The sequence below is a fragment of the Triticum urartu genome, chromosome 2A (assembly GCF_056163025.1).
Source record: "Triticum urartu cultivar PI428250 chromosome 2A, HENAU_Tu73, whole genome shotgun sequence".
Lineage (NCBI taxonomy): Eukaryota > Viridiplantae > Streptophyta > Magnoliopsida > Poales > Poaceae > Triticum > Triticum urartu.
The window spans coordinates 750,089,760-750,161,848 of NC_141874.1; the positions used below are offsets into that span (position 1 = coordinate 750,089,760).

The following is a 72,089-nucleotide window of genomic DNA, read 5'->3' on the forward strand; positions in this document are numbered from 1 at the left end:
ACTTCCTCAAGGACAAAACAGTGAAATTCGTTACTGTAGACTTTAAGAATGACGAAGAAGTCCTGGGTCGGATCGGCCTCGTTGTAGGCAACCCCTTCGACCTCCAGAAGAATCGGGTGGTGCCCTCTCGTCAGCCTTCAATGCTGACCCTGGCAGGAGCCATGGTTCATCCTTCGTACGATAAACTGGAGAAACCTCCATACACGTTTCATCGTCATGCATGGCAGCGGAATGTACTAGATATAGACCACATCCACTACGCTGCAATGGATGGCTACCTTTGCTTCAATATCTACAAGGGTTGGATGAAGAGCAACAACCAAGTGTGCGGTTCAAGCAAAGAAGTATCGGCCAAGAGGAAGAGGGACAAGGACGAAGTCGAGGACGTGGACGAGGACTTCGAGTAAGGTGGCAGTGTCGTTGCTCATGGTGGTTCTAATGCAGTGTCTACCAAAATAGTTGTAAAGTTTAATTTCAGGTGTGCTTAATTTAATTTGAGGGGTGTGTTGTGCTGAGCCCCCAGCAGAACTATGTTATGTTTCTTCTCGTTACTTTAACTCTTCAGTACGTACATACTAGTATTTCTTACATTTCATCTTTTAGTTGGTATAGTACTACCCTCGTTTCTTCACATTATATATGTACAATATATATGGCCAACATCATATAGCCAGCAGTTTAGTTGTCAAAGAATTTCAGGGTGCTTAGTTTTGTCAAAGAATTCCAGGATGCTTAGAGGGTGCTTGGATCCAAGGGACTTATTTTAGTCTGACTAAAAATAGTCTCTTTAAGAGGCTAAAGTTCCAAGCACCCCTGACTAAAGAGGGGCTAAAACTAGTCTTGAGACTAAATTTTTTTAGTCAGGGGTACCCCTACTAAAATGTGGATTAGTCCTCTCTCTACTCATTTAACTCCTCTCCTTTAACACATGCGAGTTCTGGATTGGAGGGTTTGGAGGATAATAAATGCTCATTAACTTGATTTTAGCCTTTTTAGTATTTGGATCCAAGCATTGGTGAGGCTAGCATGTTTTAGTCCCACTACTTTTAGTCATGGGACTAAAACGTATCCAAGCACCCTCATAGTTTTATTTGAGGGGTGGGTTGTGCTGGACACCATTATTGTGACTAGCCTTTTTAATAGTACTATATGCATAATTTGGCGACTAGCGCTCTCTATATGTACCACCTTTTTTTTAAAATTTCAAGTTTTGCTCCATGGCGCAGTCCATCGATACTACTGTTGTACAAAAGTATACATTTTTAAAAGGCTAGAGGGCAGGGCAGTCTAGCTTGGTCGGTTTCACGAGAGGCGAGGGCCTTTGTGATTTGACGGCTCATTACTGCTGGAAGGCGGGTCCTTGTGATTTGACTGCTCGTATAAATGCGCCGACGACCTGATCGAGGAGGAGCAAAGAACTGTGCGGTATACTCAAGTTTTCCACTGGAGTAGTACTATGACGGAGGAGCACGAAACACGGCAGCCCAGTGCCATATGGCGATAACAAATGATCTAATTTGCTAGTCATCTCATTGTTAGCATTGTTCTATTCATTCCCTCAAAAAAAACCATGGTTCTATTCATGCCTTGCAGAGAACGTGACACGTGCCCGAAGCAAAAGATGAAACATAGGAGCAAAAGAAGAAGGAAGATTATCACCCCAAATGATCTAATTCACCGCGGAGTCGTAACTGCTTCTTCATCGCCTCCACAACCTCCATCTCCTTGCGCGTCTCCTCCGCCATCTTCATCATTGTGTCCATGACGCGGCATTTCTCGATGTGAGCCTTCATCATCTGCTCCACGGCCATATTACGTACCTTGGCAGCAGCCGGGTGCTCGATGCGGAGCTTCGCCAACTCTTCCTTCTATTCCATGACGAGGGCCTGCAGCATCTTCATCGAGGAACTACTATTCTCATGCAGCTTCTTCCAGCCGGCGTTCTTCTCCTTCAACAGGTCGATCTCGTGGCAGAGCTTCGCATTGTCCTCCCGAAGTCACAGGATTTTGCCGGTCGCCTTCTTCTCCGAGGCAATGCTCTTCTTCAGCAGCATCACCAAGCCGGCGGTCAACTCCCCCTGCTGATTGAGCTCAGCGGGCATGTTCTCGACCTAGAGCTCTGCTCACTGGCCATGGCAACGACGGACGAAGAAGAAGCACTTATGAGGAGGGAAGGTAGAGTAATTTTTGGTTAGGTAGATCCCCTTTTTATAACCTAAGTACTAGCACTAGCACTAATACCTGCATAGTGGGAACACCTTCAGGTTTGGTACGTACTAGTAGGTGTGAGCAGGCTTTCGAATGTGATGGGAACAAGGTAAAGATTAATTGATGGTTTTGGTTTCGAGGCCCGAAACGGCTCCCGATGAGTTTAGCGGAACATAAATTTCAAGTACTACACTGCTCAAATGCGTAAATATTATGTTACTATCAAAAATTGGCACAAAATATGAAGGAGACCAATGGAAGTACTACTAGCAACCCACGATTTAACTACTCGCATGTGCACAGTGGAGTAATAATGTCTTTCTTCCACCCTCACGTCCACTCAATTTGCCTCCCTCCCTCTCCCTCCTTTATATACGTGGGGAGGGCACCCCTAGAACACACATCAATTGTTCCTAGCCGTGTGCGGCGCCCCCCTCCACAGTTAACACCTCGGTCATATCGTAGTAGTGCTTAGGCGAAGCCCTGCGCTGGTAACTTCATCATCACCGTCGCCACGCCATCGTGCAGACGGAACTCTCCCTCATCCTCAACTGGATCAAGAGCTTGAGGGACGTCATCGTGCTGAACGTGTGCTAAACACGGAGGTGCCGTACGTTCGGTACTTGGATCGGTTGGATCGTGAAGACGTTCGACTACATCAACCGCGTTACTAAACGCTCCCTCTTTCATTCTACGACGGTACGTGGACACCTCTCCCCGCTCGTTGCTATGCATGTCCTAGATAGATCTTGCGTGATCGTAGGAAATATTTTGAAATACTGCGTTCCCCTGCAGTGGCATCCGAGCCAGGTCTATGCATAGATGTTATATGCACGAGTAGAACACAAAGAGTTGTGGGCGATAATAGTCATACTGCTTACCAGCATGTCATACTTTGATTTGGCGGTATTGTTAGATGAAGCGGCCCAGACCGACATTACATGACCGCGTTCATGAGACTGGTTCTATCGACGTGCTTCACACACAGTTGGCTAGTGGGTGCCCGTTTCTCCAACTTTAGTGAATCAAGTTTGACTACGCCCGGTCCTTGTTGAAGGTTAAAACAGCACACTTGACGAAAATTCGTTGTGGTTTTGATGCGTAGGTAAGAACGGTTCCTACTAAGCCCGTAGCAGCCACGTAAAAATTGCAACAACAAAGTAGAAGACATCTAACTTGTTTTTGCAGGGCTTGCTGTGATGTGATATGGTCAAGACGTGATGATATATAAATTGTTGTATGAGATGATCATGTTTTGTAAAAGTTATTGGAAACTGACAGGAGCCTTATGGTTGTCACTTTATTGTATGAAATGCAATCACCATGTAATTGCTTTACTTTATCACTAAGCGGTAGCGATAGTCGTAGAAGCAATAGTTGGCGAGATGACAACGATGCTACGATGGAGATCAAGGTGTGAAGCCGGTGACGATGGTGATCATGACGGTGCTTTGGAGATGGAGATCAAAGGCACAAGATGATGATGGCCATATCATATCACTTATATTGATTGCATGTGATGTTTATCCTTTATGCATCTTATTTTGCTTAGTACGGCAGTAGCATTATAAGATGATCTCTCACTAAATTTCAAGGTATAAGTGTTCTCCCTGAGTATGCACCATTGCTACAGTTCGTCGTGCCGAGACACCATGTGATGATCGGGTGTGATAAGCTCTACGTTCACATACAACGGGTGCAAGCCAGTTTTGCACACGCAGAATACTTGGGTTAAACTTGACGAGCCTAGCATATGCAGATATGGCCTCGGAACACTGAGACCGAAAGGTCGAGCATGAATCATATAGTAGATATGATCAACATAGTGATGTTCACCATTGAAAACTACTCCATCTCACGTGATGATCGGACATGGTTTAGTTGATTTGGATCACGTGATCATTTAGATGACTCGAGGGATGTCTATCTAAGTGGGAGTTCTTAAGTAATATGATTAATTGAACCTTAATTTATCATGAACTTAGTCCTGATAGTATTTGCATATCTATGTTGTAGATCAATAGCTCGCGTATAGCTCCCCTGTTTTATTTTTCATATGTTCCTAGAGAAAACTAAGTTGAAAAATGATAGTAGCAATGTTGCGAACTAGGTCCGTGATCTGAGGATTATCCTCATTGATGCACAGAAGAATTATGTCCTTGATGCATCTCTAGGTGACAGACCTATTGTAGGAGTATATGCAAACGTTATGAATGTTTGGCAAGCTCGATATGATGACTACTTGATAGTTTAGTGCACCATGCTTTACGACTTAAAACCGGGACTTCAAAAACGTTTTGAACATCATGGAGCATATGAGATGTTCCAAGAGTTGAAATTAGTATTTCAGACTCATGCCCGTGTCGAGATGTATGAGACCTCTGACGGTACTTTGCCTACAAGATGGAGGAGAATAGCTCAACCAGTGAGCACGTGCTCAGATTGTCTGGGTACTACAATCGCTTGAATCAAGTGGGAGTTAATCTTCCAGATAATATAGTGATTGATAGCGTTCTCTAGTCACTATCACCAAGCTACTAGAACTTCGTGATGAACTATAATATGCAAGGGATGCCAAAAACGATTCCCGAGCTCTTCGTGATGCTGAAATCGGCGATGGTAGAAATCAAGAAAAAGCATCAAGTGTTGATGGTTGACAAGACCACTAGTTTCAAGTAAAAGGGGAAAGGAAAAGAAAGGGAACTTCAACAAGAATGGCAAGCAAGTTGCCACTCCCTTGAAGAAACCCAAAGCTAGACCCAAGCCTGAAACTGGGTGCTTCTACTACAAAGGAAATGGTCACTGGAAGTGGAACTACCCTAGATACTTAGTGGATAAGAAGGATGGCAAAGTGAACAAAGCTATATTTGATATACATGTTATTGATGTGTACTTTACTAGTGTTTATAGCAACCCCTCTGTATTTGATACTGGTTCAGTTGCTAAGAGTAGTAACACAAAAACAGGAGTTGTAAGATAAATAGAGACTAGTTAAGGACGAGGTGACGATGTGTATTGGAAATGATTCCAAGGTTGATAAGATCACCATCGCACACTCCTTTTACCTTCGGGATTAGTGTTGAACCTAAAATAAATGTTATTTGGTGTTTGTGTTGAGCATGAATATGATTGGATCCTATTTATTGCAATACGGCTATTCATTTAAGTCAAAGAATAATTGTTGTTTTGTTTACATGAATGAAACCTTCTGTGGTCATACACTTAATATAAATGGTTTATTGAATCTCGATCATAGTGATACACATATTCATAATATTGAAGCCAAAAGATGCAAGGTTAATAATGATAGTGCAACTTATTTGTGGCACTACCGTTTAGGTCTTATTGGTGTAAAGCGCATGAAGAAACTCATGCTGATGGGCTTTTGGAATCACTTGATGCTTGCGAACCATGCCTCATGGGCAAGATGACTAAGACTCCGTTCTCCGGAACAATGGAGCGAGCAGCTGAATTTTTGGAAATAATACATACTGATGTATGCGGTCCGATGACTGTTGAGGCTCACGGCGGGTATCGTTATTTTCTGACCTTCACAGATGATTTGAGCAGATATGGATATATCTACTTGATGAAACATAAGTCTGAAACTTTTGAAAAGTTCAAAGAATTTCAGAGTGAAGTGGAAAATCATCGTAACAAGAAAATAAAATTTCTACGATCTGATCGTGGAGGAGAATATTTGACTTACGAGTTTGGTCTTCATTTAAAACAGTGCGGAATAGTTTCGCAACTCACGCCACCCGGAACACCACAGCGTAATGGTGTGTCCGAACGTCGTGACCATAATTTATTAGATATAGTACAATCTATGATGTCTCTTATCGATTTACCACTATCGTTTTGCGGTTATGCATTGGAGACAACTGCATTCACCTTAAATAGGGCACCATCTAAATCCATTGAGACGACACCGTATGAACCGTGGTTTAGCAAGAAACCTAAGTTGTCGTTTCTTAAAGTTTGGGGCTGCGATGCTTATGTGAAAATGCTTCAACCTGATAAGCTCGAACCCAAATCGGAGAAATGTGTCTTCATAGGATACCCAAAGGAGACTGTTCAGTACACCTTCTATCATAGATCCAAAGGCAAGATATTCGTTGCTAAGAATGGATCCTTTCTAGAGAAGGAGTTTCTCTCGAAAGAAGTGAGTGGGAGGAAAGTAGAACTTGATGAGGTAATTGTACCTTCTTCCGAATTGGAAAGTAGTTCATCACAAAAATCAGTTCCAGTGATGCCTACACCAATTAGTGAGGAAGTTAATGATGATGATCATGAAACTTCGGATCAAGTTACTACCAAATCTCGTAGGTCAACCAGAGTATGTTCCACACCAGAGTGGTACGGTAATCCTGTTCTAGAAGTCATGTTACTAGACCATGACGAACCTACGAACTATGAGCAAGCGATGGTGAGCCCAGATTCCATGAAATGTCTTGAGGCCATGAAATCTAAGATAGGATCCATGTATGAGAACAAAGTATGGACTTTGATTGACTTGCCCGATGATCGGCAAGCCATTGAGAGTAAATGGATCTTCAAGAGGAAGACGGACGCTGATAGTAGTGTTACTATCTACAAAGCTCGAATTGTCGCAAAAGGTTTTCGACAAGTTCAAGGTGTTGACTATGATGAGATTTTCTTCCTCGTATCGATGCTTAAAGTCTGTCTGAATCACGTTAGCAATTGCCACATTGTATGAAATCTGGCAAATGGACGTTAAAACTGTATTCCTTAATGGATTTATTAAAAGAAGAGTTGTATAAGATGCAACCAAAAGGTTTTCTCAATCCTAAAGGTGCTAACAAAGTGTGCAAGCTCCAGCGATCCATCTATGGACTGGTGCAAGCATCTCGGAGTTGGAATATACGCTTTGATGAGTTGATCAAAGCATATAGTTTTATACAGACTTGCAGTGAAGCCTGTATTTACAAGAAAGTGAGTGGGAGCACTACAGCCTTTCTGATAAGTATATGTGAGTGACATATTGTTGATCGTAAATGATGTAGAATTTTCTGGAAAGCATAAAGGAGTGTTTGAAAGGAGTTTTTCAAAGAAAGACCTCGGTGAAGCTACTTACACATTGAGCATCAAGATCTGTAGAGATAGACCAAGACGCTTGATAAGATTTTTCAATGAGTACATACCTTGACAAGATTTTGAAGTAGTTCAAAATGGAACAGTCAAAGAAGGAGTTCTTGCCTGTGTTGCAAGGTGTGAAGTTGAGTAAGACTCAAACCCCGACCACGGCAGAAAATAGAAAGAGAATGAAAGTCATTCCCTATGCCTCAGTCATAGGTTCTATAAAGTATGCTATGTTGTGTACCAGACCTATTGTGTACCTCACCATAAGTTTGGCAAGAGGGTACAATAGTGATCCAGGAGTGGATCACTAGACAACGGTCAAAATTATCCTTAGTGGAATAATGATATGTTTCTCGATTATGGAATGACAAAAAAGGTTCGTCGTAAAGTGTTACGTCGATGCAAGCTTTGACACTGATCTAATGAGTCTAAGTCTCAATCTGGATATATATTGAAAGTGGGAGCAATTAGCTAAAGTAGCTCTGTGCAGAGCATTGTAGACATAGAAATTTGCAAAATACATACGGATCTGAATATGGCAGACCCGTTGACTATACTTCTCTCACAAGCAAAACATGATCACGCCTAAGTACTCTTTGGGTGTTAATCACATAGCGATGTGAACTAGATTATTGATTCTAGTAAACCCTTTGGGTGTTGGCCACATGGTGATGTGAACTATTGGTGTTAATCACATGGTGATGTTATCAAGATTATTGACTCTAGTGCAAGTGGGAGACTGAAGGAAATATGCCCTAGAGGCAATAATAAAGTTATTATTTATTTCCTTATATCATGATAAATGTTTATTATTCATGCTAGAATTGTATTAACCGGAAACTTAGTACATGTGTGAATACATAGACAAAGCATAAGTGTCCCTAGTATGCCTCTACTTGACTAGCTCGTTTATCAAAGATGGTTATGTTTCCTAACCATAGACATGTGTTGTCATTTGATGAACGAGATCACATCATTAGGAGAATGATGTGATGGACAATACCCATTCGTTAGCTTAGAATTATGATCGTTACAGTTTCATTGCTACTAGTTTCTTCATGACTTATACATGTTCCTCAGACTATGAGATTATGCAACTCCCGAATACCGGAGGAACACCTTGTGTGCTATCAAACGTCACAACGTAACTGGGTGATTATAAAGATGCTCTACAGGTGTATCTGAAGGTGTTAGTTGAGTTGGCATAGATCAAGATTAGGATTTGTCACTCCGTGTATCGGAGAGGTATCTCTGGGACCTCTTGGTAATGCACATCACTATAAGCCTTGCAAGCAATGTGACTAATGAGTTAGCTGCGAGATGATGCATTACGGAACGAGTAAAGAGACTTGCCGGTAATGAGATTGAACTAGGTATGATGATACCGACGATCGAATCTCGGGCAAGTAACATACTGATGTCTACTACACAACCTTCTTCTTGTAGACGTTGTTGGGCCTCCAAGTGCAGAGGTTTGTAGGACAGTAGCAAATTTCCCTCAAGTGGATGACCTAAGGTTTATCAATCCGTGGGAGGCGTAGGATGAAGATGGTCTCTCTCAAGCAACCCTGCAACCAAATAACAAAGAATCTCTTGTGTCCCCAACACACCCAATACAATGGTAAATTATATAGGTGCACTAGTTCGGCGAAGAGATGGTGATACAAGTGCAATATGGATGGTAGATATAGGTTTTTGTAAATTGAAAATATAAAAAAAGCAAGGTAACAAGTGGTAAAAGTGAGCGTAAACGGTATTGCAATGCTTCGAAACAAGGCCTAGGGTTCATACTTTCACTAGTGCAAGTTCTCTCAACAATAATAACATAACTGGATCATATAACTATCCCTCAACATGCAACAAAGAGTCACTCCAAAGTCACTAATAGCGAAGAACAAACGAAGAGATTATTGTAGGGTACGAAACCACCTCAAAGTTATCCTTTCTGATCGATCTATTCAAGAGTCCGTAGTAAAATAACATGAAGCTATTCTTTCCGTTCGATCTATCCTAGAGTTCGTACTAGAATAACACCTTAAGACACAAATCAACCAAAACCCTAATGTCACCTAGATACTCCAATGTCACCTCAAGTATCCGTGGGTATGATTATACGATATGCATCACACAATCTCAGATTCATCTATTCAACCAACACAAAGAACTTCAAAGAGTGCCCCAAAGTTTCTACCGGAGAGTCAAGACGAAAACGTGTGCCAACCCCTATGCATAAGTTCACAAGGTCACTGAACCCGCAAGTTGATCACCAAAACATACATCAAGTAGATCACGTGAATATCCCATTGTCACCACAGATAAGCACATGCAAGACATACATCAACTGTTCTCAAATCCTTAAAGACTCAATCCGATAAGATAACTTCAAAGGGAAAACTCAATCCATTACAAAAGAGTAGAGGGGGAGAAACATCATAAGATCCAACTATAATAGCAAAGCTCGCGATACATAAAGATCGTGCCACATCAAGAACACGAGAGAGAGAGAGAGATCAAATACATAGCTACTGGTACATAACCTCAGCCCCGAGGGTGAACTACTCCTTCCTCGTCATGGAGAGCGCCGGGATGATGAAGATGGCCACCGATGATGGATTCCCCCTCCGGCAGGGTGCCGGAACAGGGTCCCGATTGGTTTTTGGTGGCTATAGAGGCTTGCAGTAGCGGAACTCCCGATCTAGGTCTCTTTCTGGGGGTTTCTGTATTTATAGGAATTTTTGGCGTCGGTCTCACGTCAGGGGGGTCTCCGAGTCATCCACGAGATAGGGGGGCGCGCCCTCCATCCTCGTGGATGGCCCGGGACTCTTCTGGCCCAACTCTTTTACTCCAGGGGCTTCTTTTGGTACATAAAAAATCATCTAAAATTGGCACGTCAATTGGACTCCGTTTGGTATTCCTTTTCGGTAAAACTCAAAAACAAGGAAAAAAACAGAAACTGGCACTGGGCTCTAGGTTAATTGGTTAGTCCCAAAAATCGTATAAAACAGCATATAAATGCATATAAAACATCTAAGATGGATAATATAATAGCATGGAACAATCAAAAATTATAGATACGTTGGAGTCGTATCACATACCGATGACAAAGGCAACAACGTATGTTGTTATGCGGTTTGATCGATAAAGATCTTCGTATAATATGTAGGAGCCAATATGAGCATCCAGGTTCCGCTATTGGTTATTGACCGGAGATGTGTCTTGGTCATGTCTACATAGTTCTCGAACCCGTAGGGTCCGCACGCTTAACGTTCGATGACAATTTGTATTATGAGTTATGTGATTTGATGACCGAAGTTTGTTCGGAGTCCCGGGCTGACGTTCCCGACATGGAGCTCCAAACACGTTGCCCCATTCCACCTTGTTTCCATGCACCGCACCCCAACCCTCTCCCCGCGTCTCCCACCACCTCAACCCATCCGCTACCACAAACGCCTGCCTCGTGCCCTTTTCTATTGGCAAAGAAAACAAGCAATCATCCTCTTCACTCGGTGTTCTCTTTATCCATGCCTCCCACACCCATCGATTCATCACACACCGAGATCTATGCCATGCCGACGTTCTCGACATGGAGCTCTAATCACGTTGCCCCATTCCACCTTGTTTCCATGCACCGCACCCCAACCCCGCGTCTCTCCTACCACCTCAACCCATCCCTCTACAGAGATCCGCTACCACAAGTGCCTGCCACGTGCCCTTTCTATTGGCGAAGAAAACAATCAACCCTCCTTATCCTCTTTGGCCGCCATTCTCTTTCCCCATGCCCCCGACATCCACTGGTTCAGCACACACGGGGCCCTGAACGCCGTTGCCGCCGTTCCTGACATGGAGCTCCAATTGTGCTTCCCCGTCCCATCTTGTTGCCACGCACAACATCCCAACCCTCTCCACGCGGCTCTCCTACCTTCTCGGGTCATCCCTCTACCGAGATATATCCTGCGAGCAGCAAACGGAGTGTAGGGAGACCGGATGTGAGGTTTTGCAAGGGGGCCGCCGTCGAGCGTTGTAAGTGTGGAATTGCAGGAAACGGGATACCTTCTCAGGTCCCGGATGCGTGTTAATATAGATGGGAAGATCCCCCATCGTGGCGTTATAGAGGAGACCGGTCGTTGGTGTACTACACCATACGAAAGGTTCAGAAACGGACGCTAGGTTTAGTTACAAGAAGTCCAACACCCCCCCTTAATCTAAACTTTGGAAAGGTTTAGATTACGCCTAAACTCATAAAGTTGCGGAACAGGTAACGCCTTGGTAAAACCATCTACAATTTGATCTTTGCTAGAGATAAAACGAATATCTAGCAATTTGTTGGCAACCCTCTCACGGACAAAATGAAAATCAATCTCAATGTGTTTGGTGCGGGCATGAAATATTGGATTTGCAGATAAGTATGTAGCACCAAGGTTGTCGCACCACAGACAAGGTCTTTCTTTGAGGGGAACACCAAGTTCTTTGAGTAAGGCCTCCACCCAAATTAGCTCAGTGGTGGCATTAGCCAGAGCTTTATATTCTGCTTCAGTACTAGATCGAGATACTGTTGCTTGCTTGCGAGCACTCCAAGAAATGAGGTTAGGACCAAAAAATATAGCAAAACCACCTGTAGAGCGTCGGTCATCAAGACATCCTGCCCAATCTGCATCAGAGAAGGCACTAAGAAGAATAGAAGGGGCCTTTTCAAATGTGAGGCCAACTGACAAGGTACCCTTAACATATCTCAAAATTCTTTTGGCTACTGTCCAATGAGTTGTTGTAGGTGCATGAAGAAATTAACAAACTTTATTGACTGAAAAGATAGATCAGGCCGTGTGAGGGTTAAATATTGCAAAGCACCAATAATACTTCTATAGTGTGTAGTATCATCAGGACCAAGAGGTGTGCCATCTGTAAGTGACAATTTTTCTGAAGAAGATAATGGTGTAGGACATGGTGTACAATTATTCATGCCCACTCTATTAAGCGAGTCAGCGGCATGTTTTTCTTGTGTTAAGACCAATGTACCATGAACTTTCTTAACTTCCATGCCCAAAAAGAAGTGAAGATCACCTATATCTTTGAGAGAAAAATCTTGGCTTAAATCTTTTAGTAGAGTAGAGATTGCCTGGTCTGAGGAACTGGTCACAATAATATCATCCACATATATCAACATAAAAATAGTGGTGCCTGACTTGTTGTAGAGAAACAAGGATGTATCTGCTTTGGATGATATAAAGCCAAGACTGTGAAGTTTAGAGCTAAGCCGAGAGTACCATGCACGAGGAGCTTGTTTTAAACCATAGAGAGCTTTTTCAAGTCTGCAAACATGATGTGGAGCTCGAGGATCTTCAAAACCAGGAGGTTGTTCCATATAGACTTCCTCTTCCAGAACACCATGTAAGAACGTGTTCTTCACGTCTAGTTGTCGTAAGCTCCAACCACGAGAGATTGAAATAGCCAACACAAGACGTATAGTAGCTGCTTTGACAATAGGACTAAAAGTTTCCTCAGAGTCAATACCATAACGTTCTTTGAAACCTTTTGCAACAAGGCGGGCTTTATACCTGTCAACTACCATCTGACTTTTTATTGATGCGGTAGACCCATTTGCAATCAATCAAGTTCTTGTTAGAACTAGGGGGTACAAGGTGCCAAGTTTTGTTATGCATAAGTGCCTGATATTCTTCTTTCATAGTATGATGCCAATTTTTATCATGAATTGCCTCAGAAAGATTTTGTGGTACTCCTGTAACAGTAAGCATTCCATAACGAACAGTACCATTGGTAAAAATTCTTGGTTGGCGTATACCTTTTTTGTAGACGGGTGCGAGCAGCAATAGGAAGATCTTGTGTAGCAACAAGAGGCGTTGCAGGGCTCGGTGGCGCAGAAGATCCTGTTGGGCTGCTGTTGTCAGACACTGAATCAGATCGGCTTGGAGCAAGGGATCCGGGTGTAGCAGTGTGGCCACCACATGATGTAGAAGATCCGGAGGAGGGAGAACCCTGAGGTGTCCTGTCTGATGACATGGAGACACTTGATTCGCGCGCAGAGGAACACATGGGCGAGCGGGACGCAGTCGGCGCATTGGATGCCGGGTGACGCGACGTGGCATCGCTAGACACACCAGTCTGCTGCAGGGAGAATGTTTGCTCCTGATCTGAGGCAGAATCCAGAGCAGAATCATCATGAGGATCGTCAGGAGGCTGAAAAATGCTAGATGCACCCAACTCTTGGTCAATTTCTGAGTTTGTTTGATCATTTCCTGTATTTTCCTCACTGGTTTCTTCTGTATTTGTATGAGCGGATGCCTCAGACATTGTGACCTGTGGATGGTTAGCAACAATAGGAACAACAAACATGTGGTCATTATTAGTGTGCACCCCCTCATTATCGGATTGTCGGTGTACTAAAGTAGGGGTACCCTTAGTACCCCGAACTTGTGCACGGGCAGTCGCAGCGTCCCGCGGCAAGGCCTGCCAGGTCACCGCCAAGATCCTCCGTGGTCCCTCTGAAGACCATTCAAGAACGAAGTGCTCAAGACAAGACCCCGGCAAGAGGAGCTTGCCGGGAAGAAGTCAAGACCCCGGCAAGAGGAGCTTGTCGGGAAGGCCATCAGAAGCGTCCCAAGGCCCCGGCAAGAGGCGCTTGCCGGGAAGGCCGTCCAAGGCATTCCAAGGAACTTGCCGCGGCGCGCTACGCGCCCCGACAAGGCCCGGTGAGCAACAAGCTCCCGGAAGCGACAAGTCGACGGCCGCGGCAAGGCGCTTGCCGCGGCAAGCCCCCACTCCACGCCCGCGCTCCAGCACATCCACCCACGTGTCGCTCTGGGGCCCCTCCCAAGCGCACGTGGCAGGAAGCTGTGCAGCTAGGGGCGTGCGGTGGCACGCAGGCGCTGACAAGACAACCATCGTGGCAAGACGGTGGCGTCCCTAGCGGTCCCTTTCGGTGCTGTCTAGGCGACACAGACGGGCATTTAATGCCCTTGTCCCCTGCCGTCAGGGTTAGGTATGATAACACTGTAGCGGGTAGCTGTGCCTACTACAACACCTAGCTGTGCCTACCCACGGCACCCTTTCCACTTTTGCCCTCCGTTGCCCTATGTCGGTAACCCCTTGAGCATATAAAAGGAGGCCCGGGGCAACGTAGAGGGGGTCGGCCATTTTGAGAGCCTCGGGGAGCAATCCCACACACTCACACTCGATCTCGCTCCCGAGCTAGAAATCAATACCAATCCACAAAGCAGGAGTAGGGTTTTACGCATCCTTGCGGCCCGAACCTGGGTAAATCGCTCGCGTGCTTCGCCTCGATTTACTCTTCGCACGACCAGCCGCCCGCGTGCTTCGCCTCGATCTGCTCTTTGCGCAGCCTCCGCCCCCCGCCGAACCAAAAGGGACCCGGTCCGCCGGTCCCATAGGTGCCCGTGGATCAGAAACCCCCGGCATCTCTGGCGCGCCAGGTAGGGGGCGTCGAAGTTGTGTGAATCAGATCCGGCGTCCTTGCGGGCTAGATCTTCATCTTCTTCATCATCTTCATCAACATGCCGCCGAAGAAGAAAGTTTCGGAGGCAGCTGCTCCGTCCGCGCCGAGCCACCCACCGCCGGAGCAAGCGGATGGTGGGGCAGGCGCCGGCGGAGGAACATGCGTCGACGAGGGAACTCGCGGTGCTGCCAGGTCCCAGGGCAAGGCTGCGCTGCCCGTCGGCGGCGTAGCCGGCTCCCACAACGACCGGGCGCACTCCAAGACCTCGGCGTCCGTGCATGCACCGCGCCCATCTCAGGAGGCGCGGGACCGGCAGCGTCATGGTACTCACGGTACCATGCGCTCGCTGGATCAAGATCGAGCTGGTGGATCCCGGAGCACCCAGGACCACCATGCGCGTCAACAAGCCGGCGCGAGCGAGACGCGGTCGCCTGGACGAGATATTGCTCCTTCTAACATAGTTAGAAGTCCGAGCTTATCCCGCTCCTCGCACCGTTCGCTACCGCCGCCCGCCACCGCAGCCGAAGCTCTGGTGCGAGCTCAGCTGCTCCTAGACTACCTTCCAGCGCCGGACAAGATCGACGACTGGAGGGCCACTATCCAGAGTCTCATCGGCTTCGCCAACGGCGACACTCCTCGGCAGCCAAGCGCATCGCGGCCGCAGCGAGTCAGCCAGGTACGAGCCGGTGGTGACGACAAGACCGGTGGGGGTGCAACCTCTGTGCATTCCCCACCCCGAAGGCCAAGATCACCGACCCGCCGGATCCACCTCGACAGCGACTCCACCGCGTCGTCGGATCCGCGAGCTCGTCGCGATCAACGCCAGGTTCTTCAAGAACGACAGCAAGAAGACGCTCGCACTCGCATCGAGCGTCGAAGAGAAGCGCGACGTCGGTCAGACCAGCGCGCTGGGCCCTCTGTTGACATGCATGCGCCAGGGGAACCAGGCGACTTGCCATACCCGGTAGGTTGCCCTGCGTTCACTCCTGAGCTGCGGCAAGTCCAGTGGCCCAGTACGAAGAACTTCAAGCCCGACGTACCAGAGAAGTACGACGGCAAGTTGCATCCGTCGGAGTTCCTCAGCATCTACACCATCGTGGTGCAGGCTGCTGGGGGACGGGACGACAAGATCCTTGCCAACTACTTCCCGCTGGTGCTTAAGCCCAACGTCAGATCCTGGCTTATGCACTTGCCGGACAACTCCGTATCCTCCTGGGCTGACCTGTGCCACCAGTTTGTTGGCGCCTTCACAGGCGGCCACAAACCTCATGGCCAAGAGAGCGATCTTCATCTGCTCGTCCAGAAGGAAGGAGAGCCCCTGCGCCAGTACATCCAGAGGTTCAGCCGTGTACACCACAACATCCCAAATATCCACCCTGCCGCGGTAATCAGCGCGTTCCATCAGAACGTGCGTAACCGCAGGATGCGGGAGGAGTTGGCGATGAGCAAGATTCGGGACGTCAGCGAGCTTTATGCCCTAGCCGACAGGTGTGCACGCGCTGAGGAGGGGAGGAAATTCCCCGGAGAAAGCACTGGAGCAGGAGGATCTGACAGTGAGGATGCCGCCTCGGCGAAGAGAAGCCGGCGGCGCAACAACAGGAAGAAGCAGAACAATGAGGTGCTGGTCGTTGAGCAGTCCGGCAATGAAGGTGACGCCACGAAGGCCACAGTAGGTAGCTCCGGGAAGGAAGTTGCCGCGTGCACCAACTGTCAGGCTGTGGCGATCGCCGACAAGCGGGACGGCTCCGGCAAGCAATACTGTAAGATTCACCGCACCAAGGGCCATGACCTCCAGAGCTGCAAGAAGGTCGAGCAGCTCGTCCAACAACAGAGGGCTGAGTACGAGCGGCGCGACAGGGAGAGAGCCCAAGGGGGTGCCGAGAAGCCTGGCCAGAAGCGCACCGGCCAGGAAGGACGCCGCGGCAAGGCCAAGCAGCGGCAAGGAGACAGACCTCCCCACGGTCGCGACAACGACGAAGACGACGGGGAGGATGAAGACATGGATGACGTTGAGACCAGTGAGCAGGAGTTTCAGAAAGCCACAGAGGTCTTGTGCGTTGACGGGGGTGCTTCCCTGCATACCTCGCACCGCCAACTCAAACAGTGGGTGCGGGAAGTCAATGCAGCGGAACCACCCATCGAATCGCGCAAGCTTCTGAAGTGGTCCAGCACGCCTATCATCTTTGACATTGAGGACCACCCTGATCGCACAACCGCGGTCGGGTGTCTGCCGATGTTGGTTTCACCAACTATCCGCAACCTCAAGGTCACCAAGATGCTAGTTGACGGCGGGGCCGGCTTAAACCTGATCTCCTCCGCTGTGCTCCGAAAACTCCAGATCCCTGACGGCGAGCTCGAAGAGACCGGCACATTCCAAGGAATCAATCCGGGAAGGAGCAAGCCGAAAGGGAAGGTCACGCTGCCGGTAACATTTGGCAGCGAGTTAAACTTCAGGACTGAGAGGGTCACGTTCGACGTTGCTGATATCACGTTGCCTTACAATGGGATACTTGGCCGTCCAGCACTCGCCAAGTTCATGGCGGCCTCTCACTACGCGTATAACGTGCTGAAGATGCCAGGCCCGATAAGCGTCATTTCTGTCCCTGGCGATAAGAAGGACGCTCTTATCTGTGCCGACAAGATCTACCGGGAAGCAGCAGCCACGGCAGACCGCGATCCACTTGCCGCTGAAGCTCCCGGGACCAAGAAGACCAAGTCCGGCAAGAGTTCTGGTGCCTACTCCGGCAGGCGCACCTCTTCGAAGTGCTGCGCTGCCGTCGAGGACGCGCCATCGAGCTCCACCGGCAAGAAGACCAAGTCCGGCAAGAGTTCTGGTGCCTACTCCGGCAAGCGCACCTTTTCGGAGTGCTGTGCTGCCGTCGAGGACGCACCATCGAGCTCCACCGGCAAGAAGACCCAGTCTGGCAAAAGCTCTGATGCCCACTCCGGCAAGCGCGCCTCTTCGGAGTGCTGCGCTGTCGTCGAGGACGCACCATCGAGCTCCACCGGCAAGCACAAGAAGACGATGGCAGCTCCGCCAGAGACGAAGAAGGTGTCCGCCAAGGAGGATGGCACTGGTGGTACCTTCACCATCAGTGCCACGCTTGACCCTAAATAGGAAAGCGCGCTCGTTGCTTTCCTGCGGGCGAATGTCGACGTATTTGCATGGCAACCGTTTGACATCCCCGGTGTTCCCAGGAAAGTGATTGAGCACCACCTTGCCGTTTGTCCTCATGCGCGGCCCGTCAAGCAGAAAGTCCGGAAGTAGGCAGTGGAGCGCCAAGAATTCATTGCGGAGGAAATCAAGAAACTGGAAGCAGCAGGCCTTGTCAGAGGAGTGCTCCATCCCACGTGGCTGGCCAATCCTGTAGTCGTGCGCAAGGCAAACGGGAAATGGAGGCTTTGCATCGATTTCACCGATGTTAACAAAGCTTGTCCCAAAGACCCATTTCCTTTGCCGCGCATTGACCAGATTGTTGACTCCACAGCTGGATGTGATTTGCTTTCGTTTCTTGATGCATACTCCGGGTATCACCAGATCTTCATGGCAGAGGAGGATGAAGAGAAAAACCGCATTTATTACTCCATGTGGCACGTACTGCTTTGTACGGATGCCTTTCGGATTAAAAAATGCTGGTTCAACATTTGCAAGAGTAGTCCATATTGCTCTTGAGCCACAAATACACAGAAATGTGGAAGCCTACATGGATGATATAGTGGTCAAGAGCAAGGACAGAGCAACCCTGATCCAAGACTTGGATGAGACTTTTGCAAATCTGCGCAAGATCAGCCTCAAGCTCAACCCAGAGAAGTGTGTGTTTGGAGTTCCCTCCGGCAAGCTTCTCGGGTTCTTCGTGTCTCAGCGGGGGATTGAAGCCAATCCCGACAAGATCAAGGCCATTGAGCAGATTGAAGCATCGAAGCGCGTCAAGGATGTACAGAAACTTGCCGGTTGCGTGGCTGCTCTCAGCAGGTTCATCTCTCGATCTGCTGAGCGCGCCCTGCCATTTTTCAAATCATTGAAAAAGGCAGGTCCAATGAAATGGACTCCGGAAGCGGGGGCTGCGCTGCAAGACCTGAAGAGATACCTGTCCTCCCCTCCAATACTTGTCGCACCTAAACCGCAAGAGAAGTTGCTGCTGTACATAGCGGCAACCAATCAAGTGGTTAGTGCTGCGTTAGTGGCAGAGAGGGAGGCGGATGATGAGCCAGCAACCGCGGCAAGCGCATCCAGCGACAAGCAGGGGGCTTCCCCGACAAGCTCTGGTCCCGACAAAGATGAACCCGCGCTGATACACGAGGAGATACGGAAGAAAATGGTGCAGCGCCCAGTTTACTTTGTCAGTTCCCTCTTGCAGGGGGCTAGGTCAAGGTACTCTGGTGTGCAGAAACTACTTTTCGGCCTTCTCATGGCCTCGAGAAAGCTGCGCCATTACTTCCAAGCACATGAGATCACAGTGGTCACTCGCTTTCCGCTGAAGAGGATACTGCAGAATCCAGAAGCGACAGGCAGGATTGCTGAGTGGGCACTGGAACTGTCAAGCTTTGGTCTCCAGTTTGAAAGCACTTCAACTATCCAGAGCAGAGCATTGGCAGAATTCATAGCGGAATGGACGCCAACTCCGGATGAAGAAATTCCGGAGACGAGCATCCCCGACAAAGAAGCTAGCAAAGAGTGGCTGATGTACTTTGATGGTGCCTTTTCGCTGCAAGGCGCCGGCGCTGGTGTGCTGCTTGTCGCACCCACCGGTGAGCACCTCAAGTACTTAGTCCAGATGCACTTTCCCAAGGAGCAAGCGACAAATAATACTGCAGAGTATGAAGGCTTGCTTGCCGGTCCCGGATCGCGGCAGACCTTGGGATCAAAAAGCTCATTGTCAGGGGTGACTCACAGCTTGTCGTCCGCCAAGTAAACAAGAATTATCAGAGTCCGTTGATGGAAGCTTACGTCGACGAAGTGAGAAAGCTAGAAGAGCGCTTTGACGGCCTACAAATGGAGCACGTTCCGAGATCTCAGAACGCCCTCGCTGATGGCCTGTCAAAGTGCGCCGCACTTAAGCTACCTGTGGAACCAGGGACCTTTGTGCTCAAGCTGACTCAACTGTCCGTAACACCATCAGCTGGACAAAGCAAGAAGAGGAAGTTGATTCCTGGTGACTAACTGCCGGCAGAGCTTCCCGAAGCCGCCGCCAAGAAGGTCCCCAGGATCAACACCGAAGGCGCTGAGGAGCAGTCTGCTCCGGCAAGTCCTAGGGCTTGTTCCGTTGAAGCAGAAGCTCCCGGCAAGCTTGTCGTGGAATGTCACGCTCCGGCAGAGACACAGCTTCTCGCCGTAGAAGCGGATATTCCCGCAGCAATCTCCAAGATCAACGCCAAGAGCGCCGGGGAGCCAGATGCTCCGGCAAGCCCTAGGGTTTGTTCCGTTGAAGCTGAAGCTCCCGGCAAGCTTGTCGCGGAACGTCAAGCTCCGGCAGAGACACAGCTTCTCGCCGTAGAAGCGGATGTTCCCGCGGCAGCAGAGTTGCCTTTAGTCCTTGTTGTCGAGCCACAGGCTCCAACGTGGGCGCAGCAGATTGTCCGTTTCCTTCAGACAGGAGAACTTCCCGAAGAGCAAGAAGAAGCCGAAAGAGTAGCCCGGCAGTCAAGTATGTACCAGTTTGTCGACAAGACACTGTACAGAAGAAGACTCAACGGTGTGAAATTGAGGTGTATTCCCCGGGAAGACGGACAAAAGCTGTTGGCAGAGATACACGGAGGCATATGTGGTCACCACATTGGCGCGAGAGCACTTGTCGGCAAAGCATTCTGGCAAGGATTCTTCTGGCCAACAGCCCTCCAGGATGCAACTGCACAAGTAACCAAGTGTGAAGCATGCCAGTTCCATTCCAAGCAGATACACCAGCCAGCTCAAGCTCTCCAGATGATCCCTTTATCCTGGCCATTTTCGGTCTGGGGGCTCGACATCCTCGGCCCCTTCCCCCGAGCTGTCGGGGGCTTTGAGTACTTGTACGTCGCAATCGACAAGTTCACAAAGTGGCCGGAAGTGGAACCAGTGAGGAAGGTGACCGCACAGTCAGCCGTCAAGTTCTTCAGGTCGATTGTTTGCCGCTTCGGGATCCCTAACCGGATAATCACCGACAACGGCACACAATTTACGAGCCACGCCTTCATGCAGTACGTCCAAGATCTCGGCACCAAGGTCTGCTTCGCTTCTGTTGCTCACCCAAGGAGCAACGGTCAAGCGGAGAGGGCGAACGCCGAGGTACTGCGCGGGCTCAAGACTAGAACTTTCGACAGGCTGCACAAGCGCGGAAGAAACTGGATCGAGGAGCTACCGGTGGTTCTTTGGTCGATCAGAAAGACGCCAAATCGAGCCACTGGACAGACACCCTTTGCTCTAGTCTATGGAGCAGAGGCAGTTACCCCCACGGAACTCGTATACGGGTCACCTCGAGTGCTCGCTTATGATGAGCTTGAGCAAGAGCGGCTGCGGCAAGATGACGCACTGCTCCTTGAGGAAGATCGTCTCCAGGCTGCTGTGCGAGCTGCTCGCTACCAGCAAGCTCTGCGCCGCTACCATAGCTGCAGAGTCAATGCCAGGAGTCTCGAGGAAGGCGACCTTGTTCTTCGGCGCGTTCAGTCGGCCAAGAATTCCAACAAGTTGACGCCGAAGTGGGAAGGCCCTTACCGGGTGAAACGAATCACAAGGCCTGGCGCTGTCCGCCTTGAGACCGAAGATGGCATTCCAGTGAACAACTCCTGGAACATCGAGCATCTTCGTAAGTTTTACCCGTAAGGCGCGGTTGTCGGACCCCGTCCGGCAACCACCTTTCTGTACGAGTCTTGCCGCTGTTGCATGTAATCCTCTGTACAGAGCCAGGCGCAGACCCTGAGCACCAGAAAATGAAGCGCTGCATACCCCGGGGGTTTTAGCATGCATGCTAGGTTGAGTCTCGTCCTTGGTTAGGGTCGATAGTCCCTAACAGCGACTAACCCCTAACTTAGAGGTCGAGTGTCCGTCCCTTTGCTTTTCCTTCGTTTGCAGGGCTCGCACGTCTTGGCCAGACCACCTGGAGACGAAAAGGAGAAGAAGGGCGCGCCGGCACCTGGGCCCCGGCAAGAACGCCGAGGGCTGCGAATGCCAAGGTGTCACCCCCGGCAAGCCATAGTTGCCGGGGGCTGCAATATCAGATAAGTCTTTCATCCCTCTTCATGCATCCTCCTATGGACTGGGGAATGTGAAACCGCGTTTCTTCCCAAAAACTCCGTGCTCCCCCGACTCTAGGCCCTGGAGCGCGTTCCCGGGGCCAAGTTTGGTCGTAGTCGCGGCAGCGAAGGGATGAAACGAGGAGGCCGCGCCCACCTCGTTCCCGCCTCCGTCAAAGGCGTGAGAAAGGTCGAGCGGCGTGGGAAGGCGGCAGGGCCTGTTGCCGGGAATGTCTGTCCGAGGGATACTAAGGATTTGCTCCTTGGCGTGGGTTCAACCCGCGAGGCAAATAACCCGGCAAACATCCCCTTTTCATTAAAGAACATCCCATACAGGTACAGTCCATAGAGGATGAAAAACATGAAGAGAGGATTACAAGTTCTAGATACAACTAAGGCCCGAGGGCTTACAATTAAAAAGATAAGGTGCCCGTAATCCCTCTCCTGTCCCTCTCTTCAGGAGGTAGGTCAAGGAGGCGAAAGGGGGAAAGGGGCGCCAAGGCGAGCTACGGGTGCCAGAAGACACCAAGAGAACATCCCGGGGGCCAGACGGTGATGGCGACGCCGGGAGAAGGGTGCGAAGGAGGGGCGGCAGGATGTCAGCGCACTGTCGAGGGCACCACGCCCTCGTACTCCGACCTGACGGCCTTGTCGTCAGCCCTCCTCCCCTTCCGCGGCCTCCCTACGCCAGCCGCCCAAGGAGACGCCCCCGGGGAGTTCAAGAAGCCGGCAGCGCGGATGATGGGGTCGCCGGTGCCGCACGAGACGGCGCCAGACACCTAGTCGGAGCCGCCATCCTGCCGCCCGCCACCCTCACCATCACTGCGGGCGAACGTCTTCCACCCTCGATCGAGATACATCACACTAGGGGCTGGGAACACCACGCGGACTCGCGTGCCGCTGATCCCACAGCCCCTCATGTGTAATCTCAGAGTTTCGGGCGGGTCCGACTCCATCGCGCTCGCGAACGGAGCTGGAAGCCGGAGGCGACGACGAGGCGCCCGGTGCAGCTTGACGAAGAACTCGCAAGGGTTGTCCCCTATATGGACCGCTGCGGGGGGAGGAGCCGCCGGCGGGGCCGAAGCTGGCGCGTCACCCCGTCCGCCTCTTCCCCGAGCGCCTCGACCTCGTCCTCGACCTCGTCCACGACCTCGCCCCCTCCCTCTTCCCCTTATGGCTGGCTCTGCCACCACGAGCGAGGAAGAGCGGAGGGTGCGCTGCCTGGCGGCGACCCTCGCCGCCACCGATGAAGGCCCAGGATTCCCTTTCTCCATGGCGGATGAGAGAAAGGGGAGCAGAAGCTGAAGAAAGGAGGAGACGAGCTCGTGCAGGCTTCGGTGCTCCCTTCCCGCTCCTTATAAAGGAGCGAAGTGGGAGCCCAGCCGCCCCGCTCAACGAATCAAGGCACAGGAAGAGCAGGGAGGCGGGCCGACCCGTCACCTCCGCTCACAACGGCCCAGATTCCCGCTCCCACCGTCCGCGATCCCAAGTGCATGGGAGCCGCGTGGCGGGGATGCAGAACTGAGGCGACGGATGGGGCGGCCTCGCCCTACCCCGTAATCTCGGGGAGTGGGCGCTTCGAAAACCGCGCACCGGTCCCGTCCAGTAAATGCGCCACGCCCCCACGCCTACCTCCATTTGGAGAAGAGGGCGTGGACCGTCCCCCTTCATCATGGCTTGACGCATGCTCGTGGGGCTTAGCCGCGCGCATGCGCCGCCCACGTCACCCACGACGCCGCGTTTGACGCATGCCGTTCCGGGCGTGCGCGATAGAAGCGGAGAGATATACGACGTGACCCAGGCCGCGCGTGCCCGTGCACTGTTTTGGGCCTGACCCAACAGCGCTCGGCACCGTGTCTGGCCCAGGCCCGGGGGCTCCTGTCGGTGTACTAAAGTAGGGGTACCCTTAGTACCCCGAACTTGTGCACGGGCAGTCGCAGCGTCCCGCGGCAAGGCCTGCCAGGTCACCGCCAAGATCCTCCGTGGTCCCTCTGAAGACCATTCAAGAACGAAGTGCTCAAGACAAGACCCCGGCAAGAGGAGCTTGCCGGGAAGAAGTCAAGACCCCAGCAAGAGGAGCTTGTCGGGAAGGCCATCAGAAGCGTCCCAAGGCCCCGGCAAGAGGCGCTTGCCGGGAAGGCCATCCAAGGCATTCCAAGGAACTTGCCGCGGCGCGCTACGCGCCCCGACAAGGCCCGGTGAGCGACAAGCTCCCGGAAGCGACAAGTCGACGGCCGCGGCAAGGCGCTTGCCGCGGCAAGCCCCCACTCCACGCCCGCGCTCCAGCACATCCACCCACGTGTCGCTCTGGGGCCCCTCCCAAGCGCACGTGGCAGGAAGCTGTGCAGCTAGGGGCGTGCGGTGGCACGCAGGCGCTGACAAGACAACCATCGTGGCAAGACGGTGGCGTCCCTAGCGGTCCCTTTCGGTGCTGTCTAGGCGACACAGACGGGCATTTAATGCCCTTGTCCCCTGCCGTCAGGGTTAGGTATGATAACACTGTAGCGGGTAGCTGTGCCTACTACAACACCTAGCTGTGCCTACCCACGGCACCCTTTCCACTTTTGCCCTCCGTTGCCCTATGTCGGTAACCCCTTGAGCATATAAAAGGAGGCCCGGGGCAACGTAGAGGGGGGTCGGCCATTTTGAGAGCCTCGGGGAGCAATCCCACACACTCACGCTCGATCTCGCTCCCGAGCTAGAAATCAATACCAATCCACAAAGCAGGAGTAGGGTTTTACGCATCCTTGCGGCCCGAACCTGGGTAAATCGCTCGCGTGCTTCGCCTCGATTTACTCTTCGCACGACCAGCCGCCCGCGTGCTTCGCCTCGATCTGCTCTTTGCGCAGCCTCCGCCCCCCGCCGAACCAAAAGGGACCCGGTCCGCCAGTCCCATAGGTGCCCGTGGATCAGAAACCCCCGGCACGGATGGACTGTTATGAGGTAATAAAAGGATTTCCTCACGAAGACGTGAACCAGCATTAGGATGAAGAAGAGCAAAGGGAAAAACATTCTCATCAAACACAACATCACATGAGATGTAGACACGACCACTGGATATATCAAGACATTTGACCCCTTTATGCGAGGACTGTAGCCTAAGAAAACACATCGCTTGGAGCGAAACGAGAGTTTTTGTTTGTTATAAGGGCGAAGGTTTGGCCAACATGCACACCAAACACACGAAGAGATTCATAGTTGGGTTTGACATGGAGTAGTACTTCCGTAGGACTCATGTGATTGAGTATCTTGGTAGGGAGCAAATTAATGAGATATGTGGCGGTGAGAAAGGCTTCATCCCAAAATTTAAGAGGCATTCATGCATGAGAAAGTAAGGCAAGGCCAACCTCAACAATGTGTCGATGTTTATGTTCAGCTGAACCATTTTGTTGATGGGCGTGAGGACAAGACACATGATGTGTAATGCCAACTTTTTTGGAAGAAGGCATTGAGTTTTTCGTATTCACCACCCCAATCAGTTTGCATGGTAATTATTTTTCGACCAAATTTTCGTTCAACAAGTTGTTGGAAATTAAGAAAGACCTGATAAACATCAGAACGCTTCTTAAGCAAATATATCCAAGTAAATTTGCTAAAATCATCAATAAAGCTCACATAATATAAGTGTTTCCCAACAGAAGCTGGAGCAGGACCCCATACATCAGAGAATATTTGTTCCAATGGAATAGTAGACACACTAGTAGAGATGGGATAGGGAAACTAATGGCTTTTAGCTTGCTGACATGGATCGCATACATAAGGATTTATTTGTGGATCATAAGGGAGTTTATTCTTCCGAAGTACTTGTTGAACAATAAAATAGGATGGATGCCCTAGACGATTATGCCATATGGATGAAGTGGGTTTGATGGTGATGAAGGCACACTTGGGAGACCTCGTGAAGAAGGGCATAATCGGGTAGAGACCACCATGGCAAGGACCTTTAAACAGTCTGTCCCTCGTGACCTGATCCTTGATCAAAAATAAGAAAGGATGAATTTCAAGAAATATATTGTTGTCTAAGGCAAGTTGATGAGAAGATAAAAGATTTTTTGGATGCACTAGGAACATGCAAAATATTGTTAAGAGAAAGAGAATTATGAGGGGTGTGCAAAGTAGAATGACCAACACGTGTCATTGTCATACCATTTCCATTTGCCGTATGGACTTGATCACGTCCACTGTAATTTTCCTGAGTGGTCAATTTGTGTAATTCTCCGGTGACGTGATTTGTTGCTCCTGTAGCAACATACCAGTTTGTATCCACTTCAAGATGTGCACCCTTGTCATCCGAGTGAGAGTCATCATCATCACCATTGTCAGAATACCTCCACCAACAATCACGTGATGGGTGCCCATATATTTTGCATATCTGACATGTAATATCCTGGCGAGGAGAAGGTATGCGACCATGGCCACGACCACGACCATGACCACCTCTCTGTGGATTACGACCATGTGTTGGATGTGTCTGCTGCGGACGACCACGGTATTGCCCATATCCACCACGAGATTTTTGCCGATAATTATTATTGAAGGAACGTCCTCGTGTAGCAGCATTAGCGGAAGACTGAAAACCCCCAACGGTTTGATCTGACTCGGCAAGCATTTGTTGCCTGTAATCATATGCCGTAAGCTGTGCACAAACATCAGCAAGAGTGGTGGTAGGAACAGTGTTAATAGAGGCAACCACAGAGTTATATTCTCCATCAAGACCACCAAGGATATACTCCTTCAGTTCATCATCATCAATTAGCCGACCAGCTGCAACAAGTTCTGAAGCAAAACTTTTCATCAAAGCAATATATTTATCTGCAGGCATATCACGCTTCTTTGTATTCACAAGTTTTCCACGCAACATATTGATGCGTGCCTTGGATTGTGAGGCAAACGAGGCTTCAATTGCAGCCCAGATTTCAGCAGCATGTTCTAACGCAAAAAATTGAGCAAGAACATCCTTACTTATTGATTTTGTGAGATAGCTCACGACTTGTTGATCCCTCTCAATCCAGGTTTCGTAGGCCGGATTCGACACAGTGGTCCTCGTGCTTTCAGCCTCAACCTCCAATGTTCTTGCAGGTGCTGAATCGGAACCATCAAGTAGCCCCATGACTCGAGCACTGCGAAAGGCAGGAAGAACCTGCATCATCCAGTAGATGTGATTTTCCCGAGAGAGTTTCTCCGAGGGAGGAGATCCCAGAAGCGCCGCCAGTGTTGAAGAGGAGGTCACCATGGGGAAGGAGGGAGGGAATCGATCAATGATCTTGACCAGCGATCAGGTTTTTGGTGTGTGTGTTTGGCTAGATCAGATCGCTAGACCTCGGAAGAGGTGGCTCTGATTCCATGTGGAATTGCAGGAAACGGGATACCTTCTCAGGTCCTGGTTGCGTGTTGATATAGATGGGAAGAGCCCCCATTATGGCGTTACAGAGGAGACTGATCGTTGGTGTACTACACCATACGAAAGGTTCAGAAACGGACGCTAGATTCAGTTACAAGAAGTCCAATAGTAAGTTGCCCCCACACAGTGAGGCTGGTCGTAGTGGGAGTAACATAGGTAGTAACATAGATGCCACATAAGCAAAAATGGTGAGGTGGCAAGTAGTTAATGAGGAGAGAGGCAAATAGAGTAACATAATATGTTACCATCACATAGCGGTTTCCAATGCAAAATGAGTCTACAAAGTAATAAATGAAGACACCTATGTTACCACACATATGACACTACCCACTATAGAGGTAGTAACATAGAGTAGTAACATATGTATGTTACTACTCTAAGTTACTCCCCACTATGACTAGCGCGAGAGGGCTTCGGGAGTGCTATGCGATGACCACTGGGTGCTATAAGGGCGGCACTGCACTGTGTTGCAGTGGCAACATAGGGCAAATAGCAAACAGTTAGAAAATGTTTGGGACGCCGACAAGTTTCGACACGAGTCATGTTCCCAAGCCTCGGGTCACAGTGAGCCATCTAGGGCGTCCGTTACACATGGATCCAATGTCGGAGGCGACCGATTCAATGAGCGCTTCAGCTAGTCAACGCCTAGCGCCGTCAATTTTTAAAATCAAGTTACTCTGCTAACAACATTTCTTATCCTCAACTAAAAAAATGGCAGATTACATTAATTTTCACATCATTTCAGGCGGAGACCTTGGCAGGAGCTTGCGGAGCTGTGGCGAGAAATGACCGGAGTAATTTTATCGCAGCGGCAACATGGCCTATGGTTCATGTAGCATCAGTGGTTTCGGCAGAGATAAAGGCTATTCGGTATGGCCTTATTCTAGCTTCAAATATCGGGTGCTCCAATTTAATCATTGAATCAGATAGTTTAAATGCATTGGAGGCAGTTTCAGACCTTGATGCTTACATGGGTCCCGATGTGCCAATCATCACCGAGACTAGTCTATTGGCGATGGACTTTTCAAATGTCAGCTTTGTTCATTGCGGAAGGGAAGCCAATCTTTTTGCTGATTGTTTAGCAAAGCATTGCTTTAGTCTTGGTTTATCTCAATTTTGGGACTCCAATCCCCCTGACTTTATTCTTCCACATATTGTAAATGACATGGCTATTATATGAGGAATAAAGTTATTTTTGTTCAAAAAAAATGGCAGATTATTTTTTAAAAATTGCTGAGTTGCATGCACACTTGTCACGCACATACATACTGTCAAAGACAGGAAACGTAAAATTTGTGTTTGTCAAAGACATTTCGCTCAAAGTAAGGAAGAAACTGAAATTTGTGCTTGTTGGGTTTATGCCACTGTTGAGTGCTGAGCTACTGAAATGGACATTACAGTTGCTCAACATTAGCAAAGGATACAAGATGGTTTTCATTATCCCACACGCTGCAACAACAAAAATTCCATTCCAATGTTATTTCATTAACATAATGCTGCATTATTCTAACAGCTTATTGTCACACCAATTCATCAACTCTTAGGTTTTCCGTGTACTAGATAATAATAATAAATGAGCTGGTGTCCTAGATAATTCAAACTTGCTGGAACCGCCTCGCCTAAAAATGAATTGATGCAACTGCTAATGTTGGTGCATTAGCGTTTACATAAACGCTAAATTTAAACATTAGAAAAAATAGAGCAAACCCCACAATAGAAAGCCTGTATACTACATTCTCGCTTACTACTTGCACTTGCATTCAACGTACATCCAAGTTCAGAATACCACCGCTGAAACAATACTTTTGAAAATTATCTTCAGCGAGGACGAGCCAACCATGTTGTCCCTAAGTTGCTGGGCTATTGTTTCTTGCTCATTTTTGGTCCATGGAAACAAGCCTCCTACCAGATTAGGCAGTGCGTCCATTGCCTCGCAATCCTTGCATGGCTCATCATCTTCTTTCAAAATAACAGTTTTCAAGTTTGGTACTCGATCCATCACCTCACGTACAAATAACATATGTTGCTCCATGAGGGGACTAAAGTTGGTCACAAGAAGCTCTCTGAGTTTCCACTTGTTACAGCTTGTGAACCCAGCCACCTTCCAAGAAGGTTTCACTCTTTGAATGCCAACGCGCTCCCAATATAGTACCAGACATGGATGTTCAAACACCTGTATCCAAGAACCAAGACCTAATAATTACATAAAGTACATATAGTAGCTAGTATTCCCAGGAGATTCTATTCTGAAATCTATCAAGCGATGATATCAATAACCAGGAAGGAAATACATAAATCTATTCAACTAACAATCGAGAGAAAGGAATAAGTAAAATTAGTACCTCAATATCAAATATCTCAACACTTGGAGCAGCTTCAAGGAGATTTATTGTCCATAACAGGTCAAACTCAACATATATGCCATGAATAGACAGCTTCCTTAGGTTGCTGAATGCGGCCCGGAGTTGCTTGCTTTCCGGTAGGATCCAAAGCTGGTCAACAGACAAATCAAGGAAGAAATCAACGAAACATTCCTAGCAATAATAAAGGTAAGCAAATATCTTGATCAAGACATGAAACAGCAAAAAAATAAAAAAGAGCATACGTTCCTAATTAACCCTGTAACTTCAAAATTCCCAGTGATGAAATTAGAAGCACGTCGCACAATCTATACTGAAATAGTACGAAATTACCTTTTCTCCTTGGAAATTTAAGGTCAGGGTATGAATTTCTGTGGCACCATCTAAAAGCTGGCTTAAACTAAACCCCGAGTGCTCAAGGTCTGCACCACACACAAGGAATAACTCCTTAAGGGACGGGACATAACCAAAATGCAAGGGGGGCTCACAGTGCATCCACGCCTCCCAACTGAGCAGCTCTAGTTTGGGAAGGCAGAGCACCTCAAGCCTGATCGGTCGACCGACTGCTGTCCCAAATCGGTCGCGTTGCCAGGCCCACGATTGCTCGTACCTGAACCGTCGCAGCAGGTGTTTCCTATTCGGCGCTTCGAGCAACGGTTAACTCGAGAGCTATTTCTCGCCTTAAGCGAGATGTAAGCTGCTAATAGCGACTCACGCAGGCAACTGAACCGGCCTCCTTGCGAACACTAAAATGGTAATAATAAGCGAATAAAAAGGTGGCTCGCAGGTATTTGATACCTGCGGTGCTAGCTATATTTCCACTGGTTTTTCTCAGTTTCTCAGTTTTACTGTTTTTCTCTTCTTTTTTTCTTTTTTGCTTCATCTATATTCGGCTTTCTCCGGGCTTTTTTTTTCCTTTTTTGTCTGTTTCTTTTTCGTTTGGTTTTCTTATTTCTTCTCCCGTTTTTTGTGTTTTTCTTTAGGTTTTTATTTCTGTTTTTCATTTTTTTAGGATTTTTATTCTTACTATTTTTCTTCTATTTATCTTTCAATTTTTTGTTTCTTTCTTGGTTTCCAACGTGTTTTGTTATTCTTTGTCTCTTTATTGATTTTTATTGTTTTCTCATTCTTTTGTTTCATTGGTTTTATTTTTCCAACATTTGTTTCTTTGGTTTTCTTTTTTGGGTTTCTTTTTCATTTTTCATTTTTTTGCTTTTTTTTTTCATTCTACACTTTTTGTATACGTCAAGAATATTTTCAAATACATGTTTTAACATTTTTTAAATATGTGTTTAACATTTTATGAATACATGGTCAACATTGTTTCAACATTTTTCAAATGATTGATTAATATTTTTCAAATACTTTTCTAACATTTTCCAAATACAAGATTAGAATTACTAATTCTTTTTCTTTTCTTTATTTTCGTTTTCATTCTACATTTTTCGTATACATCAAGAACATTTTTTGAATACAATCTTAACATTTATCAAATACGAGCTTAATTTTTTTAATACATGGTCAACATTTCTCTATACACATTTTTTATATTTTTTCAAATGATTGATTAAAAAAATTCAAATGTTTGTTTAACATTTTTCAAATACAAGATTACTCCCTCTGTCCCATAATATAAGAGCATTTTTGAAAAAAGCTATTATATTATGGGAAGGAGGGAGTAGAATTTTTTTAATACATGATCAGCATGTTTTCTATACACATTTTCAACATTTTTGAAGTACAAGATTAATAACACATGGTCAACATTTTTCTATGCACAAGTAACATTTTTTAAATGCTTGATTAAGATTCTTCAAATGCAATATTTATGGTTTTTTAATACCTGGTCAACATTTTTTCAGTACACATTTAATTTTTTCCAAATGCTTGATGAGCGTTTTTCAAATACATGTTCAATATTTTATTTAAAATGCTTGAGAAACATTCTTATATACATTATCAAAAAAATCATCAGTTTTTAATACATGATCAACAATTTTCCTATACACGTTCACCATTTTTCCCAATGCTTAATTAACTTTTTTTGTTCACGATATATATATTCTGGACTAATTACTAAATGTTTGGTGGATTGCCAAGGATCCGAACGACTGAGCGTTCCACCTCGATCGCTTGAGTCGACTGGATCGAGCGTGGCGCCTCGATCGCTCGAGTCGTGTTATCTCTACCCTATCCCTTGATTCATCTGATTTTTTCCACGACAAAAAGAAAGGAGCCTCAAATGGGACTCGATCTAGCTGACGAGCGATCCTTCGGGAGCCTCGCAACGATCACTTGCAGGTGAGCTGAGAGTGGGCCAAGTGGTGCGCTCTCAGCCGCCGCCACGTGTCATGCTCTGGACACTCCCTTCAGATTTTTTTTGCACGTGTATTCGGCTTTTTAAACGATTTTTTTCGGGTATTTTCCACTCTTTGGTTTTGCATCGGTCTTCCTTAGCTTTTGTACCCAAAAAATTTGAAAAAAATCACAAAAAAACGTGATTTTGTTTTTGTTTTTATTTCGCGAGATGCACGGTTTTGCTTATGGGAGAGGCATAGACATGCCTCTCGGAAACGGGAAAAAAAGCGTTTTCTGTTTTTTCCCTTCCGCGAGAGGTATGGTTTTTCTTCTGTGAGAGGCACGGTTTTTTTTACCGTAAACAGTTCGAGAACCACCTACTGTGAAATAAATAATATAATAAGATAGAGTATTTGCATAGTTTAGAGCATCTCTAGCAGACCCCGTATATCGCCGACCTGCAAAACTCAATGAGATCCTCCTGAAGCTGAAAGTGAGTGTTTGCATTTTCAATCTCCTTGTAGGTCTGAAGAAAAGCTCTAATGCGGTTAGGGTCTCTAGCTGGTTTGACACAGCTACCCACATTGTCGTAGAAGAACTCCAAGTTCATGCCTCTTTCATCTTTGATAATCATATTGTGAAGAATAACACAGCATGTCATGATGTTTTTAAGTATCGCTTTGTCCCAAAAACGAGTAGGACCACGAACAATGGCAAACCTAGATTGCAAAACCCCGAATGCTCTTTCAATTTTTTTTCGGGCTGCCTCTTGTACCCTTGCGAATTCACATTGTTTTCTAGTTTGGGGGTGTTTGATGCTCTTGACAAATGTGCACCAAGGAGGGTATATACCATCTGCAAAGATAGTACCCCTTCGTGTATTCATGCCCATTGATAGTGTAGTTGCAAGCAGGAGCATCACCACTAGCAAGCATAGCAAACAAATGAGACCGTTGCAACACATTGATATCACTGAGAGTACCCGGCATACCAAAAAAGCAATGCCAAATCCATAAATCCTCGGATGCTACGGCCTCTAGCACAATTGTTGCATCACGAGACTTGCCATAATACATTCCCTGCCATGCTTTTGGGCATTTTTTCCAAGTCCAATGCATACAATCTATGCTTCCTAGCATGCCAGGCCAACCTCTTCTATCATTAGATGCCATCAATTTTTTTGTGTCTTCCTTGTTGGGTGCCCGAAGATATTCAGGATCAAAGACACGGATGATCACTTTGGCAAACCTACGCACTGACTGAATTGTAGTATCTTCACCAATGCGAAGGTACTCATCGGCATAGTCAGCCGAAATGCCGTATGCAATTACCCGCATAGCTGCTGAGATTTTTTGATATGCACTAAATCCCTTCAAGCCCACGGCATTTCTTCTTTGAGTAAAATACTGACAATTGGCCTCGCAAGCTTGAACAATTTTCACAAAGAGGGATCGGCGCATTCGGTACCTTCTCCGGAAGAGGTGCGGCGGATATGTTGGATTCTCCGCGAAGTAGTCTTGCATCAACATCTCGTTCCAAAGATGGCAATTTCGAGTGCAAAGACGACCGACGGTCGATCCTCGCTGCCTCTTTTGGTTCTCATCTTCGTGCTCCTTGACGACAAGGGCCGTCACCAACGTCTGTTGGCGGTAGTTGACAAGTAACGTCTCAACATCCGAATCGTCCGAATTAGATGAATCGTCGAGCAAAAACTTCTCGCACGGGCTCAATTCCATCTAAAATCACAAATACGCGTGCCGCGTTAAGCAGCTATGCATACCGCTCGGCACAAGCACAAGTACAAACTCACCGACTGCTCGGAGGCGGTGGATCCCGAGGCGGCGACAGCGACTAGGGGCGGTGGATCCCAGGCGGCGACGGCGACTAGGGCCGGCTCGGGGGCGGTGGATCCCGTGCGACGACAGTGACTAGGGGCGGTTCGGATCGGCGGATCCGGGGAGCCAATGCAGTGGCTTGGTGGATCAGGGTAGGGGCGCCCCTGCGGCGTGATTCCGCCCGCAGATTTGGCCGGAATCGCCGGCGGTGGATGGGCAGAACCAATGGCGGGCGGTGACGGAAGGGGGTGGGGAAAGGGCGCGGGCTGAAATGTCCCTCCCACCAACCGCTTTCCTGGGATACAGGGCACCGTAGGGGCGAGGCGGAAACCTGTGTCTTCGCGGGTTGGGGATGGGATTTTGCCGTGCCCCTCAAAAAAATTACGGGTCGGACGCGTTTGTAGGGTCTGGCCGGGCAGCATTTTCCACGCTGACCCGTATTTTGGCGGTTATTTTGCGGGTCGCAGATTTATACGGGGTCTACTGGAGATGCTCTTAGTTACAATCCATCCTCCCTTTTGGGAGAAGGATAAGAGAAAGTATCTAATGAAGGTAGGAGAGCAGGAGGCGTGCCTCTCGAAAACGGAAAAATAAACGCGTTTTCCGTTTTTTTCTTTCACGAGAGGCAGGTTTTGCTTCCACGAGAGGCACGATTGCGTTTTCGCGAGAGGCACGACCGTGTCTCTCGAAACGGAAAAAAAATATGTTTTTTGTTTTTTTCCATCAGCGGGAGGCACGGTTTTTCTTCCGCGAGAGACACGGTTGTGCTTTCGGGAGAGGCACGCCCGTGCCTTTTTCGGAAAGGAAAAAAATTATGCTCCCGGATAGGTTTTTTCGTCCGATTGTTTTCGTGAAAAAAAAGTTCATCAAGACCTATCAACATGGAATCTAGTTTTGAAGATTTGGACTAACTACTAAATGTTTGGCAGATTGTCAAGGATCCAAACGACTGAGCGTTCCACCTCGATCGCTCGAGTCGACTGGATCGAGTGTGGCGCCTCGATCGCTCGAGTCGTGTTATCTCTAGCTCGAGTCGTGTTATCTCTACTCTATCCCTCGGTTCATCTGATTTTTTTCCACGACAAAAAGAAAGGAGCCTCAAGTGGGACTCGATCTAGCTGACGAGCGCTCCTTCGGGAGCCTCGCAACGATCACTTGCAGGTGGGCTGAGAGCGCGCCAAGTGGGACGCTCTCAGCAGCCGGCACGTGTCGTGCTCTGGTCGCCCCCTTCAGATTTTTTTTATTTTTTCGCACGCGTTTCCTGCTTTTTGAACAGTTTTCCACCGGTCCTCCTTAGCTTTTGAAACAAAAAAGAAAAAATTGCGAGAAAAAACGTGTTTTGTTTTTTTCTTCCGAGATGCACGGTTTTGCTTATGCGAGAGACACAACCATGCCTCTCGGAAATGAAAAACAAAACATGTTTTCTTTTTTTTATCTTCCGCGAGAGACACGATTTTGCTTTCGCGAGAGGCACGGCCGTGCCTCTCAGAAATGAAAAAAAAACATGTTTTCTATTTATTTTTCTTTTGCGAGAGGCATAGTTTTGCTTCTGCGAGAGGCACGGCTGTGTGTACCTCTCGAAAACAAAAAAAACACATTTTCTATTATTTTTTTTCATCTGCGAGAGGCACGGTTTTGCTTCCACGAGAGGCACGATTGTGTTTCCGCGAGAGGCACGGTTATGTTTTCGCGAGAGGCACGGCCTTGCATGTCGCAAACAAAAAAAATGTTTTCTATTTTTTTTCTTTCGCGAGAGGCACGGTTTTTCTTTCGCGAGAGGCACGGTTGTGATTTTGGGAGAGGCGCAAATGTGCCTCTTTCGGAAAGGGAAAAACTGTGCTCCCGGATAGGTTTTTCTGTCTGATTTTTTCGTGACAACAATTTCGTCAAAATCTATTAACATTGGATCTAGTTTTGAATATCTCGACGCGGGGAATCCAATGGTGAAAATGGTTTGAGATATGGAAGCACGGTTTTAGATATAAATTTTTTTGAATAAATGCATCTAAAAAAACTCTCAGGTTGCGACAAGTGGCGCACAAGCAGCGTGCCACTTGTCACAACAACATGGGGACGTAGTAATGATCTTTGCAAGGAGTACTCCCCAATTAGTGATTCCGCTCGATCCTTGGTCTTGTTTATAGGTCAAGCACGAATACTAAGCCCAGTAAACAACAAGCCATGCCATATTTGCTGTTAATTAGATGGAAATCAACCATTTTAATCCTGTGAACTACCGTCTTAGTACATAGAAAGGTGATTTTATTTGAAAAATATTCAGCGTATCATTAATGTTGCACTTTATGTGTAAAATTATTTACGAAAAATATTACCAGGGTGTGTTTCAACAACTTTTTTCGCACTAGGTCAAAGTTATCTCGATGTTTGTAGGTAAGTTATCAAGTTTGCTATTATCAAGCTATTTGAAAAAAATGGGCGTGTTTAAAAACAATCCAACCATTCAAAGTTATCGCGGGTGTTTGTATGTAATTTATAATCTCTAAGGTGCATAAAAAATACTATGTTTTTAACACAAAAGTTACCGGAAGTGTTTCAGTAACTTTTTCCCCAACCGAGTCGAAATTACCACGGTGTTTCTACGTAAACTATCTGGTCTCTGCGGTGCGTCTTTACCATGCTACGCACATAATTACCACTGGTGTTTTTTCAAATAATAAAAAAAAACATCCCCCAGGAATCTTTTCACACCCCCTCGGGTCAAAATTATCATCGCGTTCTTACACAAATTATCAGTTTGCGATAAATAAATTATCATCGTATTTACACGGAAGTTGCCAGAGTATGTTTTCAACCAAAAAGTTTCCTCAGGACAAACTTACCATGGGTGTTGTTTGTAGTTACCATGTATGCAGTGCGTACTTTACCAAACTATTTACAAACAAGTTCCCGGGTATGTTTTCAATAACTTTTCCCCTCAATATGAACTTAGCATGGGTGTTGTTTGTAAGTTATCATGTATGCAATGTGTTACTGCTACCTCTTGAGCACTGCGTTGGTTTTCCCTTGAAGAGAAAAGGGTGATGCAGCAAAGTAGTGTAAGTATTTCCCTTAGTTTTTGAGAACCAAGGTATCAATCCAGTAGGAGGCCACACACAAGTCCCTCATACCTACACAAACAAATAAAAATCTTGCAATCAACACGATAAAGGAGTTGTCAATCCCTTCACGGCCACTTGCAAAAGTGAGATCTGATAGAGATGATAAGATAATATTTTGGTATTTTTTATGATAAAGATTGAAAGTAAAGAACGCAAAATAAAATAGATCGGAAACTTATATGATAGAGAATAGACCCGGGGGCCATAGGTTTCACTAGTGGCTTCTCTCAAGATAGCATAAGTATTACGGTGGGTGAACAAATTACTGTCGAGCAATTGATTGTAACAGCCTGGATTTTGGCCCTTTTATTTTTCTTTTAATTTAATTGGTTTTTGCTTTGTTTTTTTCTTTGGAGTGGTTCTGTGACCTTGCCACCTAGGAAATCATCCTCATTCCCCCTCCCAAGTGGCTCATCATTCTCAAAACCTTGCCAAGTCATGTCACTCCACTTCTTGACCAAATCCTAATTTCTTTTTCTAAGGAAAAATCCTTTTTCTATTAAAGGAATAACCCTGTCTGCCCTAGGTTGTGAAGCAACCTATATTTCTGTCACTCCCAAAAATCTTAATTAATTCTCATAATTTATTTCGGTCATATATTTCTAAAATATTCCCAAACTTTCCTGTCCTAGCCCAAGAATAATCCCCCAATAATTAATCTTCATTTTTGTCCAGTGTGTCTTTCTGTGAAGGAAGTGCCACCTATCCAATCTTGTTTGCTCCCAAACTTGTTGGGAATTATTTTATGTCCAAATAATTGCCTCATGACAAAATTCAACTTTATTTGCCTAGCCAATCTTCCTCAGTGATTTTTCAAACTTTCTGCGAGACAGAAGGCATCGTGAAGGAAGTGCTAGCTAGACTTATCCAAATGAGTTGAAATTTTGCATGCCTCTTCATGTGCTCATATAATTAGCCTCCTCTAAATTTCAGCTCCATCCAATCCTCTATGTGAGCACAGGACCAAATCTTTGATTCTGCCAATATTTTCAGGTTGTGACGTAAGTGCATTTTATATTGCTTCATTAATTCTGAGAAAATACCAGATTGTTCTCCTACCCAAATAACCTCTCTCCACCAAATTTGGCACCATTTCACTTAGCCAATATTTCTCCAAAATTCTTGCAAATTTCTGGTCAGAGTTGATGTGTGTGAAACAAGTACCATTTTAGTGAATCCAATTGGTATGAAACTTTTACAGCATCTTACTATGTCCAGATCCCTAAGCCTTGCCAAATTTCAGCTCAAGTTGATGCTTCATGTGAGTGCATCATCCTAATCTAGTTTCTGGACCATAATGTGAGTTACAAAGCAACTATATTGGTTTGTGTTCTATTATGCTCCAAAACCTTCAGAATTATAGTCCTTCCTAAGCTAACCACCCCAGACAAACCTGTTGGACCCAACCAAGTTACTGCGGATCATCAGTACACGTTGAAGTTTACTGCAGTAAACTTCAGAGGTAGATTACCATTTAAACAAAGCGATTCTCACAGAACTACCACCTCAGTTGCAACCTACCCAGAAAGGTCAAACCCCCAGATATCGGTTGGCCGGCCGTGTGGCACTGTGTGAACCAGTGCACGCAGTGATCACGAGCTCTGGCATGCCATGGACGCGAGCTGGATGGTTTCTTGTTCGGGCACCTCTCCCTCTCGTCGTCTTCGCGGTCTTGAGCATGTCTCACCGTTTTACCGCGTCGTCGCCGTCCTCCTGGAGTCATCTCCCCCTCCGTCAGCGCTCGTCGCCGCGCGCCCACGGGCGCACTGTGGCCGACCGAGTTTTAATGGCGCCGTGGCCACTTCTCCTCTGCGCCCTCGGCCCCCCTTACCCTGTGCACTTATGTAGCTCGTCCGTTGCCTCCCTCGTCGCCTTCCCACGCCCTCCCGTGATCGCTGGCCGTGGCCAGAGCGTTGGCCGGATCCCCGCGGCGACACCCGAGCTCGGCCTCCCTCTCCCGGCTCTATATAGCCATCCCCGGCCTCGTCCGAGCTCACCAGCAGCCTTGCCTCGCTCCACTCCTCCTCCCCAGCCACTCGGCCAAGACCCGGAGCCCCTCCTCGCTGCTCTAGGCCGCCGTGGCCGCCGCCTCTGCTCGCTTCGATTCCGGCCAGCCGCGCCTCCTCCCTCCGTTCCAGCACCACCTTTAGCCTCCCCACACCCCTAGAAGCCTCCCCGCAATTTCCCTCCTCCTCTGCTGGCCTCTGGCCGCAGTCCCCATCGGCGCCCGACGCCGCCGTCCGCCATACTCGAGGTCGCCGTCGCTCCGATCGTCTTTGGAGTCCGTGGATGTGGTGTATGGATGCGCCACTCCAAGGGGAGCATGCCGGTGGCCGGAGGCTCACCAGAGGTGGCCCGTGTCGCCGGGGCTCGTCGCCGGAGCACGTGGTCGTCCTCTGTATCGCGGGCGAGCGCGAGGAAGAAAGAGACGCCGACCCCCATCCCTGCCAGCTGGCTGGTGGACCCCGCAGTCCCACCGGTCAGCCGCACGGGCGTTGACCCCTCCTTGCCCACGTGGATAAGTGGTCGGCCCCGCCCGTAAGTCTCACATCGCTGACCAGCCCCGGGCCCGCGTGTCTTAAGTGTAAGCGTATTATCTTAAATACGCTTTCGCCCCAGGAAAACGCTTCTACTTTCTTCTTCGGCCCGTAGTACGCTTTCCCTTTCTGAAAGCGTATTGCTCTTAAGACGTTTTCTGTTTTTCTGTCCAGGCCCCAGATTGTGAAGTTTTTCTTTGCAAATAGGTCCCTGGCAGAAAACACTTGATAACTTTTCGCTCGAGACTCCGATTGAGGTGATTCCAAAGCCCACTTCTTCCTTTCGTCGAGCCCGTTCTGTTGGTATCATTTTCACCATGTTTTGACATTCTGAATATGACCATTTTGCCCTTGCACTAAAGTAGCCCCTTTCGAGAGAGAAGTGTTTCCGGCGAATCTTTCTGCGATCTTTCCGCACAACTTCCCGGTGTTTTCTTCCACCACAGGCAAGCCACAACCACCATTTTCATGATAGCAATGCATTAGCTTTGGTTTTCAACTTGAATCGTTAATAATTGTATGTTTGTTTTGCTACTACTGTCGTTAGTTCGGTTATGCTTATGGATCGGTGGTTACCGTCATGATATGCTTTCTTGCACTTTGTTATCATGAACTACTTGCTAATATTACTTTCATATTGCTATGCTTAATAGTAGTACATGTTGGGTTGGTCATGTTCTTCGGTGCATGACTAACGTCGGTTATCGAGTATTGTTAATATGCATTGTTCCTTTGCTGTTAGTTGGATAAGTATTTACTCGGTAATGTTATTGATGTGTTCTTGCATGGTATTTATTGTTGATGCTAGTGGTCACGTTATGCTATGAGTAGTGTTGTACTTGTGATATTCATGCTCGTCATTATGCCGTGCTCAGTTGGATATGATTCATTGTTGATATGGTGGATAGTTATGTTGTACCCTCATGCTTATGTTGATATCATGCTCAGGCATTGTAATTGCATCATGTTATTTTATCATGGATCAACATATTTGCATTCAAGTTTAACCGGATTAAATTGAACTTGAAAAACTGTTGGCTGAGTCATGGTGCCACCATATCGAGCTGACCAGTGCAACCACGCTTACCTTTATGGGAAGGTCCTAACTGGGTCTATTGTCGTGCCTCTCGCCGGTGCCTCCAACGAGGGACGGTTATGGGCGCGCGCTACCCTGATTAGGTAGGCGGACATAAGCCTTGTGTGCCCGTTGTTGTTGTTGCACCTGATATTTATTGCATTATGGGCTGTTATTACACGTTATGTCACAATACTTATGCTTATTCTCTCTTATTTTACAAGGTTTACATGAAGAGGGAGAATGACGGCAGCTGGAATTCTGGGCTGGAAAAGGAGCAAATATTAGATACCTATTCTGCACAACTCCAAAAGTCGTGAAACTCCACAGAAGTTATTTTTAGAAATAATAAAAAATACTGAGCGAAGAAAATACCAGAGGGGGCCCACACCCTGGCCACGAGGGTGGGGGTGCGCCCTACCCCCATGGGCGCGCCCCCTGCCTCGTGGGCCCCCTGGTGGCCCTCCGGTGCCCATCTTCTGCTATATGAAGTCTTTCGTCCGAGAAAAAATCGTAAGCAAGCTTACGGGACGAGACTCCGCCGCCACAAGGCGGAACCTTGGCGGAACCAATCTAGGGCTCCGGCGGAGCTGTTCTGCTGGGGAAACTTCCCTCCGGGAGGGGGAAATCATCGCCATCGTCATCACCAACAATCCTCTCATCGGGAGGGGGTCAATATACATCAACATCTTCACCAGCACCATCTCCTCTCAAACCCTAGTTCATCTCTTGTATCTAATATTTGTCTCATAGCCTGAGATTGGTACCTGTAGGTTGCTAGTAGTGTTGATTACTCCTTGTAGTTGATTGTAGTTGGTTTATTTGGTGGAAGATCATATGTTCAGATCCATTATGCATATTAATACCGCTCTGATTATGAACATGAATATGATTTGTGAGTAGTTACGTTTGTTCCTGAGGACATGGGAGAAGTCTTGCTATTAGTAGTCATGTGAATTTGGTATTCGTTCGATATTTTGATGAGATGTATGTTGTCTCTCCTCTAGTGGTGTCATGTGAACGTCGACTACATGACACTTCACCATTATTTGGGCCTAGAGGAAGGCATCGGGAAGTAATAAGTAGATGATGGGTTGCTAGAGTGACAGAAGCTTAAACCCTAGTTTATGCGTTGCTTTGTAAGGGGCTGATTTGGATCCATATGTTTCATGCTATGGTTAGGTTTACCTTAATACTTCTTTTGTAGTTGCGGATGCTTGCAATAGGAGTTAATCATAAGTGGGATGCTTGTCCAAGTAAGGACAACACCCAAGCACCGGTCCACCCACATATCAAATTATCAAAGTACCGAACGCGAACCATATGAACGTGATGAAAACTAGCTTGAGGATAATTCCCATGTGTCCTCGGGAGCGCTTTTCTCTATATAAGAGTTTGTCCAGGCTTGTCCTTTGCTACAAAAAGGATTGGGCCATCTTGCTGCACTTTATTTACACTTGTTACTTGCTACCCATTACAAATTACCTTATCACAAAACTATCTGTTACCTATAATTTCATTGCTTGCAGAGAACACCTTGCTGAAAACCGCTTGTCATTTCCTTCTACTCCTCGTTGGGTTCGACACTCTTACTTATCGAAAGGACTACGATAGATCCCCTATACTTGTGTGTCATCAAGACTCTTTTATGGTACCGTTGCCGGGGAGTGAAGCGCCTTTGGTAAGTGGAATTTGGTAAGGAAAAATTTATATAGTGTGCTGAAATTTACTGTCACTTGTTACTATGGAAAGTAATCCTTTGAGGGGCTTGTTCGGGGTATCTTCACCCTGACCAGTAGAGCAAATAGTTGCTCCTCAACCTACTGAACCTATTGAAAATGTTTACTTTCAAATTCCTTCGGGTATGATAGAGAAACTGCTAGCTAATCCTTTTGCAGGAGATGGAACATTGCATCCCGATTTACACCTAATCTATGTGGATGAAGTTTGTGGATTATTTAAGCTTGCAGGTATGCCCGATGATGTTATCAAGAAGAAGGTCTTCCCTTTATCTTTGAAGGGAGATGCATTGACATGGTATAGGCTATGTGATGATATGAGATCATGGGACTACAAGCGATTGAAATTGGAATTTCATCAGAAGTTTTATCCTATGCATCTTGTTCATCGTGATCGTAATTATATATATATATATATAATGTTTGTCCTCGCGAAGTAGAAAGCATCGCTCAAGCTTGGGGGAGGCTTAAGTCAATGTTATATTCATGCCCCAATCATGAGCTCTCAAGAGAAATGATTATTCAAAATTTTTATGCTCGGCTTTCTGACAATAATCGCTCCATGCTCGATACTTCTTGTACTGGTTCTTTTATGATGAAGACTATTGAATTCAAATGGGATTTATTGGAAAGAATTAAACGCAACTCTGAAGATTGGGATCTCGACGAAGGTAAGGAGTCAGGTATAACACCTATGTTTGATTGTGTTAAATCTTTTATGGATACCGATGTTTTCCGTAAATTTAGCACTAAATATGGACTTGTCTGAGATAGTAGCTTCTTTTTGTGAATCCTTTGCTACTCATATTGATCTCCCGAAGGAGAAGTGGTTTAAATACCATCCTCCCATAGAAGTAAAAGTAGTTGAACCTATTAAAGTTGAAGAAAAGACATCACTTATAATGATCCTATTGTTCCTATTGCTTATGTTGAGAAACCACCTTTTCCTGTTAGGATAAAGGATCATGCTAAAGCTTCAACTGTGGTTTGTAAAAGTAATATTAGAACTCATACACCCCCTGAGCAAGTTAAAGTTGAACCTAATATTGTTATTGTTAAAGATCTCTTGGCTGATAATATCGATGGGCATGTTATTTATTTCTGTGATGAGACTTCTAGAATTGCTAAACCTGGTGCTAAAGATAAACATAGACCTGTGGTAGGCATGCCTATTATTTCTGTTAAAATAGGAGATCATTGTTATCATGGCTTGTGTGATATGGGGGCTAGTGCTAGTGCAATACCTATTTCTTTATATCAAGAAATTATGCATGATATTGCACCTGCTGAGATAGAAGAAATTGATGTCACCATTAAGCTTGTCAATAGAGATACTATTTCACCGATTGGGATTGTTAGAGATGTTGAGGTCTTGTGTGGGAAAGCTAAATATCCTGCTGATTTTCTTGTTCTTCGTTCCCCACAAGATAGCTTTTGTCCCATTATATTTGGTAGACCCTTCTTGAACACTGTTAATGCTAAGATAGACTGCGAAAAGGATGTTGTTACTATTGGTTTGGATGATATGTCTCATGAGTTTATTTTTTCTAAATTTCGTAGACAACCCCGTGATGAAGAATTGCCTAGTAAGGATGAAATTATTGGTCTTGCTTCTATTGCCATCCCTCCTAGTGATCCTTTAGAACAATATTTGCTAGACCATGAGAATGATATGTTTATGAATGAAAGAAGGGAAATAGATGAAGTATTCTTTAAACAGGGACCTATTATGAAACACAACTTGCCTGTTGAAATCCTAGGGGATCCTCCTCCACCCAAGGGTGATCCCGTGTTTGAGCTTAAACCACTACCTGATACTCTTAAATATGCTTATCTTGATGAAAATAAGATATATCCTGTTATTATTGGTGCTAACCTTTCAGAGAAGGAGGAGGAGAAATTATTGAAAACTCTGAAGAAGCACCGTGCTGCTATTGGATATACTCTCGATGATCTTAAGGGCATTAGTCCCACTCTATGCCAACACAAAATAAATTTGGAGAAAGACGCCAAACCAGTTATTGATCACCAACGACGGCTGAATCCTAAGATGAAAGAAGTGGTAAGAAAGGAAATACTAAAGCTCCTTGAGGCAGGTATAATTTATCCCGTTGCTGATAGTCAGTGGGTAAGTCCTGTCCATTGTGTCCCTAAGAAGGGAGGTATTACTGTCGTTCCTAATGATAAAGATGAATTGATCCCGCAAAGAATTATTACAGGTTATAGGATGGTAATTGATTTCCATAAATTAAATAAAGCTACTAAAAAGGATCATTACCCCTTGCCATTCATAGATCAAATGCTAGAAAGATTATCCAAACATACACATTTTTGCTTTCTAGATGGTTAAATACCTGTGTCAGCTGATGATCAATCAAAGACCACTTTTACTTGCCCTTTCGGTACTTTTGCTTATAGACGTATGCCTTTTGGTTTATGTAATGCACCTGCTACCTTTCGAAGATGCATGATGGCTATATTTTATGACTTTTGTGAAAAGATTTGTGAGGTTTTCATGGATGATTTCTCCGTTTATGGATCCTCTTTTGATGATTGCTTGAGCAACCTTGATCGAGTTTTGCAGAGATGTGAGGAAACTAATCTTGTCTTGAATTGGGAGAAGTGCCACTTTATGGTTAATGAAGGCATTGTCTTGGGGCATAAAATTTCTGAAAGAGGTATTGAAGTTGATAAAGCTAAAGTTGATGCTATTGAAAAGATGCCATGTCCCAAGGACATCAAAGGTATAAGAAGTTTCCTTGGTCATGTCGATTTTTATAAGAGGTTCATTAAGGACTTCTCAAAATTTTCTCGGCCTCTGACTAATCTCTTACAAAAAGATATACCTTTTGTCTTTGATGATGATTGTGTAGAAGCATTTGAAGTACTTAAGAAAGCTTTGATTTCTGCACCTATCGTTCAACCACCTGATTGGAATTTACCCTTTGAAATTATGTGTGATTCTAGTGATTATGCTATAGGTGCTGTTCTAGGGCAAAGAGTTGATAAGAAATTAAATGTTATTCAATATGCTAGTAAAACTCTAGACAATGCCCAGAGAAATTATGCTACTACTGAAAAGGAATTCTTAGCAGTTGTATTTGCTTGTGATAAGTTCAGACCTTATATTGTTGATTCTAAAGTAACTATTCACACTGATCATGCTGCTATTAAATATCTTATGGAAAAGAAAGATGCTAAACCTAGACTTAGTAGATGGGTTCTCTTGCTACAAGAATTTGATTTGCATATCATTGATAGAAAGGGAGCTGAGAACCCCGTTGCAGACAACTTGTCTAGGTTAGAGAATGTTCTTGATGACCCACTACCTATTGATGATAGCTTTCCTAATGAACAATTAGCTGTCATAAATGCTTCTCGTACTGCTCCATGGTATGTTGATTATGCTAATTACATTGTTGCTAAATTTATACCACCTAGTTTCACATACCAGCAAAAGAAAAAGTTCTTCTATGATTTAAGACATTACTTCTGGGATGACCCACATCTTTATAAAGAAGGAGTAGATGGTGTTATTAGACATTGTATACCTGAGCATGAACAGGAACAGATCCTACGCAAGTGTCACTCCGAGGCTTATGGAGGACACCACGCTGGAGATAGAACTGCACACAAGGTATTGCAATCTGGTTTTTATTGACCTACTCTCTTCAAGTATGCTCGTAAGTTTGTCTTGTCTTATGATGAATGTAAAAGAATTGGTAATATTAGTAGACGTCAGGAAATGCCTATGAATTATTCACTTGTTATTGAACCATTTGATGTTTGGGGCTTTGATTATATGGGACCGTTTCCTTCCTCTAATGGGTATACACATATTTTAGTTGTTGTTGATTACGTTACTAAGTGGGTAGAAGCTATTCCAACTAGTAGTGTTGATCATAACACTTCTATTAAGATGCTTAAAGAAATTATTTTTCCGAGGTTTGGAGTCCCTAGATATTTAATGACTGATGGTGGTTCACATTTTATTCATGGTGCTTTCCGTAAAATGCTCGCTAAGTATGATGTTAATCATAGAATTGCATCTCCTTATCACCCACAGTCTAGTGGTCAAGTAGAATTGAGCAATAGAGAGCTTAAATTAATTTTGCAAAAGACTGTTAATAGATCTAGAAAGAATTGGTCCAAGAAACTTGATGATGCATTATGGGCCTATAGAACTGCATATAAAAATCCTATGGGTATGTCTCTGTATAAAATGGTTTATGGAAAAGCATGTCACTTACCTCTCGAACTGGAACATAAGGCATATTGGGCTATTAAAGAGCTCAATTATGACTTCAAACTTGCCGGTGAGAAGAGGATATTTGACATTAGCTCACTTGATGAATGGAGAACCCAAGCCTATGAGAATGCCAAACTGTTTAAGGAAAAAGTTAAAAGATGGCATGATAAAAGGATACAAAAGCGTGAGTTTAATGTAGGTGATTATGTATTGTTATACAACTCTCGTTTAAGATTTTTTGCAGGAAAACTTCTCTCTAAATGGGAATGTCCTTACGTTATCGAGGAGGTCTATCATTCCGGTGCCATAAAAATCAACAATTTTGAAGGCACAAATCCGAAGGTGGTGAACGGTCAAAGAATCAAACATTATATCTCAGGTAATCCTATAAATGTTGAAACTAATATTATTGAAACCGTAACCCCGGAGGAATACATAAGAGGCACTTTCCATAACGTTTCAGACTCCGAAAAGGAATAGGTATGTGGTACGGTAAGTAAACCGACTCCAAAACAGTTCTAATGGCAATTTTTCTCCGTTTTGGAATATTTAGAAAAATAGGAAAATAAGAAGCAGTCCGGGAAGGACACGAGGCTGCTACGAGGGTGGGAGGTGCGCCCTACCCCCCTGGGCGCGCCCCCTGCCTCGTGGGCACCTCGTGCGCTCTCTGGACTCCGTTTTCTTGCACGATACTTCTTTTGGTCGGTAAAAATTCATTATATAATCTCCCGAAGGTTTTGACCACCGTACCACGCAATTATCCTTTGTCCTTGTTTCGAGCTGTTTTCTGTCAGGGTTGTCAAGGCCAGGCATCATGTCGTCCCCCTCCTCCAACAATGGTGACAACGATGCTTGGCTAATGAAGATAGAGCTGAAGAGGGAAGAACCCATGGAGATCAACAAGCATGAAGGGATCAAGAAGGCCACGAAGGACCAAGTTCCGGCAGCAGAAGACATCCTTTAACTTGATCACAATCTTCTTACCCCAACTGAGATCGAAGCCTTCAAGATGATTGAGTTAGCTCGTATACAAAACAAGTATCTCACACGTGAAAATATTTTGTTGAAGGAGCATATCATCGCACTCAAGGGCATTATCCGCAAGTTGGAGGATCTCTTACGCTCGATGTGCGACTACCCATCATCACCACCATCTTCTTCACCAGCAAGGGAGACATAGTCATATGGGTATGGGCACTCCCCTTGGCAACCGCCAAGCTTGGGGGAGGTGCCCCGGTATCGTATCACCATCACACTCCTATCTTTACTATTTTTCTTAGTTCGATCCTTTTGGTAATATCTTGATCTAGTAGAATAAAGTTTTAGTATGATCTAGTTTTAAGCTTTGCTTTATGATCCTTCTATGTAATCGAGTCCGTGAGCTATATAATAAAGATTAGTGTTGAGTCGAGGGCTTGATTATTTTGCTATGATCTTGAGGGAATAAAAGAAAAAGAAAGAATAAAAAGAAACAAAGAGATCATATTGATCTTATGGAGAGTAATGACTTCACATATAAAGAGTATGATGATTAAAAGTTGTTGAGAGTTGACAAACATAGTTTTGGTCATCGTTGCAATTAATAGGAAGTAATAAAGAAAGAGAGGTTTCACATATAAATATACTATCTTGGACATCTTTTATGATTGTGAGCAATCATTAGAATATGACATGCTAAAGAGTTGATGTTGGACAAGGAAGACAACGTAATGGGTTATGTTTTCTTACATCTGAAAGAAAGTATATTGTCATGGATCATCCAACATGTTGGGTTTGCCTTTCTCCCTCATGCTAGCCAATTCTTTGCACCAAGTAGAGATACTACTTGTGCTTCCAATACCCTTAAACCCAGTTTTGCCATGAGAGTACACCATAGCTACCTATGGATTGAGTAAGATCCTTCAAGTAAGTTGTCATTGTTGCATGCAATAAAAATTGCTCTCTAAATATGTATGACTTATTAGTGTGGAGAAAATAAGCTTTATACGATCTTGTGATGTGGAAGAAATAAAAGCGACGGACTGCATAATAAAGGTCCACATCACAAGTGGCAATATAAAGTGACGTTCTTTCGCATTAAGATTTCGTTCATCCAACCAAAAGCACATGACAACCTCTGCTTCCCTCTGCGAAGGGCCTATCTTTTACTTTTATCTCTTACCCTTATGCAAGAGTCACGGTGATCTTCACCTTTCCTTTTTACATTTTATCCTTTGGCAAGCACCTTGTGTTGGAAAGATCCTGATATATATATCCAATTGGATGTAAGTTAGTATGAACTATTATTGTTGACATTACCCTTGAGGTAAAAGGTTGGGAGGCGAAACTATAAGCCCCTATCTTTCTCTATGTCCGATTAAAACTCCGTAACCACAAGTATTGCATGAGTGTTAGCAATTGTGAAAGACTAAATGATAGTTGAGTATGTGGACTTGTTCAAAAGCTCTTACTTAGACTCTTTTTGATGTTATGATAAATTGCAATTGCCTCAGTGACTGAGATTATAGTTTGTTAGTTCTCAATGGAGTTTCTGATTCATACTTGACATTGTGGATAGATTGTTACTTTATCATAAGAAATCATATGACAATATCCATATATGTTGCTGTTATAAGAATGATGATGATGCCCTCATGTCCGTATTTTATTTTATTGACACCTCTATCTCTAAACATGTGGACATATTTATCTTTATCGGCTTCCGCTTGAGGACAAGCGAGGTCTAAGGTTGGGGGAGTTGATACGTCCATTTTGCATCATGCTTTTATATTGATATTTGTTGCATTATGGGCTGTTATTACACGTTATGTCACAATACTTATGCTTATTCTCTCTTATTTTACAAGGTTTACATGAAGAGGGAGAATGCCGGCAGCTGGAATTCTGGGCTGGAAAAGGAGCAAATATTAGAGATCTATTCTGCACAACTCCAAAAGTCCTAAAACTCCACGAAAGTTATTTTTGGAAATAATAAAAAATACTGAGCGAAGAAAATACCAGAGGGGCCCCACACCCTGGCCACGAGGGTGGGGGGCGCGCCCTACCCCCCTGGGCGCGCCCCCTGCCTCGTGGGCCCCCTGGTGGCCCTCCGGTGCCCATCTTCTACTATATGAAGTCTTTCGTCCGAGAAAAAAATCATAAGCAAGCTTACGGGGCGAGACTCCGCCGCCACGAGGCGGAACCTTGGCAGAACCAATCTAGGGCTCCGGCGGAGCTATTCTGCCGGGGAAACTTCACTCCGGGAGGGGGAAATCATCGCCATCGTCATCACCAACGATCCTCTCATCGGGAGGGGGTCAATCTCCACCAACATCTTCACCATCACCATCTCCTCTCAAACCCTAGTTCATCTCTTGTATCTAATCTTTGTCTCATAGCCTGAGATTGGTACCTGTAGGTTGCTAGTAGTGTTGATTACTCCTTGTAGTTGATGCTAGTTGGTTTATTTGGTGGAAGACCATATGTTCAGATCCATTATGCATATTAATACCGCTCTGATTATGAACATGAATATGATTTGTGAGTAGTTACGTTTGTTCCTGAGGACATGGGAGAAGTCTTGCTATTAGTAGTCATGTGAATTTGGTATTCGTTCGATATTTTGATGAGATGTATGTTGTCTCTCCTCTAGTGGTGTCATGTGAACGTCGACTACATGACACTTCACCATTATTTGGGCCTAGAGGAAGGCATCGGGAAGTAATAAGTAGATGATGGGTTGCTAGAGTGACAGAAGCTTAAACCCTAGTTTATGCGTTGCTTTGTAAGGGGCTGATTGGATCCATATGTTTCATGCTATGGTTAGGTTTACCTTCATACTTATTTTGTAGTTGCGGATGCTTGCAATAGGAGTTAATCATAAGTGGGATGCTTGTCCAAGTGAGGACAACACCCAAGCACCAGTCCACCCACATATCAAATTATCAAAGTACCGAATGCGAATCATATGAACATGATGAAAACTAGCTTGACGATAATTCCCATGTGTCCTTGGGAGCGCTTTTCTCTATATAAGAGTTTGTCCAGGATTGTCCTTTGCTACAAAAAGGATTGGGCCATCTTGCTGCACTTTATTTACACTTGTTACTTGCTACGCTTTACAAATTACCTTATCACAAAACTATCTGTTACCTGTAATTTCAGTGCTTGCAGAGAATACCTTGCTGAAAACCGCTTGTCATTTCCTTCTGCTCCTCGTTGGGTTCGACACTCTTACTTATCGAAAGGACTACGATAGATCCCCTATACTTGTGGGTCATCAGTACCCGGGTTGTCCCTGTTTGGGACGGTTTATGTTTGGCCACAACAGTGGCCGTTGGTGTCTTTGGTAGACACGGGGCCACCTAGGACTAGCCCTGTGGGGAGTGAGTCGGAGTGGCCGGGAGAGTGTCATGGAAGTAGATAGGTTTTGTCGGAACGCCGTTGGTCCACCCAAATGGGAGTGCGAGGCCATGGGTTCCGTGGTGTGGGTACAGTGTACTAACCTCTGCAGAGTGTATATTAATCTATCGATAGCCGCGCCCGCCAATAAGGGCCCAGTTCATGTCGGTCACACTGTGAGTCAACAGTATTAATAATAACTTGATTAATGACAACCCCGGTTCGATGAGGAGATAAGTTGGTTGTGATCGCCGGAAATATCATCGTTCGGTTACGAGGTAACCCGTTGAACCAAGTATGGTTCCGTTTGTGATCATGAGATGATCACCGTGGTATCGAGGATACCGAGTTGTTGGATATTCGTGATGTTGTGCGAGAATCGTGGGTAAAGATCAAGCTCCTTGTGGTCATTTAATGATTACTACGGTATTGTTTATACCAAGCTTGATTTGATCCTGAGATGATCGTGTGATGTCCGAGGTTGGTAAGTGATGCATGTGATGGTTACGAGGTAACCCGAGCAGAATAAGTGGTGCATATAGTGTCATCATGTTGCATGCTAGTATCGACATATTTATATGTTCATGCCATGTTCATATTGTTCTAGCTGTATCATGTTTATGTTGTTCATGCCATGCTATCCTGATGATCTCATGATAATTCCTGCTTAACTTGTAATTGCCATGTTGTTGTCTGTCTTGAATGCTTCTGGTTATTGTAAGCTTGCAAGTACATTCAATGTTCTGACCTGGCGTGTCATGCCAGTTTGCAGGTCATGCCGGATTTGATTGCTTGCTTGTCATGGTTTCCGTTCGTGCGAGCTAGGATAAGCGTTCCAGCCAGAGTCCCTGCGGAGTGGAGTTCACCACCGTCGTCGTTGTTCCGCTGCTAGAAGTTTTTCTGCTGCTTCGAGTTGTTCTGCTGCTTGCATAGAGCAACTGAGGATGGCGTAGTGTCGCCGTGCCGATGTTATTTATTCTAATATCAGAGACCTTGTATTCAAATTCGTGTAATAATAGAAAGCTTGTTTGTTCTATGCTAAGCAGTGCCATATTCCAGAAGACTTCTCCTCGATCTCTGGGCTGGAATACGGGGCGTTCCGGCTTCTTTGAGCCGGGGTGCCATAGTGCTTGGTATCAGAGCAGGTCTGGCTGTAGGACGCCCTAGTCACCGCGAGCAGTAGAAACCGGTAGAAATCGATAGTTTAAAGTCCGGCTTGTTTATTGTATTTGGTTGCTGCATTTGTTTATTGCATAGCATGCATATAGCCTTAGTATTTGTTGCTAACGGTTTATCTGGTGAGTGTAGCTGGCATCGGTTCGGATCCACTACAGCTTAGCCTTTGCATTTCTCCAGTTTTCTTTTCTTGCATGTTCTTCGGTGTTTGGTGTCATTTATATCCCAGCAGAGTGATGCCAAGTGATCCCGACACTGTTTGCAAAAATGGTGCTAAGGTATCTCGCCGATATCCTCCTTTCAGCCCCGCCTATCGTTTCGGTGATGGACATGCTTCTATCCCGAATCGCTCTTTCATTTTGTCATGTTGGCAACACTTAATGATCTTAGTTATCAAGAAAGGGCAATGTCAGCAGCCTCAGTTTTTCCCCGCTATCCTATTTCTTGGACGAGTACGGATCTTTTTTCGTCCGCTTGATAATAATGTGGTTGCGACCTTTGTGTCCCACTACATGATTACCGAGTGCATCCTCGCCTCCGAGCTAGTCCAGGTTGCTACCTGGCTAAGCTAGCACTTGGTGTAGCGCGGTTTACACCAATTCTTCCACACATTTATTCGCCCTCGTGCACATCATCACAGCATGCTAGATCGTAGAACCGGAGATTCCGCGAGATTTGTGTGCTTAAGTAGGCATGCATATTGTGTGACTAGCAGTAATGTGTGACATTGATTGTGTGTGAATTGTTTGTTGTTGTGTGCTTTCGTTCAGTTGAGTTTTCTTTTGCTTCTTTCTTTTTGGGCCCCGGTGTTACATTATTTTTCCCCTATAAAGAGTTGCTCATCAACTGACACCGGACTCGAAGAAGTAATAAGGATTTCAAATATTTGGAAGAAACTCAGCTAAACAGAATGGAATTCTCAGCCGACTGCAGTGAAATGGGGAATATCTGATCTTGAGGCCGATAATCAATTTTGCATTTAGTGTGCACTCCTCACAACAGTACTGATAACTCAAATCTACATCAATACAAAATCCTCACAGCAGTAATGATCAGGTCAGCAGCAAGACAAGTTAGGTACAAGAGCAATAGTATATTTTCAGTCAAAGGTATGGATCATATACAAAATTTTGGCTCCGCAATACATGATGCTTGAAATATGTGATCATCTGAAATAAAGCCAGAATGTGGGATGCTCAAGGAAGACAGTCAAACAAATTTTCTCACGCAAATAATCAGCCACAGAATATTATGGGCATGCGTGTAGATTTCAGTCTGCATATTAATATGAAGCTTTGGATGTAAGAAACTCAATATTCTTTCACATGCTATCGGAAGAAATTTATGATGCAAGGTTCCTTGATTTTCCTCACCGTGATATGTGCACAATTTCCGGTCCAAGATACCCGGTCTTTCTCGGCAAGATACCTTGGTAAAAGCTTCTGATAAATGGAAATGAATTTTTCTCAACAAGCAAACCCGAGGAGAAGCTTCTCAAGTACGGAACTCAGGCCTCTCCAGCACAATAATCAGACCAAGCTTCGAGTATAAGCTATAGAGCCTTCTTCGACACGATACCCAGACAAACGATTTGAGCAGAAGTTAACAAGTCTTCCTCAGCAAGCTACTCGGATGGCTTCTCTTGTAAGCCAATTAGTCTGCGTCAGTACCACACTATTGCACCGTCCTCAGAGATTATGCGGTGAGTTGGCAATAGATGGCAGTGCATTTCAAGGATCAGATTTGCAATAATTTTGGTCAGAAGCACAAATCAGTCAAAACATATGCCTACCTCAAGGATCAAATGTTCGGTTGCATATGATTCTTACACATATCCCCAATCATATCAGTCACTCATACGAGGTACGACAAGGATCCAACAGATATACCTAAGGAAAGTAAGGATCCCCCAACCTCATGAATCATGCAAATGAAGATAAGCAGAGATACACATCTTATGTATTACAAGGATCGACAAGATCTGAATATGACATCGCAGAATTAACAGTCTTGACAATGGCCACCAAGGCCAATATTCCGCACCTACACTACTAGGGAAAAGCCTATACACAGAATCTTACCAGTAGCGCTATACAAAATCAAGCGCTACTGCTACTTAGTAGCAGCGCGCTTAAATAAACAGCGCTACTGCTATGACTTTAGCAGTAGCGCGTACTAGCGAAAAGCGCTGCTGCTATGTTTGAACTGGGCGCACATGGCTAGCCCAATATAGCAGTAGCGCGTATACAGGCCAGCGCTACTGCTAATATCCTTAGCTGTAGCGCGCTTACGTGTAAGGCGCTGCTGCTAACGGAAATAAAATAAAGTGAAAAACAAGTAAAAATAGAATGGAATAGCAGTAGCGCGTTTTATCGGAACACGCTATAGCTACCTTAGCTATAGCGCATTTCGGCAAAACGCGCTACTGCTAGTTTGACTCAAATCCGGGCTCAAAATTTCGCTAAGTCCTTTCCCCCTCTCTCTACTCCCGGCCCCCTGTCCCCCAACTGCTCCATCGTCGCCGTCGCCCTACCGCCTTCGACCACATCGCCACCGCCTGACGCCGCCTTCGACCACACCGCCGCCGCCCGCCACCTTCGACCACACCGCCGCCGCCTGAGGCCGCCCTCGACCTCACAGCCGCCGCCCGAGGCCATCGTCGACCTCATCGTCGCCTCCCTCGAGCTCACCGCCGCCGCCCTCGACCTCACCGCCGCCGCCCGAGCCAGAGCCTGCCCTTGCCGCCGACCGTAAGGCTCTGCCTCTACTGTCCCCTACCCTCCTCTCTCTCTGCTAGGGCAATTTCATATATATGTTGATACTGTGTTGATGTTCATATGAACCCTAGGTGTTCATATGAACCCTAGATTTTTTAGGGCAGTAGGCATTTTATAGCATTTAGGAAAAATGATTAGCAATTTTTTAGGACTTGAATTTGTTCCAAATTTCATTCAAATGAAATTTGAATTATTTGGACTATGGACCTGAATATTTTTAGCTAAATACTTTTAGCTTTAGACAAAAAACATATCTGTTCCGGCTGAGTGGCTTGGTCAAAACTATATATGACTTGTGCTGGAATGATGCTGAGTGGCCTATGTTTTGCCGGAATGTTGATTCATTTCTGTTTCGACAAATTTCAGGTTCTCGATTTGTCCACTTTTTAGCAAAGGTCATGCCGAAATTTTCCGTGAATTTCGGCATGACTTGTGCTACAAACTAGGACATATCGAGTGCCCGGGATTTGCCGCACCAGGAAGTAGTCAACATTCCTGCAAAACAATAGGCCTTTTTTATGTCATTATTCATTTTATTAGGTCTAGAATTAATTGACTAGCTTTAATCATAGGAAACATGGCTAGCAACGATGAAGGGCAGGGTCTCGACCTGAAGCCTTTCACTAGGCTCGGGGACTATCTCCCTGACTTGGATGGATGGAACGACATGTTGGAGTGATTGTCGATATATGACAATGTGTCCGTTTAGTCCATACTTTCTGTATGACAAAACTTTGAGTTATGCACGGTGAAACTTTATTTGTGATGTAATTAAACCATCCTCCTCCTCGACTAGCGAAAATCACTCTAGTTAGGGCATTTTGGGGTACGATGAACTTTGTTATTTATGCTTATGATATGTTGTTTTTATTTTTGCCAAGTCTGTCTCTTTCTGTTGCTCAACTATATATGTTGCATATCATCGACTCATGTGATGATGTAGGTGCATAGATCATAGATGGCGAAGAAGTGCTATGCCAGGAGTATATATATATATATACGACAAGTGGCCGGAGTGTCAGGCCCTTCCGGTTTTCGAGCGACAGGCAGTAGTTAGTTTAGAGGTTCACGCTAATGCGAAAGAGGGATACGAACTCATGTTCTCAAAGTGATAGCTCTTCTCGCGTATATCATTGTTTAGATGGATGACGATGTATTTGCATATCATTCGAGACTTGTATCGCTATTTTCAAGATGATGACGAGAGACCACTTTGTGTTGGATGATGATTATGATGATGACATGATTTGATGAGACTAATTATATGTATATGCTATGATTACATTTGTATGTGTATGATATGCTAAACATTATTGTATAAAGCCTATTCAAATACAAAACAAATACAAAACAAATATGCAGGAAAAAAACTAATAAATAAACTAGTAGTAGCGAGGGGGGAAATTTAGCAGTAGCGCCGCATTGTCAGTAGCGCGTCCCAGCAAACAGCGCTGCAGATAATATCAGTAGCGCCCTTTCCCAAAGAGCGCTACAGCTATTCATGTATAGCAGTAGCGTGGGACAACCGGCGCTACTGCTATACGTTAGCTGTAGCGCCTTATTAGTAGCGCCGGTGCCCGCGCTACTGATAGTCCCAAAACCCTCGCTGCTACTAGGCTTTTCCCTAGTAGTGCTACAAGGGGATCTCATGAGCTCTTGTCACCCTCTTATATGGTTGGCCTCAACAAAGAGCTCTGTACAGCTACAAGCCCCGAACATATGTCATATGTGTGCGGACCCAGGTCAGAAAATAAGCAAAGGAATAATGCCAACAATATTGCACTAACCACAGTCATGGTCATACGAAGAATCAAGGACATGTGTGGCCAAGTTATTTCAGTAAGGTATCATGACAAAGAAAATCATGACCGTTAAAGGGTGAGACTGACAGCTAAGGTATGATGATTTTTGCACGACCATCAGGGTCCGGATACCCAAATCAGTTGGAGGCCGTAATTTCATATGGATCCACAAAGCATACCCTCAGTGGATTACTCTGCTCTACAAGGATTTCATATCCCGCTGACCCGCTTGGAATGGTTAGTATGAAAAATCCAAATGGGTATACCGACAAAATGAGAAAGTCAAAATTTGAACAATCAGCTCAGACCCGGTATACTCACCAACGAAAACAAGTACATGGTCAGTCTGTCAGGAAAAGTATTTGTCCGTCAGCCCCCTGTCGGGCTAGTCTCAAGATGTAAATAATTGAGGTATGCTACAGTTATAAGTCTATACCCTGTTATATTGCTCACGACAAAAGGCAGTCGAATCTTTGGTACATATCTCATGCTTGAGCCAAAGGAATAAATCAATACCACTTATGAGCAGTCAGATTCTGTCAGAGATGGCCTGATTAATTCTCAGCATTTATTGAAACCAGAAGGCCTGCATTTATTTGAAGCAACCCCATGACAGAAGTAAAAAGGTTTTCATGACCAAAAAAATTATGCTAAGATCCATTGGATATCACCATGTATGGAGAATCAACGTCAGTAAAAAGGAATTGGTATATGATCAAAGACCCGTCAGAATCTGGGGAAAGGTGAAGCAAGCCACCCCAGAGCAAGGTAAGTTAATCATCTGAAATTCTTGGGGGAACAATAAATAAAGGAAAAAGGATACCCGAGCTGGAATGGTATCCTAAAGTCATACTTATTCCCTGAGCAACCAAATCTCGAGGACGAGATTTCTTTAAGGGGGGGAGGTTTGTAACAGCCTGGATTTTGGCCCTTTCCTTTTTCTTTTATTAATAGGTTTTTGCTCTGTTTTTCTCTTTGGAGTGGTTCTGTGGCCTTGCCACCTGGGAAATCATCCTCATTCCCCCTCCCAAGTGGCTCATCATTCTCAAAACCTTGCCAAGACCATGTCACTCCACTGCTTGACCAAACCCTAATTTCTTTTTCTAGGGAAAATTCCTTTTTCTATTAAAGGAATAACCCTGTCTGCCCTAGGTTGTGAAGCAACCTATATTTCTGTCACTCCCAAAAATCTCAATTAATTCTCATAATTTATTTGGGTCATATATTTCTCAAATATGCCCAAACATTCCTGTCCTAGCCCAAGATAATCCCCCAATAATTAATCTTCATTTCTATCCAGTGTGCCTTTCTGTGAAGGAAGTGCCACCTATCCAATCTTGTTTGCTCCAAAACTTGTTAGGAATTCTTTTATGTCCAAATAATTGCCTCATGATAAAATTCAACTTTATTTGCTAGCCAATCTTCCTCAGTGATTTTTCAAACTTTCTGCCAGACAGAAGGCATAGTGAAGGAAGTACTAGCTAGGGTTATCCAAATGAGTTGAAATTTTGCATGCCTCTTCATGTGCTCATATAATTATCCTCCTCCAAATTTCAGCTCCATCGAATCCTCTATGTGAGCACATGACCAAATCTTTGATTCTGGCAATATTTTCAGGTTGTGAAGCAAGTGCATTTTATATTGCTTCATTAATTCTGAGAAAATACCAGATTGTTCTCCTACCCAAATAACCTCTCTCCACCAAATTTGGCACCATTTCACTTAGCCGATATTTCTCCAAAATTCTTGCAAGTTTCTGGTCAAAGTTGATGTGTGTGAAACAAGTATCATTTTGGTGAATCCAATTGGTATGAAATTTTTACAGCATCTTACTATGTCCAAATACCTAAGCCTTGCCAAATTTCAGCTCAAGTTGATGCTTCATGTGAGTGCATCATCCTAATCTAGTTTCTGGACCATAATGTGAGTTACAAAGCAACTATATTGGTTTTTGTTCCATTACGCTCCAAAACCTCCAGGATTATAGTCCTTCCTAAGATAATCACCCCAGACAAACCTGTTGGACCCAACCAAGTTACTGCAGATCAACAGTACACGCTCAAGTTTACTGCAGTAAACTTCAGAGGTAGATTACCATTTAACCAAAGCAATTTTCACAGCACTACCACCGCAGTTGCAACCTCCCAGGAAGGACAAACCCCCAGACATCGTTTGGCCGGTCGTGTGGCACTATGTGAACCAGTGCATGCGGTGATCACGAGCTCTGGCATGCCATGGACGCGAGCTGGATGATTTATTGCTCGGGCCCCTCTCCCTCTCATCGTCTTCGCGGTCTTGAGCATGTCTCACCATTTTACCGCGTCGTCTCCGTCCTTCTAGAGCCATCCCCCCCTCCGTCAGCACTCGTCGCCGCGCGCCCACGGGCGCACTATGGCTGACCGAGCTTTAATGGCGCCGTGGCCACTTCTCCTCTGCACCCTCGGCCCCCTTACCCTGTGCACTTCTGTAGCTCGTCCGTTGCCTCCCTCGTCACCTTCCCACGCCCTCCCGTGATCGCTGGCCGTGGCTAGAGCGTTGGCCGGATCCCCGCGGCGACACCCGAGCTCGGCCTCCCTCGCTCGGCTATATATAGCCATCCCCGGCCTCGTCCGAGCTCACCAGCAGCCTTGCCTCACTCCACTACTCCTCCCCAGCCACTCGCCCAAGACCTGGAGCCCCTCCTCGCTGCTCTAGGCAGTCATGGCCGCCGCCTCTGCTTGCTTCGATTCCGGCAAGCCGCGCCTCCTCCCTCCGTTCCAGAACCACCTGTAGCCTCCCACACCCCTAGAAGCCTCCCCGCCGTTTCCCTCCTCCTCTGCTGGCCTCTGGCCGCAGTCCCTATCGGCGTCCGACGCCGCCGTCTGCCATACTCGAGGTCGCCGTTGCTCCGATCGTCTTTGGAGTCCGTGGATGTGGTGTATGGATGCGCCACTCCACGGGGAGCATGCCAGTGGCCGGAGGCTCACCAGAGGTGGCCTGTGTCGCCGGGGCTCGTTGCCGGAGCACGCGGTCGTCCTCTGTATCGCGGGCGAGTGCGAGGAAGAAGGAGACTGTCGGTGTCAAAACCGGCGGATCTCGGGTAGGGGGTCCCGAACTGTGTGTCTAGGCGGATGGTAACATGAGACAAGGGATATGATGTTTTTACCCAGGTTCGGGCCCTCTCGATGGAGGTAAAACCCTACTCCTGCTTGATTAATATTGATGATATGGGTAGTACAAGAGTAGATCTACCATGAGATCAAGGAGGCTAAACCATAGAAGCTAGCCTATGGTATGATTGTGTGTTGAAGTTCTTGTCCTACGGACTAAAACCCTCCGATTTATATAGACACCGGAGAGGGTTAGGGTTACATAGAGTCGGTTACAATGGTAGGAGATCTTGAATATCCGCATCGCCAAGCTTGCCTTCCACGCCAAGGAAAGTCCCATCCGGACACGAGACGAAGTCTTCAATCTTGTATCTTCATAGTCCTGGAGTCCGGCTGAAGGTATAGTCCGGCTACCCGAACACCCCCTAATCCAGGACTCCTCAGTAGCCCCTGAACCAGGCTTCAATGACGATGAGTCCGGCGCGCAGATTGTCTTCGGCATTGCAAGGCGGGTTCCTCCTCCAAGTTCTTCATAAAAGATTGTAAACACTAAAGATAGTGTCCGGCTCTGCAAAAAAGCTTCCACATATTGCCATAGAGAGAATAATATTAACACGAATCTAATCTGCTGACGTGTTCCACAGCGTGTCATCACACTACGGCCAAGTCTTTTACTCGAATCATTTTTACTTTTCTACCTTAGCACGTTTTGCGAGGCGGTTTCCTTGGCACGTCTTGTCAAAGCAGAGATCGTGTCCCCCATTTACGGGATTCTCATCAATACGGACGTGGGTAACCCAACCGCGCCATTTATCACGGCGCTTGGGAGGCAAGCGAGTTTTATCAGGCTGGTGGGGACGCATAGCCGCATCCGCCCATATAAGGGGATAAGGATCCACCTTTTTACCCACACCTTCTTCCTCCTTTACCTATCCATCTTCCGCGCACTCGAGCTTCAGCGCCCAAGCCCGCACTTCCCACCTCGACCTTCTCCAGCGATGTCCGGAGCGGGAGGCAAGTGGATGGTCTCCTCCGTCACGGAGGGCCATGTCAAAAAGCTAAGGAAGGCCGGATACTTGTCCAAAGACATCGCGCACCGGCTTCCTAAGGAGGGGTAGCTCCTCCCCACCCCAAGGCCCCATGAGAGGGTAGTATTCCTTCCCCACTTCCTCCGCGGACTGGGTTTCCCTCTTCACCCATTTGTCCGGGGGCTCATGTTCTACTATGGCCTGGATTTTCACGATCTGGCCCCGAACTTTATCCTCAACATCTCGGCGTTTATCGTCGTGTGTGAGGCTTTCCTCTGCATCCGTCCCCATTTCGGCCTCTGGCTCAAGACCTTCAACGTCAAGCCAAAGGTGGTGCGCGGAAACCAAGAGGAGTGCAGAGGCGCCATGGCGGGCAAAATAGCCAACGTCCTATGGCTCGAGGGCGCCTTTGTGGAGACCCTGAAGGGGTGGCAGTCCGGGTGGTTTTACATCACCGAGCCGCGCGATCCGAAGTGGATCGTAGCCCCTGAGTTTCGACCCGGACACCCTACGTGGCTCACGTCCTGGAAGGAGACGGGCCTGTCGTGGGGCGACGAAGGAGGAGTGACTAGACTGCAGACATGCGTCCAGACCCTGGTGAACAAGCAGCTCAAGCTCGTCAACGTAGTCCAGGTTATGCTCGTCCGCCGGATCCTTCCGTGTCAAGCACGGGACTTCAACTTGTGGGAGTTCAACCCAGCGCAGCACCAAACCCTTAACAGGCTTTTCGATACATCGTACGAAGACGTCTAGAAAGTGCTAACCAAAGGCGCCGAGGCCCCCGCATCCGCTTTCGAGGATCGTGGATTCAGCTCGCAGCGTCCTGCTGACGAGGTAAGCCATTGTCTCCTTTTACAGGATGTTAGTTTTTTCATAGTTTGACTCTATGCGGGATCTAAACTCCCTCCTTCCTTTGACAGGCTTGGCAGGTGCAGTCCGGACCGATTTACTGTCCGGCTCCTTTGCCCGATGACCCAGCCAGTGCTCGCTTAGCGAAGCTGCTGGTTCCGGCACCTTATGTGGTGCCGGAGAAGAAGGCCACGTAGAAGGCCACGGGGACTCGAAAGAGTGCCCGGCGTTGGGAGGTGTCGGATTCATCATCCGACGAATCCGAGGCGCACTCCTCCCATGAAGACGACGAGGAGGAAGAAGATACCTCTCCCCCTCCAGTGGGGGGAGGAAAGAAGAGGAAGGCCGTCCCAACGGGGGAGGCCCAAGGGTCCAAGAAGAGGAAGACCCCTCCGCCGGACTACTCCCCCGACACCGCAGAGGACGAAGAGGAGTGGCCGGACAGGGCCAAGCGTCCGGCGAAATCGTAAATATTTGGATACCAGAGTAACTCATAATATTCATTTGTTGCACAACTTTCCCTTATGTTGAATATAATTGTGCAGCCCGCCCAAGGCCAGGCTCGACGAGTCGTCGAGCGGCTCTCTGGATTCATCAGATGTGAATTCAGTTCCACCCGCTACCTCCCCTGAAGCTGCAAACGACGCCGAAGTGGCGTCGCGACAAGTTGCAGGCCAAGAGGAGGTGGTCCTGGAGGAGCCACGAGGCGACCTCCCGGACTCCAGGAGTAAAGGGAACAAGACCCCCCAGGGCTCCAAGTCCGGCTTTGTGCCAGACCCCGCGCCGGAATCCTCAACGGTTCCGGACTGCGGCAGGCGACCTCATTCTAAGAGGAGTAAGCCTACCGAGCTGGCGGCCTCCGTCCAACCGGAGGCGCCAGACAATCTACTGGAGGTGCTTAAGGGCGCCTCCATCGACGAGGAGCACCGTACTATCATGAGTACGGTGATCCAGAAGGTTCAGTCCGCCAAGAGCGGACTGACTAAAGCTTGTGCTAGCCTTCTATCAGGCTTTGAGGTAAGTAAAAATATGTAAAAATATTACCGCATAGACAGTAGCCCCTGATGCTCTGTTTGGCGTTCGGAAAGAAAAGCCGAATAGAGGATCTAATAAATTTCACAGGAGTCTAATAATAAAAGAGTCAATATGCGTATGCAGGCTTCGCTGCTAGCCACTGCCGCACTGACTACGGAGGTGGGCGCCCTGAAGCAGGGCCTCGAGCGGACCGAGCAAGAGCTCGGTCTTGCCAAATGGCAGCTCGAGGAGAAGGAAGGTAAGAAATACCTTATAGAAAAAATGCCTATAAAAAGACGCAATTGCAAAAAATGACAGGAGAATGCTGCTTATCGTAGGTGCCACAACTGAGGTGGCGACCCTCAAGCAGGCGCTGTCCGAGGCCGAGAAGGAGGCGGCCACGGAGCGCACTGAGCGGGAGAAATTTGAGGCGCAGGTAGGCGAGGTGCGGCGAGAGCTTCAGGCTCTCATGAAAAAACATGAGAGTCTGGAGCTTGACTCAAAGACGCGAGCGTCTGAGCTCGCGGCGGCCCTTGAAACTGCCAAGTCTACCAAGGCCGAAGCCCAGAAGGCCCTCCAGGAGTTGGATGCAGTGAAAAAGATAGCGGCGGGTAAGGCATTCTTTATGCAAAGCAGACATATAAAAGTAAACTACTTGTTACTTACCCGAATCCGGAGCTCTCCAGGGGCATCCGCAGATCTTCCCCGTAGCGTATCTGATGCCGCCGCGTTCTACCGAGCCGAGGAAGGCAGCTCGGCGGAGAAGGTGTTCTGGTCTCAGTATGCTGAGTCCGGACACCCTGTGCCCTTGAGCGACCAGCTGAAGCAGCTGGTCGAGCTCCACAAAGCGGCCGAACGGGCCATGAAGGGCTTCATAGTTCGGCTGTGGCCTGGAGAGGCCCTGCCCGGGAGCTACTTCGGTCTGGTGCGGCGGCTGGTGGAGGCCTGTCCAAGGCTTGAGGTCATCAAGTGCTCCGTCTGCATCGAAGGTGCCCGCAGGGCCCTTGCCCGTGCAAAGGTGCACTGGAGTAAGCTGGACGGTGTGAAGCTTGTGAAGGACGGGCCGCCGGCGGGGAAGGAGCATCGCAAGCCCGAGAACTATTATAAGGATGTTCTGGCGGGTGCCCGCCTTATGGCGGATGAATGTACCAGGGATGTAATTTTTGAATGAACTCGCTCTTATTGTCCTGTGCGCTGAAAACTTGTTCATATGCGCTAAGCAATGCTTTTTGAATTTAAAATTTTACTTTCTGTGTGGCCATTTATCAAAAATTGAGAGATGGCCAGTCGTCGGCTTCTGCCCCCATGCCACTAGTGCTGGGGTGTTCGGGATAAACCTGACCGCTCTTTTTCCCATGATTGGGTCCTTCGAGGGAGGCGCTCAGCACAACGAACAAGGCAATCAGACTATAATGCTTGAACACTCTCACTTAGCCATAGAACTCTATAATTTTAAATTTCGGCGAAGCCCCTAGTTCGGAAGACCGAGTTCAGGGCGCTATCCACGCCTTGGCCGGACAAAGTCGGCTCCTCGCTCGAAGCGGCATAAGTCTTTAGGGACTCGAAAAACCTCTTGAACAGCGACCGGTCTCTCGCCTCATCATGACAGTCAGTTTTAGCTTTCTCCACTGAGGTGCTCAGCCCAGCTCAACTAGGGCACAATCGCAGTGGTTCTCCTAGTGCTACCTTAGCCGATATAGCGGAACGTAAGGCACCAAAACATAGGAGCCGGGCAAACCAAACTATTGACCCAAATCATGATTCGGAGCCGATGCATATAGTGCTATAAGTTCGGGGTGCCGCACTTGTGAAATTGTACGGACTTCTCACACCATATTGAGGGGTACGGAAGCCCCTGGCGTATTTGCCGTACCACAGTGTACGGGTGCAACATGTCATTAATGAACAGATATAAAAGATAGTAATGCAAAAAATAGACAAAAGCTATGAATTGTTTATATAAAGGCTGTGATCAAAGCAGAACAATACAAATAGTGCGATAAACAAAAGGTTGGACTATTTAACATGTCCTGTCCAGGGGCAGGCCGCGGAATTGTATGCAAATCAGATATACTGCTCGTAATAGAGACCACCTGGTAGTTCTATAATGCGGCATGGCTTGTCTGCTTCCCTGGATCTTGCATCATTTGTGCGGCAGTTGAATTGCCGAACAGGTCGTCCGAAGTATGGATTCCTGAAAGTAAGAAAAAAATTAAAAAAGAATTCGGCAGCCCCTAGTACGGTTTAGGCCGTGTTTTGGGCATGCCGTAATTGTGCCCCTTCCCCTGCGCCCATGGTATTTCAAGAGCGTAGTTATGTACGCGAGGGCTGGGGTTGGGGCCGTATTGCTACGCCTGCTCAGAATGTGCCAGGCGGTCTTGTTGTAGGTTACTCCGGGCGCGCTTAATAGTGTCCGGCTTTTTAGCGGCCGGACTGGAGAATTGCCTAAAAAGGCTGCTTTGTACTTCCGCTGTGAGGGCCGCCATGTGCTCCTCCGTTCGGAGGGAGCGCTCGGTGTTTCCATTGACCGTAATTACTCCTCGAGGGCCTGGCATCTTGAGCTTTAGATATGCGTAGTGCGGTACCGCATTGAATTTTGCAAATGCGGTTCGCCCGAGCAGAGCGTGATAGCCACTGCGAAACGGGACTATGTCGAAGATTAACTCCTTGCTTTGGAAATTATCCGGAGATCCGAAGACCACTTCAAGTGTTACTGAGCCTGTACAGTTGGCCTCTACACCTGGTATAACGCCTTTAAAGGTCGTTTTGGTGGGCTTAATCCTCGAGGGATCTATGCCCATTTCCGCACTGTATCCTGGTAAAGCAGGTTCAGGCTGCTGCCGCCGTCCATGAGGACTCTTGTGAGGTGAAATCCGTCGATAATTGGGTCTAGAACCAATGCGGCGAAGCCGCCATGACGGATGCTAGTGGGGTGGTCCCTTCGATCGAAAGTGATCGGGCAGGAGGACCATGGGTTGAACTTTGGGGCGACTGGCTCCATCGCGTATACATCCCGTAGCGCACGCTTCCGCTACCTCTTGGGAATGTGGGTTGCGTATATCATGTTCACTGTCCGCACTTGTGGGGGAAAACCCTTCTGTCCACCGTTGTTCGGTGGCCTGGGCTCCTCCTCGTCGTCGCTATGCAGCCCCTTGTCTTTGTTTTTGGCTCTTAACTTGCCTGCCTGCTTGAACACCCAACAATCCCTGTTGGTGTGATTGGCTGGCTTTTCGGGGGTGCCATGTATCTGGCACAAGCGGTCGAGTATTCAGTCCAAGCTGGACGGGCCCTGAGTATTCTTTTTGAATGGCTTTTTCCGCTGACCGGATTTGTAGCCTCTGAATCCGGCATTAACTGTCGTGTCCTCGTTGCTGTTGCTGCTAACGCGACGCTTTTGCTTGTTCCAACGTGTCCTGCCACTTTTGTCCTTGGTATCCGAATTACCAGGGTTCTTTGCCAAGTTGTTACTGCAAGCTAGCCAGATGTCTTCTCCCGCGCAAAAGCGGGTCATGAGTGTCGTGAGGGCTGCCATGGATTTCGGCTTTTCCTGTCCCATGTGTCGGGCAAGCCACTCGTCGCGGATATTATGCTTGAAGGCCGCTAGGGCCTCTGCGTCCGGATAGTCGACTATCTGGTTTTTCTTTGTTAGGAACCGTGTCCAGAATTGCCTGGCCGATTCCTCTGGCTGCTGAATTATGTGGCTTAAGTCATCGGCGTCCGGTGGTCGCACATAAGTGCCCTGGAAGTTGTCGAGGAATGCGGCTTCCAGGTCCTCCCAAGAACTAATTGAGTCTGCTGGCAAGCTGTTAAGCCAATGCCGGGCCGGTCCCTTAAGTTTGAGCGGGAGGTATTTGATGGCGTGTAGGTCATCGCCGCAGGCCATGTGGATATGAAGGATGTAATCCTCGATCCATACCGCAGGATCTGTTGTGCCATCATATGATTCGATGTTTACGGGTTTGAAACCCTCGAGGATTTTATGATCCATTACTTCATCTGTGAAGCATAGTGGGTGTGCGGCGCCTCTATACTAGGCTATATCACGACGCAGCTCAAAGGAGCTATGTCTGTTGTGTTCGGCCCGGCCGGGTTTATTGTATCCGGAATGACGATCACCGTCACGTGCCGTGGGGCGCCCGCGCGATCCGTAGATCGATCTTGTTTGCCTTGCCTTGTCCTCCAGTATGTCTCGCAGGTCTGGCGCATTTTCCCGTGCCTTAGTCTTTGAACGGCGCCGGGGCATGGCTTGGGTGGAGGGCCGAGAGGCCTCTCTGTCGCGGCCGCGAGGTGGCCGGTCGGCCATGTCATGCGCTGGTGATGTAGGTGCTTCCTCCTCTGATCGGGGTAGCGGCCTGCGCTTTGGGTAACTCATGGAGGGGCGTTCGAGTTCATACTCTTCGGCTGCAAGGACTTCAGCCCATCTGTCAGCTAGCAAATCTTGATCAGCTCTAAGCTGTTGCTGCTTTTTCTTGAGGCTGCTTGCCATGGCTATAAGCCTGCGTTTAAAACGCTCTTGTTCGGCGGGATCTGATGGCATGACGAATTCGTCGTCGTCGAGGCTTGCCTCGTCTTCGGAGGGAGGCATATAATGATCATCCTCAACCTCTCTATCTGCCGCTCTCTCATGAGGACTGGCTTCGCCATCCTCCTGTGCCGAATCTTGCTGGAGGGGGTGTTCTTCGGCGCTATCCGGGGTAGTATTATCTCCCGTGCCGGAATCACCGTTTTTGCTTTGGCGGGATTTAGAGCGGCGCCGCTGACGTCGGCGCTTGGGCTGTTTCTTGGAGGTGTCATCCTCCGCTGTTCCATCGCCATCTCCATCTTTTGGAGTATCCACCATGTATATGTCATACGACGAGGTGGCTTTCCAGTGCCCTATAGGCGCTGGTTCTTGATCGTCTCCTGCATCGGCGTCCATACCGTCGATGTCTTCGGAGTCGAAATCTAGCACGTCGGTTAAATCATCGACAGTGGCTACGAAGTGGGTGGTGGGTGGGCTTTGAATTTCATCGTCCGTATCCCATCCTTGCTGACCGTAGTTCGGCCAGGGCTCTCCTGACAAAGAGAGAGACTTTAGTGACTGCAGGATATCGCCAAAGGGCGAGTGCTGAAAGATATCCTCAGCGGTGAACTCCATGATCGGCGCCCAATCGGATTCGATTGGCAGGGGCGCGGAGGGCTCGGGGTCCGGAGAGGAGTCTGGCCCCTCGGAGTCACGGGTCTTGCAGAGTGCGGGGCTGGTATTCGGCTTGATCGCCTTTGGGATCACAGCCCCCGAGGCGGCGTCCAGCTTCTCGTCCTCGATTGGGGCAACCGGCCCCGAATTAGGAGTCGGGACCGATGCGTGTACGGCCTCTAGTGCGCTGTTTGGTGGCAGAGCTAGATCATGCTCATCGAGACAGTGCGGCGCATTCGGTTGTGGCTCGAATCCGTCGAAGATCAAGTCCCCGCGGATGTCAGCCGTGTAGTTTAAGCTTCCAAACCTGACCTGATGGCCAGGGGCGTAGCTTTCGATCTGCTCAAGGTGGCCAAGCGAATTGGCCCGCAGTGCGAAGCCGCCGAAGACGAAGATATGTCCGGGGAGAAAAGTCTCACCCTGGACTGTATTGTCGATGATCGAAGGAGCCATCGGGCCTAAAAGCGACGACACAGAGGAACTCTCAATGAAAGCACCAATGTCGGTGTCAAAACCGGCGGATCTCGGGTAGGGGGTCCCGAACTGTGCATCTAGGCGAATGGTAACAGGAGACAAGGGACACGATGTTTTTACCCAGGTTCGGGCCCTCTCGATGGAGGTAAAACCCTACTCCTGCTTGATTAATATTGATGATATGGGTAGTACAAGAGTAGATCTACCACGAGATCAAGGAGGCTAAACCCTAGAAGCTAGCTTATGGTATGATTGTGTGTTGAAGTTCTTTTCCTACGGACTAAAACCCTCCGGTTTATATAGACACCGGAGAGGGTTAGGGTTACATAGAGTCGGTTACAATGGTAGGAGATCTTGAATATCCGCATCGCCAAGCTTGCCTTCCACGCCAAGGAAAGTCCCATCCGGACACGGGACGAAGTCTTCAATCTTTTATCTTCATAGTCCTAGAGTCCGGCTGAAGGTATAGTCCGGCTACCCGAACACCCCCTAATCTAGGACTCCCTCAGAGACGCCGACCCCCATCCCTGCCAGCTGGCTGGTGGATCCCGCGGTCCCACCGGTCAGCCGCACGGGCGTTGACTCCTCCGTGCTCACGTGGACAAGTGGCCAGCCCCGCCCATATGTCTCACATCGCTGACCAGCCCTGGGACCGCGTGTTTTAAGTGAAAGCGTATTTCTGTATATACGCTTTCGCCCCGGTAAAACGCATTTCCTTTCTTCTTCGTCCTGGAGTACGCTTTCTCTTTCTGAAAGCGCATTTCTCTTAAGACGTTTTCTGTTTTTTCTGTCCAGCCCAGATTGTGAAGTTTTTCTTTGCAAATAGGTCCCTGGCAAAAAACACTTGATAACTTTTTGCTCGAGACTCCGGTTGAGGTGATTCCAAAGCCCACATCTTCGTTTCGTCGAGCCCGTTCTGTTGGTGTCATTTTTACCATGTTTTGACATTTTGAAAATGACTATTTTGCCCTTGCACTAAACCAGCCCCTTTCGAGAGAGAAGTGTTTCCGGCGAATCATTCTGCGATCTTTCTGCACAACTTCCCGGTGTTTTCTTCCACCCCAGGCAAGCCACAGCCACCATTTGCATGATAGCTATGCAGTAGCTTTGGTTTTCAACTTGAATCGTTAATAATTGTATGTTTGTTTTGCTACTACTGTCGTTAGTTCGGTTATGCTTATGGATCGGTGGTTACCGTCATGATATGCTTTCTTGAACTTTGTTATCATGAACTACTTGCTAGTATTACTTTTATATTGCTATGCTTAATAGTAGTACATGTTGGGTTGGTCATGTTGTTCGGTGCATGACAAACGTCGGTTACCGAGTACTATTAATATGCATTGTTCCTTTGCTGTTAGTTGGATAAGTATTTACTCGGTAATGTTATTGATGTGTTCTTGCATGGTATTTATTGTTGATGTTAGTGGTCACGCTATGCTATGAGTAGTATTGTACTTGTGATATTCATGCTCGTCATTATGCCATGCTCAGTTGGATATGATTCATTGTTGATATGGTGGATAGTTATGTTGTACCCTCATGCTTATGTTGATATCATGCTCAGGCATTGTAATTGCATCATGTTATTTTATCATGGCTCAGCATATTTGCATTCAAGTTTAATCGTATTAAATTGAACTTGAACAACTGTTGGCTGAGTCATGGTGCCACCATATCGAGCTGACCAGTGCAACCACGCTTACCTTTATGGGAAGGTCCTAACTGGGTCTATTGTTGTGCCTCTCACCGGTGCCTCCAACGAGGGAAGGTTATGGGCGCGCGCTACCCTGATTAGGTAGGCGGACATAAGCCTTGTGTGCCCGTTGTTGTTGTTGTACCCGGGTTGTCCCTGTTTGGGATGGTTTATGTTTGGCCACGACGGTGGCCGTTGGTGTCTTTGGTAGACACGGGGCCACCCAAGACTAGCCCAGTGGGGAGTGAGTCGGAGTGGCCGGAAGAGTGTCGTGGCAGTAGATCAGTTTTGTCAGAACGCCGTTGGTCCACCCGAATGGGAGTGCGAGGCCATGGGTTCCATGGTGTGGGTACAGTGTACTAACCTCTGCAGAGTGTATATTAATTTATCGATAGCCGCGCCCACGGATAAGGGTCCAGTTCGTGTCGGTCACACTGTGAGTCAACAGTATTAATAATAACTTGATTAATGAAAACCCCGGTTCGATGAGGAGATAAGTTGGTTGTGATCGCTGGAAAGATCACCGTTTGGTTACGAGGTAACCCGTTGAACCAAGTATGGTTCCGTTTGTTATCATGAGATGATCACCGTGGTATCGAGGATACCGAGTTGTTGGATATTCATGATGTTGTGCGAGAATCATGGGTAAAGATCAAGCTCCTTGTGGTCATTTAATGATTACTACGGTATTGTTTATACCAAGCTTGATTTGATCCTGAGATGAATCGTGTGATGTCCGAGGTTGGTAAGTGATGCATGTGATGGTTACGAGGTAACCCGAGCAGAATAAGTGGTGCATATAGTGTCATCATGTTGCATGCTAGTATCGACAGATTTATATGTTCATGTCATGTTCATATTGTTCTAGCTGTATCATGTTTATGTTGTTCATGCCATGCTATCCTGATGATCTCATGATAATTCCTGCTTAACCTGTAATTGCCATGCTATTGTCTATCTTGAATGCTTCTGGTTATTGTGAGCTTGCAAGTACATTCAACTCTGTCTTGAATGCTTCCGTTAGATATAAATCCGACGGCCTATATTGCAGGATGGCACACACCATCATCACCAACTCTGTTTTCTACTCCCTCTGTTCCTAAATATTTGTCTCTTTAGATATTTCAACAAGTGACTACATATGGAGCAAAATGAGTGAATTTACACTCTAAAATATGTCTACATACACAACCGTATGTGGTAGTCCATTTGAAATCTGAAAAATACAAATATTTAGGAACAGATGGAGTATAAGAGTAGACATGGAGATATATCTCCAGCATGGTCTACAACAAAAATGTGCTGGACTGGTTAGCGCCGGATGCTCGCAACGCGATGACATAAGTTCGAAATTTGTCTTTAACTTTAGATATTTGTATTATATATTACTTATTTAATATATACTTCTTTCGCTACTATACTGACAGTGGAACCCATAGAGTACTTAGAATACAAGATTAAGGATGGACTTGTTTCTTTTTAACTTTCTGTACGAAGTTGTAGCCACCCTGCAAGTCACGTGTACACTGTACATGCAATTAACTTTTTATAGAGGGACAATCATACACGCAATTAACTCAAATGGATTGGATGTTACTCTATTATTTCCAGCATAAGAGCATCTCCAACGGCAGCCGGCAAATTTCCTCCCGCTTCCTTCCGCGGAGGACGACATCAAACGCCAGCGGCATACATTTTCACAACTCTAACCAACCAGATGAAATTCGTGCAAACACGGACTAATTTCATATAAGCATGAAGGATTTCATATAAAAAGCCGGATCTTCGTATAAACATGATAGATTTTATTACATTTACATGAACTAAGCGGTGCCAATCCGGCTCTCTTGGTATAATTAATACCCCCTTCGTCCGGAAATACTTGTCCTAGAAATGGATGTATCTAGACTTATTTTAGTTATAGATACATACAATTTATCCATTCTTAGAACAAATATTTCCCGCCAGCTGGAGAGGGAGTACATAATCTAAATGGCCGCCCGCAGATCCCTTTTGTCTTCCTCATGTCT

General features: G+C 46.8%; 1 protein-coding gene and 1 pseudogene across 1 annotated transcript; both read right to left on the reverse strand.

The window, feature by feature from the left end:
* Positions 1-26,625: 26,625 nt before the first annotated feature.
* Positions 26,626-26,741, reverse strand: LOC125541901 (small nucleolar RNA Z247; annotated as a pseudogene).
* Positions 26,742-29,163: 2,422 nt separating this feature from the next.
* Positions 29,164-33,780, reverse strand: LOC147987723 (uncharacterized). Its single transcript, XM_087542481.1, has 4 exons — positions 33,512-33,780; positions 30,080-30,380; positions 29,729-29,878; positions 29,164-29,559 (listed from the first exon to the last, which is right to left on the reverse strand). The coding sequence occupies exons 1-4, from the start codon at positions 33,778-33,780 to the stop codon at positions 29,164-29,166; spliced, it is 1,116 nt and encodes a 371-aa protein (XP_087398607.1).
* Between the last annotated feature and the right edge of the window lie 38,309 nt (positions 33,781-72,089).

What these genes read in the sequence shown, in the direction of transcription:
- LOC147987723 (XM_087542481.1), bottom strand. Translation starts at nt 33,780, where the DNA reads ATGGAATTGAGCCCGTGCGAGAAGTTTTTGCTCGACGATTCATCTAAT. An exon ending in TAAATTTCCAAGGAGAAAAG is followed by an intron (nt 29,879 to 30,079) that starts GTAATTTCGTAC and finishes TCTGTTGACCAG; the next exon opens with CTTTGGATCCTACCGGAAAG. An exon ending in TTGAGATATTTGATATTGAG is followed by an intron (nt 29,560 to 29,728) that starts GTACTAATTTTA and finishes TCTTGGATACAG; the next exon opens with GTGTTTGAACATCCATGTCT.